Source organism: Hylobates moloch, unplaced genomic scaffold (genome assembly GCF_009828535.3).
Source record: "Hylobates moloch isolate HMO894 unplaced genomic scaffold, HMol_V3 SCAFFOLD_7, whole genome shotgun sequence".
Lineage (NCBI taxonomy): Eukaryota > Metazoa > Chordata > Mammalia > Primates > Hylobatidae > Hylobates > Hylobates moloch.
Window position 1 is genome coordinate 9,490,416 of NW_026652282.1, and position 71,865 is coordinate 9,562,280.

Below are 71,865 nucleotides of genomic sequence, written 5' to 3' on the forward strand. Positions count from 1 at the left end.
GTCTATCATCAGATGTCTAGAAACCCACTGGTTCCATAGGGACAGTTCGCCCTATCCAATAGAGAAGAGTGAGCAATTATCTTCTGCGTTTCAATATGAAAAATCAAACTTATAAACACAAAACAGAGTTTGGATCCTTGCCCACCACTTACTTGCTAGGTAACCTTGGATGCATTACTGTTCAGGAGCCTCAGTTGCCTTATCTGTACTAGTGGAACACAATCCGACAGGGTTATTGTGAGAATGAAAGGTGAATCTATGAGAAGGAGCTTGGCACACAGTAGGGACTCATGTTCTCTTCTTGGGATCCCATCAATTATTGATTAAACAAGCAACCTTTTTCTATCTTAAACTGATACAATCTATATTTATTTGTATTTCACACAATATGGATATTTATTAAATGTATCTTATTGGCTTCCTTTAAGGTATCTGGAATTGAGGGTCTAAATAGTAGAGAGAAGTGTGCTTGAACTTAAATTCCTGATGGTGGCTGGCGCAGTCCTCTTATCTATGACGGAGTGACCTTGAAGGAACGCCAAGGAAGTTAATCATTTACTAAGTGTGGCTTTTTCCCCAAAGACACTTGAGCTGAGGCTTTTTCAAGCCTGAATAAGGTCACATAATTCTTCTTTTAAAAGATCGAGAAAATTACGTCATGCTTTTGAGAATTGATATGTAGATAGTTGTTATGGTAATTTGGCATTCATGGAAAAGAACTTTTTTTGGTTAAAAATCTATGGTCATCAATCAGATTCTTATATATGATAAGCTGTCAGAAAGTACGTGCCAAACTCTTTCACCTCCTTTAGAGGTCCGTTTTCAAAGAAAAATATGTTTTCAAAAATTATTCATGTTCTCTTTTTTTTTTTTTTTTTTTTTGAGACGGAGTCTCACTCTGTCGCCCAGGCTGGAGTGCAGTGGCGTGATCTCGGCTCACTGCAAGCTCCACCTCCCGGGTTCACGCCATTCTTCTGCCTCAGCCTCTCAGAGTAGCTGGGACTACAGGCGCCCGCCACCACGCCCGGCTAATTTTTTTTTTGTATTTTTAGTAGAGACGGGGTTTCACCGTGGTCTCGATCTCCTGACCTCGTGATCCGCCCGCCTCGGCCTCCCAAAGTGCTGGGATTACAAGCGTGAGCCACCGCGCCCGGCCTCATTTTCTCTTTCAAAAAAAAAATAAATAAACACTAGCTTTTGAAATAAACAGTTTTTTAAAATAAACACTAAGAAAATATTGATTTCAGCATCTCTACTACTTTGGCTAAATTAATTAGGTAGAATCAGCAATTTGTATTTTTTTAGCTGACACCTCTGATCCCTGGGGAGCAAAAGATACTGAACGTGGGAGAATAAAGAGAAATAGTGTTACCATCACGGCCCTAAAGACCTGATGTTGGTGGGAACAGAAAATGGTGGTAAAGATCTAAGTCAAGAATAAGAAAACTAAGAACACATACATGCAAACGCTGTTCTCTGGTTTACTACCAGTTTCTCCAAGGAAAAGTGCCTCAGTATTCTCAGGGAAGAGAAGGAAAAGATTAAGATAATTCAGAATCCAGAGAACAAAAAAAAAACAATGGTAGAATTGCAAAAGTTAGCTCTGTGTGTGTGTGTGTGTGTGTGTGTGTGTGTGTGTGTGTGTACCTTATTATACAATGAACAGAAAGGCATGCTTTGTTAGAGTTATTCCTTATCACTCTAAAAAGTTTCTGAGGGTCACTGAATACTAATTCCTTTTCATATCTGGGTTACTTATGAGAGTGGCTTTGTCTGCACAACATAAAGTGGGTGTTTAGGAAGATGCCAGATATTAATGAACTCTTGGTTGCTGTCTGCATGGATCATGTCGATTGCAAATACAAGGAGAATCAGTTGGAGAATATTTCTAATTTTGAAGTTCTTGCTTGCATGCCTTCTTTATTTAAAAAAATTATGAGACTCTGCCAAGCAATATGCTAGATGAGGGACTGACAAACTACTTAAGGCCTACTGGCCAAATCCCAGCTGCTTTGTTTCTATACAGCTTTCAAGCTAATAATGGTTTTTACATTTTTTAATGGCTGGGGAAAAAACCAAAAGAATATTTCATGGCACATTAAGATTAAATGAAATTTAAATTTCATGTCTATAAACAAAGTTTTATTGGAACACACCACACCCAGTCATTTACTTGTGCTACCACTGAAGACTTGTGTAGTTGTAACAAAGACCCTATAGCTGACCCACAAAGCTGCATGTATTTGTTCTCTGGCTAGCCCTGTGCTAGACTCTGAGGATAAAGTGGTGTCCAGGACTGATCCGATCCCTGACCTAACGTTATTTATGTTCTAGTCACCAATGGCAAAGATATTCAACATGCAATTAAAGGCAGCAAATTGATCACTATAGATGAGGATAAATACTATGAGGGCAATCAACAGACAGAGGAATGAGATCAAGAAAACTGAGCTGGGGGTTGGGGGAGGACAGAGAATTGTTGTCTAGAGGGAGGTTAAAGAAGTGACCTTTATAAACTGAGACTAAAAGATTAAATGAACCGGCCGGGCGCAGTGGCTCACGCCTGTAATCCCAGCACTTTGGGAGGCAGAGGCGGGTGGATCACGAGGTCAGGAGATCGAAACCATCCTGGCTAACATGGTGAAACCCTGTCTCTACTAAAAAACACAAAAAATTAGCCGGGCGTGGTGGCGGGCGCCTGTAGTCCCAGCTACTCCGGAGGCTGAGGCAGGAGAATGGCGTGAACCCGGGAGGCAGAGCTTGAGCACTCACCTGGTTGACAGATGAACCCCTCAAAAAAAAAAAAAAAAAAATAAAGAACAACCTGTGATAGAGGACCTTTTGACTTTCTGAAAACAAGGTCATGTCAAATTCCATGGCCAGAAAGGTTCTGTGCATCTTAGAAAGGAGAGGAGAGAAGCTGAAGGTCAGTGGGGGAAGGTGATATGAACTTGTAGGGTTAAGCAGGGCCAGTTCCCGAGTATACGAGAAGCCACTGACAGGTTTTAAGGAGAAGAGTAATTCATTAGCTTTGAAAAAAAAAAAAAAAAAAATCAGACTGGGCGCCATGGCTCATCCTGTAACCAGACTTTGGAGGCTGAAAGGTGGATCACCTGAGGTCAGGATTTGGGTGAAACCCCGTCTCTACTAAAAATACAAAAATTAGCTGGGCATGGTGGCAGGCGCCTGTAATCCCAGCTACTTGGGAGGCTGAGGCAGGAGAATGGCTTAATTCCAGGAGGCAGAGGTTGCAGTGAGCCGAGATCGCACCACTGCACTCCAGCCTGGGTGACAGAGTGAGACTCCATCTCCAAGAAAATAAATAAATAAAATAAAATAATAAAAAATTTTAAAAATCATTCTGATTGTGGTGTAGAAAGGGATTGGAGGGAGGCAAAGATCTTAAGAGAGCCCTCCTTGGGGGTTCAAGGAAGCTGACGCAGTGGCTGCCTGGTGGCCATGGTGATGGAGAGAAGGGCAGATTTGGCAAACAGAATCAACAGTCTTGGGATGGAAGGGTGACGGGAAAGACAGAATCGAGGGTGATTCACACATTTTGCCTCTGATTAACTGGGTGGTTGGAGGTGCCACGTACTCAGGGAAGAGCAGGCTGGACCAAGAGCATGAAGACTTCCCATTGGAGAAGACCAGTGTTTTCTCTAAAGGTCCAAATAGTCAATATTTAGGCTTTGAAGGCCATGGAGTCTCTACCACAACCCGTCAAGTCTGTCCTAGTCGCACAAGAGCAGCCACAGATAATATGTAAATGAATGGATGTGTAAATATGTAAAGCTTGATTTACAAGAATGGGTTATAGACAGGATTTGGCCCGTGGACCACAACTTGCCAACCCCTGTTGTAGAGTTGTATGTTCAAGTTGGACCTCAAGTGTGAAGTCTGAGCTGAAGATACAAACATGAAATTCATCAAGATTAAGTCATGGGCCTGGATGACGTCAAGGAGAGTTTGTAGAAAGAATAAAAACAAGAAAGCCCAGGGTCATGCTTGGAGGCATCCCAACAATTCTTGGCGAGGTGGGATAATCCTTATCAATATTGTGTTACCGGGATTATTTAGAAGCAGAAAACATTACCATAAGGAAGGAGAAGGACTCTTTATACACTACGTTGATCTCTAATTGAAAGCCTTCTTCAGCTGCTCACACTTACATGGAAGAGTGAAGTGGGGAGCAGGAGAGAGTAGTGGTAAACAGCTGCTTGGCTCCACTATGTAGCGGTGTGACCTTATCTAACTTCTCTGTTTCTCAGTTTCTCCACCTGTGAAATGGGGATGAGAGTAATAAGACCGAACTCATAGGGTTGCTGCAAAGGCCTGCCATAGTAAGTACTATATACATGTACAATATTGTTATTTCTTCTCTTAATTGCTACCTTATTCCAGAAAGGATTTGAGACAACTCACTTTTATTGGCCCTTGCTTAATTTAGACACACTAAAGTTAAGCTCAGCCTAATTTCAATTACTTCATGTTATTTCTTTCATCAGAATATTATCCGCCTCCTCCCCCACAATGCAAATCCTTTACCCCCTTTAAGAATCTTCCATCTCCACTATTACAAAACTTCCTTCCTCTTCACCTGCATCCTGGTTGTGGATTCCTGTGCTCCTTATCTGGCCTTAACTCCTCCTCTGCTTGAATTATGTATGCGGTATCCAGCTATCTTAAGCTGACTGAGGGCACCAGATCTTTGATCTTATTTCCAGAAGTGACTGATACAACCTGCAGGAAAAGGACGTTCTCCTTGGCAGCATCAGATTACATGGAATTACCAAGAGAAATCAGTGTAATTCCATTTTCACCTTGCCTCCGAAGAAAGCTTTAATCACCAATTTTCACAGAAAGAAGCTAGTTTAATATTCACCTTCACTGAATTCAAGCGAGTTTTGTTTTTGTTCAGGTTTTCATTTTGTTGAGTATCAATATGGACTCACTGATTTTTACATATTTGGTACATTTCAGGCAACTAAAGTTGCATTAATTTTTGATGTTCACACTGTCCTACCTTTAATCAATAGTAACCACTTTTTAATTAATTAATTAATTTTGCTTTTGAGAGACGGGGGTCTCACTATGTTGTCCAGGCTGACCTCAAACTCCTGGGCTCAAATGATCCTCCTGTGTTAGCCTCCGAGTCCCCAGGTTTATAGATATGCTACGGCATCTGGCAATAGTAATCATTTTAAACTGGGACCTTTATCCTTCTGACGTATTCCCCATCATCTTTGCTATATCTGAGACAAGATGTTCTAGTTCACTTCGTCCGTTCCTGACCCAGACCTTGAATTGGTCAAATCGCAAGAATACTTGGTTCCTTTCCATGGAAAACAATATTCAAAAACCAAACTTCTGATTCTGGAAACTGGTAATGAAAGGGAAGAAAATTTAACTTTTCTCTTGCTTCTCTAGTACAAACCTTATTTTAGGGTAATCAAGTAGCCCAGAAGACGAAGGGAATTCTGGCTAATATTGTACACAGCAAAGATTAATAGAATTAGAAAGTTTGCATTTTGCAAGGCTAAAATGCAGGCTTATAAGGCTGTCAGCACCTTAAACCAGTGATCTATCTCAATATTGCATCAAGATAACCTGACATGTTAATATGTTAGATGTGATCATGGTCTTGGAATCATAAAGAAAAATGTCTTTCTCTCTCTTTTTAAGAGCTTTATTGAGATACAATTTATATACCATTACAATTCACCCACTTAAAGTGTAAAATTCAATGGCTTTTATTATGTTCACAGAGTTGTGCATTCATCATAACAATTTTAAAACATTTTTATTACCACCCCCAAAAAATCCCACACCCTTTTGCTTTTAGCCCTGCCATCCCTCCATCTTCCCATCTCCCTAACTAACCCTAGGCAACCCCTGATTTACTTTCTGTATATAGATTTTCCTATTCTGAACATTTAATGTAAATGGAATCATGCACTATATGGTCTTTTGTGTCTGTATTCTTCACTTAGCATGATGTTTTCAAAGTTTCTGTAGCACATATCAGAATTTCATTCTTTTTAAAAGCTAAATAATATTCCATTGTACAGGAGACCACATTTTGTTTATCCACTCATCAGTTGATGGACATCTGGGTTGATTTCATCTTTCGGCTATTGCAAATAGTGCTGCTGATAACATTCACGTAAACTATTCATTTGAATGCCTGTTTTCAACTCTCTTGACTATATACCTAAGAGTGGAATTCCCGGCTCACATGGTCACTCTGACCATTTGAGGAACTGCCAGACTTTTCCAAAGCAGCTGCACCATTTTGCATTCCCACCAACAGTGTCTGAGGATTCCAATTTCTCCACATTTTCACCAACATTTGTCATTTTTATCTGCCTTTTTTATTATAGCCAACATAGTGGATATGAAGTGGCATCTCCTCGTGGTTTTCACTGGCATTTCTCTGATGGCTAATTACAATGACTATCTTCTTTTTTCTTTTATTGGAGGCAGACTCTCGCTCTATCTTCCAGGCTGGAGTGCAGTGGCACGATCTTGGCTCACTGCCACCTCCGCCTCCCGGGTTCAAGCAATTCTCCTGCCTCAGCCTCTGAAGTAGCTGAGATTACAGATGCCTGCCACCACGCCCAGCTAATTTTTGTATTTTTAGTAGAGACGGGGTTTCTCCATGTTGGCCAGGCTTGTCTCAAACTCCTGACCTCCAGTGATCCACTTGCCTCGGCCTCCCAAAGTGTTGGCATTTACAGGCGTGAGCCACAGCGCCTGGATATCTTTTTTGGAGAAATGTCTACCAGATCTTTTGCCCACATATTTTTCATTTTTTAAGAGATTAAATTCTTTAGAGCAGTTTTAGGTTCACAGTAAATTAAGTGAAAAGTACAGAGAATTCCCATATACTCTCGGCCCCCACCCATGCACAGCCTCTCCTACTAACTAAAATCAATGTACGTACATTGACACGTCATTATCACCCAAAGTCCATAGTTTACATCAAGGTCCACTCTTGGTGTTTTACATTCTATGGGTTTTGACAGATATATAATGACATGTATCCACCATAGTAGTATCGTAGAGTAGTTTCACTGCCCTAAAAATTCTCTGTGCGCCACCAATTCATCCGTCCTTCCCCTCTTGCCTCTGACAACCACTGATCTTTTCACCATCTCTGCAGTTTTGCTTTTACCAGAATGTCATACAGGTGGAATACTGCAGTCTGTAGCCTTTTCAGATTGGTTTATTTCACTTAGTAATATGCATTTAGGTTTCCTCCATGTCTTTTTATGGCAAAATAGCTCATTTATTTATAGTGCTGAATAGCTTTCCATTGTCTGGATATATCACAGTTTATCCGTTCACCTACTGAAGGACATCTTGGTTGCTTTGAAGTTTTAACAATTATGAATAAAGCTGCTATAAACATTCATGTGCAGTCTCCTTTGCCCATTTTAAAATTCGGTTGTCTTTTTGAGTTGTGGTCATTTTTTACATATCCTAGATACAAGACCCTCATCAGATACATGATTTGCAAACATTTTCTCCCATTCTTTGGGTTGTCTTTCACTTTCTTTCTTTTTTTTTTTTTTTTTTGAGAAGGAGTCTCGCTCTGTCGCCCAGGCTGGAATGTAGTGGTGCAATCTCGGCTCATTGCAACCTCTGCCTCCTGGGTTCAAGCGATTCCCCTGCTTCAGCCACCTGAGTAGCTGGGATTACAGGTGCGTGCTACCAAGCCTGGCTGATTTCTTCTGTATTTTCAGTAGAGACGGGGTTTCACCATGTTGGTCAGACTGGTCTCGAACTCCTGATCTTGTGATCCGCCCACCTCAGCCTCCCAAAGTGCTGGGATTGCAGGCATGAACCGCCATGCCCGGCCTTCTTTCACTTTCTTGATGGTATCCTTTGAAGCGTAAGTTTTTCATTTTGATGTCCAGTTTATATATTTTTGTTGGTGGCGCTTGTGCTTTTGATGTCATATTAAAGAAATATTTGCCTAATCCAAAGTCATGAAAATTTATACCTATGTTTTCTTTTAAGAATTCCATAGTTTTAGGCTGGGTGCAGTGGCTCACACCTATAATCCCAGCACTTTGGGAGGCCAAGGAGGGTGGATTGCTTGAGCATAGGAGTTCGAGACCAGCCTGGGCAACATTTTTGTATTTTTTGTAAAGATGCCGTCTCTACGAAAAATACAAAAATTAGCTTGGTATGGTGGCGTGTACCTGTAGTCCGAGCTACTCGGGAGGCTGAGGCAGGAGGATCACTTGAGCCCAGGAGGTCGAGACTGCAGTGAGCCATGATTGCACCACTGCACTCCAGCCTGGGCAAGAGAGTGAGACTCTGCAAAAAAAAAAAAAAAAAGAAAAGGAAAGAAAAGAAAAGAAAAAAAAAAGAAAAGAAAAGAAAAAGAGTTTTATAGTTTTAGTTCTTGCATTTAGGTCTTTGATCAATTTTAAATTAATGTTTGCATACGGTGTGATGTCTATCTTTTTACAGATATATGCAGGCTAAATAATGTAGAGGTGAATATATAACATCTGTGATTTACTTTAAAATACTTTAGATAAAAATAGATAAAGCAAACATGGGAAAATTTTGACAGCTACAAAATCTAGGTGGTGGGTATATCGTTGTTCACTCTATTTTCATCTCGGTTTTTGGATTTTTCTTTAAATAACACAAGTAAAAGGTAAAGTTTTAGAAATAAAAATCAGAAAAATTACTTGATTATGAGTGAAAATGTTATTAATAGAGAATTAAAGTTGAATCTATTTTTTTTTTTTTTTTTTTTTTTTTTTTTGAGACGGAGTCTCGCTCTGTCACCCAGGCTGGAGTACAGTGGCGCAATCTCGGCTCACTGCAAGCTCCGCCTCCCGGGTTCACGCCATTCTCCTGCCTCAGCCTCTCCGAGTAGCTGGGACTACAGGCGCCTGCCAACACGCCCGGCTAATTTTTTTTTGTATTTTTAGTAGAGACGGGGTTTCACTGTGGTCTCGATCTCCTGACCTCGTGATCCGCCCGCCTCGGCCTCCCAAAGTGCTGGGATTACAAGCGTGAGCCACCGCGCCCGGCCGAATCTATTTTAACTTATTTTTAAAGTACATTGTTTATAAATGTTAGCATTTCATAATAAGTTATAAGTTATTTGCCACACCCCTAATAAAAACATACAAGAAAAAGGTTATGTCAGAGTGTCTTGGCATTGCTCTTAGGAACTAGTGTTCTGGAACTTCTTGTTCTAATACAGCAAGTATCAGCCACATGTGGCTGATGAGCACTTCAGATAAGGCAAGTCCAAATTAAGATGTGCTGTAAGTGTAAAATCTATATTGGATTTTGAAGACTTGACACAAAAAAATGCAAAATAGCTCATTAATATGTTTTATGTTGATTACATGTTGGAATGATAATATTTTGGATATTGGATTAAAGTGTATTATTAAAATTACCTTCACTTGTTTTTTATATTCTTTTAAAATACAGCTACTAAAGTGTAAATTACATATGTGGCTTGCATTATATTTCTTTCTAAAAAGTTTAAAATTTTTTCATAGAAACATATAGGAAACAATCATTACATTTCTTTTGGACAGTACCATTCTAGAGAGAAAAGGACTGGGCTAGAAGATCCACATTCTAATTCCTTTGCTGCTTTCAACTAGCCATGTGACTTTGGGCCATTTCCTCCGTTTCTCAGCCCTAAAATAGTCCGGGATAAATTCACTCAGCAAATACTTAGACTTCTTAATATATACAAAGAACTTGGCTAGATGATGTGGGAAATAGAAGATGCGAAACTGTTCATAAATTCAAATCATTGTTTTACCATTAATCTCTATCCATGAGTCAATGAAGATAGAAATCAACAATAGAAAATATCTCATCATTTTTATTTTTTCCACTAACATTTTATCTTAAGATAATGTATATTCTATAAACGGTTTGAGATCCGGATCACATATGCACAGAGTATATGTTCTTTTTCTCTTCTAAGTCTTGGGTCTTTGAACAAGTGTTCCATTTTTCCAGAGGCTCCCCAACTTCAAATGTTGTTCAAGAAGTTTACTGTGGTAGACAGTTGGTGGACAGTACTCATGCCCTTCTGTTGTCCCATATCATGTTGATGGCTGGTCTTGGCCATGTAACTTGCTTTGGTCAATGAGACATTAGCAAGCAAGTTAAAAGCAGAGGCTTGATAAGCACTTGCTCGTTGAGACTTATCTTCTTGGAACACTCCTTGGAACCTTGCAGCCATGCCATAAGGAAGCCCAAACAACCATGAGGAAAAGCCCACATGGAGGAGAGAAGGGCCAGGGGTTCATTCAGACTAGTGATTCTCAACCTGTGGTGATTTTGCTCCTTGTAGGACATTTGACAATGTCTGGGGACACTTTTGGTTGTCACAGTGGTGGATAGGTGCTACTGGCATCTAGTGGGTAGAGGCGAGGGAGGCTGCTAAACATCCTGCAATGCACGGGACAATCCCACAACAAAGAATTACCCAGCCTAAATATCAGCTGTGCTGAGGTTCAGAAACCTGTTCTAGACCAATGTTTCCCACAACCTGGCTCCTATGGATCAAGGATAAAGGCACTTGGGAGAGAAAGTGTTCACACTTAAATAAAATTATCTATAGCTGCTCATTTACAAGTGATAGCTTTCTGAACAGTCTGTGACTCACGATGATTTTTCAATGATTCCCATTAGTATTCTCATCAACCCCAATGGCACATTTCACCTTGTTTACATTCAGCATTTAAGCAGAGTAACTCATCAAACTATTGAACCAACAATCATTGTATTAGTTGCCCCAACTGAGATATTGTTTCTCCTTGGTGCTACCAAGGCCATGGTTTGTCACAATTCAATCCGAGCTTCCAAATCTGCAGCCATTTACCCACCCAAAGACCAGGGGCTTTAACTTTTACTGTTTTATAGTCCATCAGCTTTGGTTCTGTGTTACCAAAGAACCACAGCCCCATCATGCTAAGAGGATGCCACTTTCCCTTTGAGAAGAGCATCTATATATTTAGAAGAATCCATTATTAGTCAATTTTATCTATGAGAGAAATATTAAGAATATAAAAATTATAGTAATTTGCTGATAGTAAATTTTATTAGAAGAGTGTAAATATAACTACATTAGCAGACTCACTCAATAAAAATTTTAAACATAGTGGGTCAAGTATAAATCTCATTGCTATGGTCATTAACTGTGAAATACATAGATAATAAACCATTGCAGATAGAGGTTTTTGTTTGTTTTCTCATATAATAGGGCACATATGCATCTCTAGGCGGAATGAAAAAGGGCCAGAAATGTTGCTAAAATTGTCAGTTTGAATAACTTTTTGATAGGCTGGCAGATACAAAAGTTTACAAGAAACACTCGATGTGCAAAGTAATCTCCTTGCAAAGTACAAGGACCCAGATGAAAAATCCCAACGATACGAATCATCCCGGTAATCTCCCAAATCCCATTATGAAGTCTGATTAGAGTAGGCTACAACCCAATTGCAAGTGGGCTTTGCTGTTGATGGAGAGCCAATTCTTGGCAAACATTAGTAAAACCAAGCCATTTATCTACCCGGTTGAATCAGACGTTGTTGAGGAGTGTGAAACTGTGACCAGCATCACCAACCAGCCCTCTATAGACAGGGACTGCTTTTCTTTCTCCTACACTTGGTTTGTGCCCTGAAGTTGGCTCTGGTACTGCATTGGCATCTTGAGAAAACCTTTTAGCTGGTTTCTAGCAGGAAAGAGGGGAAGGAGGCCCTGACCCCAGGGATGTGGAGGGACTGAGCTGGACTGTCTAGGGAGATCTGTGTTCCTGGGATCAGGCCCTTCAGCATCCAACAGGCGGAATGTTGTGAAGTGCCCCAAGGACCATCACTCTACCGAAAAATGGTGAAGCTGGGGGACTTGGTTTGATCCAGTGAGCCACCAAGAGCAATACTTCCCCTCAGCCTGTGATGAGGACTCACATAGTGGCTGGATTTTTTAAGGACACATGGTGCGGGGGCAACTCTGTAGTTCAGGGGTCATCAAGTTTGAACTATGAAGGACCACATGGCCAATATTTACATTTTGCAGACCAAGCAACAAAAGGGAAGATATTACGTAGGAACTTACATAACAAGAGAGAAAAAATTGTCACAATGTTTTTATTGATATAATCCAAAATACAGTAATATTTGAGTACAATTATTTGCAACCCACATCTATTAATGAGAGAAAAGGAATTCTTTGGCGGGGGGGATATTTCTCTTAATTGGAGTTCAAAGGCGGTGTCTGCCATCATGACATAAAGTGCAAATGTTCATGTATGAAAACCATGCTTAGCTCTCTGGTACAAACACAGGGAGCTTTCGCGATCTGGCCCATAGGCTGTAGTTTGCAGACCCTTGCTATAGTTGAACACCAGTCGCCCACACTGGGTTTGCGGCGTTCCGGGGTGGGAAGTCGCTCCGGGCTGCGAAGCGCCTCGAGGGATCCCCCCGGCCCGAACTCTCCCTCTGTGCCCAGCTAACCGCCGTTCATTGGCTCTCCCCGCGAGGCAGGTCTGGAAGATCAAGAATGAAGCTCAGAGCTCTCTCGCGGAGCAAGGACACCTTCGGGCTTCAGGACCACCCAGGGCGTCCAAAACTGCTGCCAGGGCTGTGCCTCCGCCCCCCGGCACTTTCCAGCTCCCCCTCCACGCCCGCTCTTCCTCCCTCTCGGCCCCCTCCAGCTCCTCCTCCGGCTCCTCCCCCTCCGCTCCTCCCCTTCCCTACATCTAGCCGCCGCGCTTTCCCGCTCCCGCAGCAGCAGCCTCCCGCGTCGCTGTCGCTGTTGCCTCCGCCACCTCCTCCGCCGCCGCGCGCCCCTCGGAGTTCCGCGCCCCACCATGCCCAACATCGTGCTGTTCAGCGGCAGCTCGCATCAGGACCTGTCCCAGCGCGTGGCCGACCGCCTGGGCCTGGAGCTGGGCAAGGTGGTCACGAAGAAGTTCAGCAACCAGGAGACCAGGTGGGGGCCGCGCCGGCGGCCGGGCTAGGGAGAGCGCTGGGCACGCGGCTGCGAGGCCGGGTTGGGGGCCGGCGCCTGCCCGGGCCACCTCCGCGGCCGCCGCGCTCCCCCTTCCGGGGCGGGACGGTGGCAACGCGGCCTCCGCGCCCCCGCGCCCGCGCCTGCGAAGAAACCGAGGCGGGGCGCCGCGCGTCCCGGTGCGCGCTTCGGCTGTGCCCCCGGCGGCAGGGCCTCCGGTCCTGGGACCGCGGCGACCCGGCGGTCCTGAGCCGCTCCCGGCCTCCCGGCGGTGCCGCCCGGCCTGGCGTCCCCAGCCCGGAAGGGAGACGTCTGGGCGGTCACAGACCGTCGGGGAGAGAGTGGGCGCAGCGGGCGGGAACCGCATCGGGTCAGCGCGCGGTGGAGAGACGTCCTGGGTTGGCTGGTCCCAGTTTCCGCGTCCCTATAAAGCTGAACCTCAGACCAGTGCGTGCGACTAAAGGTTTCCCCCCGTCCCCAACTCTGGTTGCACACCGGGTTTACCTGGGGACGGTCCGAACGCTGCTTCCCCCGACCTGCCCCCAAGGGTTTGATCCGGCGGGCGGAGGATCAGCGATTTTACAAGCTTCCCAGTTGACTCTCCTGAGCAGCCAGGGCGCAGACCACTGCGTTATCCAGAGGGTGCAGTTGTGCCAAGGTTTGAAAGACTGTGAGAACCCCAGGACGCACGTGCTGGGCTCCCCTCTGCTCCCACTACTCTTGCTGCTTTAAAGATGATGGCCTTTCAGCTTCCCTCTTGTTCTAGGACTCTGCTGTGTCCAGCAACAACGCCGTGATTCGACTGTAACTTCCACCCATTTCTCAAGTGCAGGAGAGCCTCTGCCTGTGAGTCAGGTGGTGGCCATCCTCGGAAGCTGACCTGGGGGGCTCCTTTGTCTATCTGCCTGAGTCCACACAGCTCCTTGACTCATTTCAAATTGGTCTCATTTTTTGCCCCTTCTTCCTCCAATGTCTAGTACCGTTAACTGTCCACGGTTACTGATAATTTTTGTATCTTTGGCAAAGATTCAATTTAACCAACATTTTCTAGAAATGGTGTTGGAACAGTTGGACACCCATATGCCAAAAAATATGAACTTCCATCCATACTTTTCACCATTTGTAAAAATTAACTTTGAAGTGGATCATAGACCTAATTGTAAAATCTAGAACTATAAAATTTCTAGCAGAAACTCTTGACGACTTGGGGTTAGGCAAAAATTTCTTAATGAGGAGTTATGTTAATACTGATGGGGAAGATGCTATTTTTTGGCAAGTCAGCTTTTTAGGATATGTGAATCTTATGTGACTTCTTCCAGGTGGCAAATTCCGGTTATGGCTCCGATGATAATATAAGTGAAGAAACATTGTGAATGAGTGGCAGGTGGACTTTGGCTAAAGAATTCCACTCTGCAGTGTTTAATGCAGAAGTCTGGGAGGATGGTCCAGGGCTCTGGAGAAGGATAGAGCTAGGTTTGAGTGTTGCAGTATTTTGCCAGTCTTGTTCAAGTTTCAGTTGCTGTAAGAACACGAGAAGAAGAATAGTTTTTGTTCAGAAGGTGTCGTCATATAAGTAAAGGAGAAATTTCTTGATGAAGTAAATTTTGAAAGCAAATATGTTGCCCTTCCATGTACTCAGTGCAGCATGATCTTTTGCTAAGGAGCATGGTTAATCTAGATCAGTTCACTGCTAAGTCAGTGTTGAGTTTCTCCTAAAAATACCACGTGTGCCGTTGGGCAAAACTCACTCAGACATTGAAGTATGATTGTTTATACATTTGGTTCAAATATAAAGCAGACTCACTTTTATTTCGTTTTTGGAATTTTATAACCATCACTTGATAATTAGAAATCGTGGGACCTCAAAAACCACTCAGCATGAAGTTTGGGAGTTGCCTATATAGCTACATTTTATGTTTTTAATGTATAGAATATAAAAGGTTCACTGCCTGACTTTTCTCTTTTCCATGAACTGTACAAGTACAGAGCTTAATTTTTATAAATAGCCCTCTCTGGACCAGTTACTATGCTAGGAATCCAGCTTTTAATTGTGTGATTGTAGAGAGGAGAAACTGAAGGGCAAAACGAAGACAAAATTGATTCAGTTCATGTAAGGGCCCCTTCTTGAATCTGTCACTGAACTAGGATCAGAAATCTGGTTTGCTGTCTCCTGGCCATCAATCCTCCCATTTTGCATTTTTTATACGCTGCTTAACTGAACATAGAGCCTTCCGATTTTACCTTCTTATCCCTAAATCATTTCAGATATGCAGGGAGAGGTCCGCTCCAGCTTCACTATAGACCATGGAAATTCCATGATGACATCTTAGGACAGCAGGTGTCTAGACGTCTCTGTTGTAACATTTTACTCTGGTCAGTTAACCTGCTGGCAGAATCTTTAGCTATACTGTGAGACAAGGTTATGCAAAGTTATACAAGGTTATCAGTTACCATATAATAAATAAAGAGCTTAATGGCTTAAAACAGTAATTGTTGATTTGGCTTACAAATCTGCAATTTGGGAAGGGCTCAGTGAAGAAAGCTTGTTTTTGTCGCATATGGTCACAGCTGAGGTGGCTAACTGGGGCTGGAGGGTTCTTGAAGATGGCTCACATGACTGAAATTGTTACTAGCTTTTGCCTGGGAGCTTGGTTGGGAACCTCAGCTCCTCTTCTTGTAGGCCTCTCCATGGGGCTGCTTGAGCTTCCTTAAAGCATGGAAGCTGGGTTCTAAGAGCACACGTTCCAAAAGACAGGACACTGAAGCCACCAGTCCATTAAGGACTGGGCTTGCAAGTTGGTGTATCATAATTTCTGTCATATGCTGTTGGGCAAGTACAGAGCCCTCTCAGATTCAAGGGCAGGAGACTAGACCCTGCTCCTTGATGGGAAATGTGTTAAGAGTCCGTGGCTATCTTTTGGTTACCATGCCCGTTTATTGTTGAGTCAGTGATGCTCTTCAGCCTTTTTATTTGGGGGTCAATAAAGATCCTCTGGCAGAACAGCAAATGGATGCTGCCTTCTAGCCACAATTTTCTAAAGACCTAGAATAAAGGTAGTCATGAACATCTTTTTGAGTAGAAGCAGGACTAGCTTTAGGGGAAAAGTTGCCATGGTGATGATATTCTCTGTCCTCCCCTGGACTGCTAGTCATATGAGAACTGAGGTTCCTGAGGAAAAACAGGCCAAAGAATCTAATCTTGTGGGATAAACGTCATAAGACCAGGAGTTGGCAAAGTTTTTCTGTAAAGGGCCAAATCGTAAATATTTTAGGCAGTGCTAGCACGTGTAGTCTCTGTTGCTGCTGTATCTTACAGTTCTGTTACAGTCATGTCTGTCACAGGTTAGCAGGGCTGCATTCTCTTCAGGCTCTAGGGGAGAATCTGTTCCCGTGCCTTTTCCGGTTTCCAGAGGCAGCCCACATTCCTTCACTATTGGCCTCTTCCACCTTCAACGTCAACAACAAAATGTTGCTCTGACCCTGCTTCTGCTGTCTTCTTCTTGCATTTTTAAGGGCCCGGTGATTACAATTGGCCAATTTAAATAATCCAGGATAATTTCCCCATGTTAAGGTCAGCTGATGAGCAACCTGAATGTCATCTGCAAATTTACTTCCCCTTTGCCATATAAACTCACATATTCAAAGGATTAGGATGTAGACATCTTTAGGGGGCCATTTTTCTGCCTACCACGCCATTCTTAACTCACAGGCCATAGAAAAACAGCCTGTGTGCTGTGTTTTGTTGACGTCTCAGCTGTATAATACTGTACTTGATTTCTGCTGTAGTTCATTTTGTGCTGCTATAACAGAATACCGGAGACTGGCTAATCTATAAACAACAGAAATTTATTTCTCACAGGTCTGGAGGCTGGGAAGTCCAATATTGAGGGGCTGGCATCTGGCAAGGGCTTTCTTGCTGCATCATCCCATGGCAGAAGGGTGGAAGGGCAAGAGAGCATATTTGAGAGAGAGCAATAGAGGGCCAGATTTGCTAATATAATAAACCCATTCTCAAGATAATGAGCACACTCTAGCAATGACGTTAATCCATTTGTGAGGACAGAGCCCTTATGACCTAATCACCTCTTAAAGGTCTCACCTGTCAATACTCCTATACTGGGGATTGAGCTTTCAACACATGAACTTTAGGGAACACATTTAAACCATAGCAATTTCCAAATTAAGTTTATCTCATAGTTGATGTAATGTTCACAAAGCAGTTAGATTTAGCTCCTTAGATCTTGAAATAGGAGGGAGCACATAGAACTCTTTCTATCTCCCTCATCCTGTGAGGTTGGCAGAAGGCGTGCAAGAAGATGTGTGAATGTTATCAAAACTAATTTTCACAACATGTCAACTTGAAAAACTTTATTTTTATTTTCCTTTTCTTTAAAATTTTTTTTAGAGACGGGGTCTTGCTATGTTGCCCAGGCTGGACTAGAACTCCTGGGCTCAAACAATCCCCTTGCCTCAGTCTCCCAAGTAGCTGGGACTATGGGCATGAGCCACCATGCCCAGCCTGTTTTTAAATTTTCATTAGGTATAATTGACTCTTTTTTTTTTTTTTTAGACAGAGTTTCGCTTTTGTTGCCCAGGCTGGTGTGCAATGGTGCAATCCCAGCTCACTGCAACCTCCACCTCCCGGGTTCAAGTGATTCTCCTGCCTCAGCCTCCCGAGTAGCTGGGATCACAGGCATGCACCCCCACACCTGGCTACTTTTGTATTTTTTAGTAGAGATGGGGTTTCTCCATGTTAGGCTGGTGTAGAACTCCAGACCTCAGGTGATCCGCCTACCTTGGCCTCTCAAAGTGCTGGGATTACAGGCGTGAGCCACCGCACCCGGCCTTAATTGGCTCTTTTAAGAAAACAATTTTATTGAGTATCTGATAGCAGGAGAAGGGAGAAGGATAATTATTCATGTTCCTTATTTGTAATTTTAAAATATTTCATTTTGGGATGAATAAATTTACAGACAATTCTGCTATAATGTGACATATGTATTCCTAAAAATTACCACGCTATGCAAAATCAGGCAATCCAAAACCACAGGGCTTATGAGAAAAATGGGGTTAGGGACATAACATTCAAAAACTTCCTCAGTGACCCATTAAAAAATCATAGGAATGTTATATAGATTGAGTATCCCTTATCAGAAATGCCCGGAACAATAAGTATTTCAGATTTTTTTTTTGTTTTGGAATATTTCTATTGTACTTACTGGTTGGACATTCCAAATCTCCAAAAATTCAAAATACAAAATGCTCCAATGACCATTTCCTTTGAGCATGATGTTGACACTCACAAAGTTTCGGATTTCAGAATTTCAGATTAGGGATCCTATCAAAATGGTAAAACACTGACATGTATTACATGCTCAAAAAATATTGGCTGGGTGCAATGGCTCACGTCTGTAATCCCAGCACTTTGGGAGGCTGAGGTGGGCGGATCACTTGAAGTCAGGAGTTCAAAACCAGCCTGGCCAACATGGCAAAATCTCCCTCCACTAAAAATATAACAAATTAGCCAGGTGTGGTGGTGCATGCCTGTAATCCCAGCTACTCGGGAGGCTGAGGCAGGAGAATCACTTGAACCCGGGTGGCAGAGGTCGGAGTGAGCTGAGATGTCACCACTGCCCTCCAGCCTGGGCAACAGAGTGAGACTCCGTCTTTAAAAAAAAAAAATTACATAAATATTACGACAGAGATGGAACTTTCCATTGAAAAATGCCTGAGGTTTAGGTTTCTCTGAAATGACGTGAAAAGTTGTGACACCAAATGTGAATGAGTGTGGCTCGTTGTCCTCGAGGTGTGTACATGTGTATGTTTGTGTATTTGTAAGTGGCTCCATTCAGCTGGGTGCACTGCAGTTTTCTGCAGTCTCAGGATAAGAGGTTGTGCATAAGAAAACACGAAATTCATGCTATGCTCAAATTGTTCCAAATAATATCAATCATTGGAACAAATTTGCCTTTTCAAAACATAGCAGAGCTGACCATCTTCTTGGTTTGGACACAGAGCTCTGTGAAGGACCTGCCTGAGCACACAGCCCTATTTTCTGTTTCTTCCCACCAAAGGAATATGCCAGGGATGAGCTGCCTCTCCCTCTCATGTTGGACATCCAGAATTCTGTACCTGGAAATACAGAAACTTCCAGACCTGCAATTTTCAAAAACTTAGCTGCTATTTACTCTTTCTCCAGAAGCTACACGAGGATGCCAACCAGCAAAACAAGGAAGTATACCAAGAAAGAGGATACAGAAAATGGCAAATGGAGTGCAGGAGAGGGGGCAGGGAATCCCCGGATGGCAGCTGTGCACAGGCAGAGAGATAACCCAGGCCTGCCACCCCTGGGAGGGATGCCTGCAAGACGATGAAATGCAGATGGGACATGAGGCCTCTGACCTTGGGAGATTTTGATTGTTAGTGAAGGCTTTAGGGTGGAATCTGGATTCAGGATTCAGAAAACTTAGCAGATAAAAGGGTAAGAGAATGACCTCCAGGGAAAATAAAAAGAAAAGATGTGCATGAAAAGAAAATACAAGCATTCATGTAAGTTTATTGCATGGCAGAGCTCTGAGCAGCATTTGCGTAGTTAAAAACGTACAGTCAATCTTTAATGTGAATATTGATCTATATTGGGACGATGGCGAGATGGGAAGTTTGCATTGCAAGTGATGGAACTGAATGGAAATAGAGTTCAGTCCTCATCTTCCATAGTGAGGAGTCAATACACTTTGCCTAAAATGAAAAATCAAGACACAGCAATACACACATATTAGCTAGACTTGAAGGAAAGTATCTAAAAACCCTATCAAGAGTTGAAATTGGTGGCCTCTGGGTACTTTCTCTGTTATACGTCTTACAGAGTGGTTTGAATTTTTTAAGCAATATGACTGTATAACTTTAATAAAAAACTAAAACTAAATACAGTATTTTGCAGAAAAGAGTTACCATAGCAGGCCTGAGACTTAGGCCTCTTTGCAAGGTTGGCCCTTGGCTGGCCTCTGGGAGCTTAGATTTTGCAAGGGTACCCACCGTTTCCCAGTAAGAATGGCTCACTGCATAAACTCTTTAAACAATTGATAAACAATGTGGTTCATGCTGAATGCCTGTGAGTCTGACATTTTGGTATGTGCTAGGCAGAGGGTGCTTATATGACCACCCAAAATACAAACCCTGAGACCTGAGTCTCTAAGCAGCTTCCCTGGTAGAGAGCCCTTCACACATGTTGTCACAGCTCACTACTGGGGCATTAAGCTCTACCTCTGACTCCCCTCAGGGAGGAGTCTTAGAAGCTCGCATCCTGTTTCCCCCAACTTCACCCCATGTACCTTTTCCCTTTGCTGAGTTTGCTCTGTGTCCTTTCCCTGCAATAAATCACAGCCATGAGTGCAACTATTAGGCTGAGTCCTATGAGTCATCCTGGTGATCATCAAACCTGGGGGTGGTCTCAGGGACGCCCAAGATGCAAATATGCTTCAATATTAACTGACGGCAGTTTCCTTTTCCTAGCGTGGAGATTGGTGAAAGTGTGAGAGGGGAAGATGTCTACATCATCCAGAGCGGCTGCGGGGAAATTAACGACAACCTGATGGAGCTCCTCATCATGATCAATGCCTGCAAGATTGCGTCATCATCCAGGGTGACTGCCGTGATCCCGTGTTTCCCATACGCCCGACAAGATAAAAAGGACAAGGTAGGAGAGGTGTGTCCTGCCCTAGAAACCTGCTCTGGGCCACTGTCAATGTTCTTTTTCCTCATTTATCCCCTTGATTAGAATTATCTGGAAAATGTTGGCTTTTTCCTTTGATGATCAAGTAAATCTGCTTTCTTATTTTGTTTGTTGAAGATTTGGCTTTGAACCTACACTGACGTTAATATTCAAAGAAACAGGTAATGCATATTTTTGCAGGTGTTAAAATACCATTATTGTCCTTGTTATAATGAAACTGTATGTCTTTGTGGTGGTGGATAGAACTAAATACACACACACACACACATGCACAAGAGTACAAGTCAAACTGGAGCACATCTGAATCAGATCACTGGATTGTATCAATTTCAGGGTCCTGGCCGTGATACTGTGTTATAGTTTTACAAGACCTTACCACAGGGAACTAGGTAAAAGGTTCACAGGGTCTCTGCGTTGTTTCATACAACTGCATGTCAATCTACAATTCCCCCGAAATAAAAAGTTTAATTAAAAAAAACCCCATGATCTCTTTTTAACCTTTTAAAAAGAACAGAAATAGTATCATTGAATTATGTTTTTCACAACATTAGCATCAGAGGAGGCTCTGTGAGTCTTTAGAAAAAAGTTGAAGAAAATGTGATTGGTCTTTGCCTTTGAGAGCAACAGAGAAATCGGAGATTGAGAAGGACTTTGAAGGAGATTGTATTAGTTTTCTAAGCTGTCATAAGAAATTACATAAACCGCGTGGCTTAAAAGAGCAGAAATTTTTCCCTCACAGTTTCGGAGGCCCAGAAGTGTGAAATCAAGGAATGGGCAGGGGCACGCTCCCTCTGAAGGCTGTAAGGGAGGATGCTTCCTCGCTTCTTCTAACTTCTGGTGTCTCCTTGCATGTGGTCCCTGCCTCTCTTCACCTGGCCTCTTCCCTGTGTCTCTTCTCTGTTTCTTATAAGGACACTGTCATTGGATTTCAGGCCTAACCTAATCCAGAATGAACTCAACTTAATCTTTACCTTGGTTATATTTGCAAAGACGCTATTTCCAAAATGAGGTTACATGCTGAAGTTGTGGGTGGACGTGAGTTTTGGGGGGATATTGTTTGACCTACTACAGTGGTCAACTCCCAGCTGTTGTGTGTTCCGTATCTTATGGATAGATAGATGTTCAGCCAGGTTCAGCGAGAATCCTGCCAGTTTTCAAGACACACTGCTGTTCTGTGATTTGGTAACTCAGTGCAAGAAAGGTTTTCCCCAATATGCTGCTTTTTATCTCCATAATTCATTTCTGAAACTACAGATTTCTGAAGCAGCACACAAGATCCCCTCATATTTGAAAAAACTCCTTTATAAATTTGAATTCATATACCAAAGTCCCCCTGAATTTTAATCCCAGCCTCCTCAAGACATGGTTTCCATTCCCTGTCTTGAAGATGGCCAGTCACTTAATTTCTCACCTAAAATCTAATTAGAAGGGTCCACATACTTTATCTGTAAATGGCTATATGGTCTATGTTGCAACTATTCAACTCTGGTTGTACTTCAAAAAGAGCAATAGACAATATGTAAATGAATGGGTATGGCTGTGTTCCAATAAAACTTTATTTATGGGCACTGAAATGTGAATTTCATATTATTTTCACATGCCTTGAAACATTATTTTGAATTTTTCAACCATTTAAACATGTGAAAGCCATTATTAGCTCACAAGCAGTACCAAAACAAGTGGCTGGTGGCTGGTGGCTAGCTGGATGTAGCCTATAGGCCACAGTTTGCCAACCCCTGTATTAGACCATTGATAGATCGTGTGTGTGTGTGTGTGTGTGTGTGTGTATAATCTAAACTTGACCTTGGGCAGCCAAAACCTTAGGTCACATACACTGCTGTGAAGCTGTATCCTCCCACTAGCTATTTATATAGCTCCTTTTATTTTAAACTTGATTCTAGAGTTTTATGTGTATTTTTAGCTGTTAAATTTCAATTTTCTAATTTTGTCCCATTGGTATAATCTGTTGTCTTAACTATTCTTCCCATCTGTGTGTTTCCACAGGATTGTTTAGCATGTTTCTCCTTGTCATATCATATCCATGTCATAGAAGAGCTAATTTTCTGCCATTATTTCTTCCTTCCTTGTGGTTTAGTAAATTCTCACATTGTAGCTGGTTTTTTGTTGTTTGTTTGTTTTTGAGACGGAGTCTCACTCTGTCACCCAGGCTGAAGTGCAGTGGCACGATCTCAGCTCACTACAACCTCCGCCTCCCAGGCTCAAGCAATCCTCCTACCTCAGCCTCCCGAGTAGCTGGGACTACAGGTGTGCACCACCACGCCTAGCTAATTTTTGGTAGAGACGGGGTTTCACCATGCTGGCCAGGCTGGTCTCAAACTCCTGACCTCAAGTGATCTGCCCGCCTGGGCCTTCCAAAGTGCTGGGATTACAGGCATGAGCTACCGCACCCGGCCTGTAGCTGTATTTTTAATCAAGCTCTTTCACTCACAATATATTTTATATTTTGTATTTGGCCCTAAGATATTGAATATATTGTAACTTCTTTAGAAAATTACTCCTTTTATCATTACACATGCCCTCTTCCAATATTTAACGTGATTTGTAACCCCATTTTGTTCTTTAAGTGATAAAATGTTGAAATCTCTACATTTTTGTTAGCACATATCTGATTTGCGGTGACCTCTTTTTACAAAGTTGTATTTTCAAAATGTTTTCTTATTTGAGTTGGAGAAACTAGCACTGTTTATTGCCAATCCTTCTATTGTGGGAGTTGTGATGGAGTCCAGCCTCCACCCCCTAGTTGCCAGTAGTGCTCCCAGCCACCACTAAAAAGAGCCCTATGGATTTCTAGAACTCCAGTGGCTATAACTGTTGTTTTTTGTTTTGTTTTGTTTGAGACGGAATTTCGCTCTTGTTGCCCAAGCTGGAGTGCAGTGGTGCCGTCTCGGCTCACTGCAACCTCTGCCTCCCAGGTTTAAGGATTCTCCTGCCTCAGCCTCTCAAGTAGCTGGGAAGCATGCGCCATGACGCCTGGCTAATTTTTTGTATTTTTAGTAGAGACAGGGTTTCACCGTGTGGGCCAGGCTGGTCTCGAACTCCTGGCCTCAAGTGATCTGCCCGCCTCAGCCTCCCAAAGTGCTGGGATTACAGGCATGAGCCATCGCGCCCAGCCGGGCTTTAACTGTTTTGTGGAACTGTGGTGTCTAACTAGCTAGTAGCAGCTTTCCTGATGTTAGACAGTTAGATGCGTTTTCCATTTTGGCCCATTGTGAAAACATATTTCTTTTCTTTCTTCTACCCTTTCTTTTTTTTTTTTTTTTTTTGAGACGGAGTCTTGCTCTGTCCCCCAGGCTAGAGTGCAGTGGCGCGATCTCGGCTCACTGCAAGCTCCGCCTCCCAGGTTCACGCCATTCTCCTGCCTCAGCCTCCCGAGTAGCTGGGACTACAGGCGCCCGCCAACACGCCCGGCTAATTTTTTTGTATTTTTTAATAGAGACGGGGTTTCACCGTGTTAGCCAGGATGGTGTCTCGATCTCCTGACCTCGTGATCCGCCCGCCTCGACCTCCCAAAGTGCTGGGATTACAGGCTTGAGCCACCGCGCCCGGCCCTTTCTTTAATCACTTTGCTGTAAGTGTGTTTCTTGGTAATAACATTGTAGCTGCTTTTAATTTTTTATCCCAATCAGACAATTCCATGACTTTCTGAGCTTAACTGCTGATAGAAGAGAGGTCTTTCATCATCAACCACACAGAGGCAGGGCGGTTGGTAACATTTGAGAGACAGTGTGTGTAGTGGCTTAGGAAGTCATGTGGTTTCTCGTTAGAGAACACAGCTAGGAAAGAAGGAATCACAGTGGGGTGTATTAGTTTCCTAGCACTGTTATAACAAATTACCACAAACTGGGTGACTTAAAACAACAGAAATATGTTCTCTTAAGTGCTAGAGGCCAGAAGCCCAACATCAAGGTGTTGGCAGAGGAATATTCCTTTTGGAGCCTCCAGGGGAGGTTCCTCCTTCCTTGCCTCTGCTAGCTCCTGGTGACTGCCAGCCTTGAGGCCACATCACTCTAATCTCTGCTGGAATCTTCGCATGGCCTCCTCTTTTGTCTCCATCAGATCTCTCGCTCACTCTCTCATTTTCGATTTTCTTTTTAGAGAAAGGGTCTCACTTCGTCACCCAGGCTGAAGTGCAGTGGCACAGTCTTAGCCCACTGCAGCCTCAAACTTCTGGGCTCAAGTGATCCTCCCACCTCAGCCTCCCAAGTAGCTGAGACTACAGGTGCACACCACCACGCCTGGCTAATATTTTTTGCTTTTTGTAGAGGCAGTGTCTCACTACGTTGCCCAGGCTGGTCTCGAATTCCTGGGCTGAAGAGATCCTCCTGCCTTGGCCTTCCAAAGTGTTAGGATTAAAAGCATGACCACCACACCTGGCATCTCTCTTTAAAGGATACATGAGGTAGCATCTAGTGCTCACCTGAATAATCCAGGATAATCTCCCCATCTCAGGATCCTCAATGTCATCACATCTGCAAAAACCTTCTTTCCAAATAAGGTAACATTTACAGGTTCCAGGGATTGGGCTCTGATATTTTTGGGGCCACCATTCAGCTCACTTCAGGAGGCCTTAAAGGAAGTCACTGATGTGTTAAGAGATGAATATTTTAAGGACACTTTGAGCTTTGAGATAGTACATATCATTTATCATCTAGGCCAGGATGCTTTCAAGATTGAGAGGGAACTCTATGGATAACTGTGTTGGGAAACAGGTGTCTGCCTAGACTGTCCTGGGCAAGTGACATAGGGCCACCCTCTCTATAGCCTCTGGAGGTGGCCAAGACACATAAGCTGTTCTGACGCCATTATTTCTGATGTGTCTGTGTAGTCAGTGTGACTCATTATAGTGAGGAGACAATTTTGTTCTTTCCTCAAACTTCTGAAAGGGGAATTCTTAATTCTTATCTAGTATTTGAGGTGTGCCTTTGCTTTATTTTTTTGAGATGGAGTCTCGCTCTGTCACCCAGGCTGGAGTACAGTGGCACAATCTCAGCTCATTGCAACCTCTACCTCCGGGGTTCAAGCAATTCTCCTGCCTCAGCCTCCCAAGTAGCTAGGATTATAGGTGTGCGCCACCACACCTGGCTAATTTTAGTATTTTTAGTAGAGACGGGGTTTCGCTATGTTGGCCAGGCTGGTCTCGAACTCCTGACGTCACATGATCTGCTCACCTCGGCCTCCCAAAGTGCTGGGATTACAGGTGTGAACCACCGCGCCTGGCCCACCTTTGCATTTTTTAAATGGCTGATAATACTTTTCCTAACTATTCCTTCCTTACCTTGGATCACGTGGCTTGGCTTTGTACTGAGAAACTGTACTTTGGTGAGGGGAACAGGGATTTAGTAAGCACCTAAGAGAGATGGCCGGAGCCTGTCAGCATAATTCATCTCTTAGAATCTCTTAGACAAGTGCTACTGTTTACCATTACGGGTGAATGATGAGGAGACCAAGCATGAGTGGGGTGGGGGTGAGGGTTAGGGGCAATGCACTTCTACCTTTTTGCTTCATTTAGGAAGGTATAAAGCCATGTGGCGTTAGATTGTGATGAGAAGCTGTGACCTACACTTGATCTCTCATCCCAGAAAGAAAATTCTCCTGCACAGCCACAGGAGGAGCTCTGGGCAGCCCTCCGAGACTTTCTGTTGTGCTGTTTCCTTCCCTTAGGACTGTATTATCTATGACATCTAATGACAATGAAATTCTGTGTAATTGCTATTCTTGGAATTCCTTGCAAAGAAGCCCAGAAAAAAAAAATCTAGAAGCTTTTAACCAGATTCAAAGCTGGTTTTGTTTTTTTCTGTAAACCTTGCTGCTGCTTTTTAAGCAAGCCCTGCACATATGTAACATTTTATTTGGGGTTTTCTTTGTATGTACAAGACACCAGGGACAGATTCTGACGGTGAAGGAATGGTTTCATAAATTAGGACACATCCATACAATGTAATATTAGCATAGAAAAATGGTGATGATGTTAATATTAATTGTAAAAGACATGGTGCCAAGTGGTCTGAGCTCTGGCACTGAGAATCAAGTAGGCTCGGATTTCAATTCCAGCACCATTATTTACTCAGTTTGTCCTTTGTAAAAGTTACTTAAACTGTCTGTATCTTTAGTTTCCTTATCTGTAAATTAAGTACAACACTAGCTACTATTTATGAAGTACCTATCATATTATGATACATGAGTGGGCAAACTTTTTCTGAAAAGAGCTGGATGTCAAACATTTTGGGTTTTGTGGGCCATTAGGTATCTATTGCAGCAGCTCCACTCTGCCATTTTAGTGTGAAAGCAGCCATTAGTCAGTATGTACGTGAATGGGTGTGGCTGTCTTCCAATAAAACTTCATGTGCACTGAAATATGAACCTCATATAATCTTCAGATGTCACAAAATATTGTTCTTCTTTTGATTGTTTTTCAACCATTTAAAGACGTAAAAACCATTCTTAACTCACAGGTTATGCAAAAACAGGCCGTGGGCTAAGTTTGGCCCATGGATTCTAATTTAGTGGTCCATGCTGTAGAAGACACTCAATAACTGCTGGTTCCCTTCCCTGGTAAAAACAGTAGGTTGGGCCAGGCATGGTGGCTCACACATGTAATCCCAGCACTTTGGGAGGCCAAGGTGGGCGGATCACCTGAGGTCAGGAGTTTGAGAAGAGCCTGGCCAACATGGTGAAACCCCATCTCTAGTAAAAATACAAAAATTAGCCAGGCCTGGTGGCGTGTGCCTGTAATCCCAGCTACTCAGGAGGCTGGGGCAGGAGAATTGCTTGAACCCGGGAGGCAGAGGTTGTAGTGCAGTGAGCTGAGATCTCACCACTGCACTCCAGCCTGCGTGACAGAGCGAGACTCCGTCTCAAAAGGGAAAAAAAAAAAAAAAAAGTAGATTGTGGGCAAGATGGAATAATTACTTCTGAGGTGGGTAAAGGACTTGTAGTTTGGGGATTTCTTTTTTCTTTTTTCAAAATCATTTTCAAGATCACGTTCTGTTTTCAATAAGATTTTCTTTTTTTCCTTTTTTGTAACAGAGAAATTGAGAACAGTTTTTCCTGATGTGAATTTCTACAGTCTTGTAATTTTTTTTAAAGCCTGTCAATTTTACACTTTTCAAAAGGTGATATTTGATGCCTTGAATAACATCTGGAATAGCCTGGGACTCTGTCATGATTGGGCTGACTTGCAAAACATTTGACTTTCATGCATTTTTCACTAAGGGAGCTGAATGTTTTATTTTTGGCTACTGTACCTTGACTCTACCTTTGTTTCAATGCTGTACTTACTTTTCTTTGTATAGGCTAGCAAGTCAGTTAACTAGTAAATCATTTTTCCTGCAAGATTCAATTGGGTATGAGCCAAACTCTGAGACACAGAACAGAAACCAAACTTGTAAACAAGGTGTGAAGAAGAAAATCAGAAAGTGTGAATTAGAAATTACCCTGTGGTTTGGATCCTAAAAGTTAAGAAACACTGGATGCCACTGAGGAGAGGTGAGAAGGGAGGATTCTTTTTGCTGGCGTCTTAGTCTGTGCTACTTTAACAAAATACCACACACTGGATAATTTATAAAGAACAGAAATATTCTTTGGTGCTGGGCACGGTGGCTCACGCCTGTAATTCCAGCACTTTGGGAGGCCAAGGTGGGCGGATCACCTGAGGTCGGGAGTTCGAGACCAGTCTGACCAACATGGAGAAACCCCATCTCTACTAAAAATACAAAATTGGCCGGGTGTGGTGGCGCATGCCTGTAATCCCAGCCACTCGGGAGGTGGAGGTTGTGGTGAGCCGAGATCACACCATTGCACTCCAGCCAGGGCAACAAGAGCAAAACTCCATCTCAAAAAAAAAAAAGAAATATTCTTTGAACGTGTGTCCTGGGAAGGGGGGGAAGAAAGGACAAAAATGTATTTTCTCATAGTCCTGGAGACTGGAAGACCACGACCAAGCAGCAGCATTTGGTGTCTGGTACGGGCTGCGTCCTCCAGAGGGAAGAATGCTGTGTCCTTACATGCTAGAAGATGGAAGGGCAAGTTTGCAAAATGCTGCCTGAAGCCTCCTTTAGAAGGACCTTAATCCCGGTCTCAAGGGAGCAGCCCTCAGGGCCTAATCACCTTTTAAAGGCCCCACTTCTTAATCCTATCACATTGGCAACACCTCAATTTTGGAGGGGACCTTTCAACCCGTAGTAACTGATTCGACAATTGTAGGAAAAGCACAAAATTGATTAGTGTTGCAAATCAGGTTCCATTACAAAGCAGTTGTAGCAACTGATTTGCTCTTTTTATTATCCTGGAACCTTGTTACACTAAATAATTCTCACAATTAGTGAGGCTAATGAGTAAGCCTTGGACATTTAGTGTTAATAGAGATTCTGTTAGTAAATATTTATTAAAGAACTATTGAATGCAGAGTGTGGAGCTGTGTTCTGCGGATGATGTGAAAATCTCCAAAACCAGTTGTTTGCCCTTGAGGGATGTATTCTAACTGTGAACTATGACATTTCTACATATAATATCTCCGAACATCTATCTTTCAGCAGGTATCACAAGGCAGTCCCAAATGGTAGGGCCAAATGCTTACCAATTCTGTGCCCCCTTAGAAAGGAGAGATGATTCCTGGAGTTCTGCCTTAAAATTGGGAGATTTGAACCAGACTTGGAGGATCAGACACATTGGCTCGGCAGAGGCGGTGGAATAGGGACAAGGCAGGCATGTGGGTATAATGGCCAGGCTTCAAGTGTTTATTCTAGAGGAGGAAGAGCAGCCCCAAGGCTGACTTTAAGGAAGCTTCCTGAAGCAGAGGTGTGGGAAAGGAGCTATTCCTAGTAGGCTGCAGCCAGACTGGCCGGAGAACTTTGGAGAATAAAGCTGCGAAAATTCGATTTTATCCCAAAGGCAACATGGAATATAGTACAGGGGAGTTAAATGATGAAAACATGAGTTATGATCTATAATTAGTGGAGAAGATTGAAAAAATAAAAAAGCAAGAAAAATATATTTTCCTATAATCTCACATTCTAGAAACATCTGTTAACTTTTTAGAGTGTTTTCCTCTCATTCTTTTCTGTTTTGAACATACATGCATACCTTTTTTTTTTTTTTTTTTTTTTTGAGACGGAGTCTCGCTCTGTCGCCCAGGCTGGAGTGCAGTAGTGCCATCTCGGCTCACTGCAACCTCTGCCTCCCGGGTTCAAGCGATTCTCCTGCCTCAGCCTCCCGAGTAGCTGGGACTACAGGCATGCGTCACCACGCCTGGCTAATTTTTTGGGTTTTTAGTAGAGACGGGGTTTCACCGTGTTAGCCGGGATGGTCTGGATCTTCTGACCTCGTGATCCGCCCGCCTCGGCCTACCAAAGTGCTGGGATTACAGGCGTAAGCCACCGTGCCCCATATATACCTATTTTTAATGATAAAATACATATTTCTTTTTAAAAAGTGGTATATTAGGGAAAACACAAATAATCTGTTAACATTTTCGATGTAATTCCTTCCTGCATGTGTTTTTACATGAATATACTGTGTGTGTGTGTGTGTGTGTGTGTGTGTGTGTGTGTGTGTAACAAGGATCATTTGTTACTATTTTGAATGAAATCTTTTTTTAAGCTTTTATTTTCTTTTTTGTGGCTGATATATAGAAATACTGTTGTTTACAACAAAATGCTGAAATCCACCTGGGTCTAATCATGTGTCTATATAATTTCTTGGATTTCTTTGATGTGGGTAGTTGTATTGTCCATCATTTATGATGTGGAAACCAAAGCTATAGAGAAGTTAGGTAATTTTACAAAGAACATAATGTCAGTAAATGACACTAAGTATGAAATTAAACAGTAACTATTATCAATCCCCTTACAGTATTCATTCTTTGACCTTGCTTTTTTCCATTTGTAATAGTGTTAGCGTCCAACTGTCGGCTCATGTCCAAATGTCAGCTCATGAATTCCTCTTTAATAGCTGGACTTCTTTTAGCCTCTGGCTGTGTGAGGGTCTCTTGGCCTCAGTGATTTCACATGTGCCACTCTGTCCTTCTAGAACACTATTCTCCTCGCCTTTGCTAAACTTGCCTTAAAAGTGATTTCCTCAGAGGGACTGCTAATAATGATCTTGTTTAAACTTTATGTCCTTCCTACTACTATCATCTCTCTCTCTCTCCGTACCTTTTATTTCTACACACTTACCATGATTTCAGTTATACAAATTGTGACATTACATGTACATATGTTTAACTGCTTCTTTCATGTTTGTTCTCTATACCCAACGTCAAGCACTTAGTTTTGCAGTAGTATACGTAAATAGTAAATATTTGCTGAATAAGATGGAATGAATATATCTTTTGCTGTTACAACATGTATAATTTTCTTTTCGATGCTTCGTTGATTGCATCTATGATTTATCCTTCTCATGTACGTCCTAGTGGGAGGAATGTAACAGTATCCATCTTTTCCTGTTATAAAATTAACATTCTTACTTTTAGAGTCGTGCCCCAATTTCTGCAAAACTTGTGGCCAATATGCTGTCGGTGGCTGGGGCGGATCACATCATCACCATGGACCTGCATGCTTCTCAGATACAGGTATCCATGTTTTCCTTCTCAAATGGTTAAATCAAGTCTGTTAAATAATCTTAGAAGAGGTAACATTACTTGTGTTTGAGTTTATACATGGCTACTCTCTTGGATTTTTGTCTTTACTAAACTTGAAAATATAATTTGATATTAGTACTTCCAGTCTCTATCACCACCTTGCCCCACAGTCAATTTTGGAGGAGTGGGGATGGCTTTTTCGTAGTAAGCTCTGTATAGTTCCATCTCAGCTTATGGAAAATAATTAGAATGGCAGAGTCATAATGTATACTTTTTGACTTCTTCATAACTTATTTTCTTTGTCTCTAAAACAGGCCAAATTGTACTATGCCACTTTGTGTTATATAATGAACGTGAAGTATTTGATTTATAATAACTACTAAAGAGACAACAAACCCTTTCCCTCACCGTCCTGCATAGCCATTCTCTTCCTCAGAATATAGGCCATCATAAGACAATAGAATATGTCCCAAAAGACAGATTGGACTGAAATATGCCCCTATAACATATCTGTCTTTTGATTTAATTCTGTTTAAAATTAACAAAAGGGAGTCTGTTATAAAAGCTTCTTTTGAACAAAAAATGCAAATGTTATTTAATGAAAGCAATTATCATTTTAAAAAAAAAGAAAAAACAAAACAAAACAAAACCCTGCAACATGACACTCACTTCTCCCTTTAGGGATTCTTTGATATTCCTGTGGATAATTTGTATGCGGAGCCCGCAGTCCTGCAGTGGATTCGGGAAAACATTGCCGAGTGGAAGAACTGTATCATTGTTTCACCTGACGCAGGGGGAGCCAAAAGGTATCATGCAGGCTACACCTTGCAGGTTTCTCCATCTGCTGACTGGTTTTTCCTTTTCCGATGTATTAGATAAGGAAGCATGCTATAAATTACTTAAAGCTTTATTTTGCTAATGAGCAAGTAAGTAGAAAGACCCGCAGGCTTCACTTCCAGAGCAGAAACCCATCATCTTTGTTAATATTTCATCATTCAGGAAAGAAGAAAATACAAACAGAGACACACATACACAATAGGTATATATTGGTTTGTTTTCAGCAAAGGGTAGATGTGTTTGAGGTTTTTTTTAAGTTATTGTTTTCTGATTATAAAAGTAATGAGCCTAATTGGAAAATAAGTCTTTTAATTAACAGCACTTGGAAATGGTAGCCAAAACAGAACAAATTTTTTTAAAAGAAATCTCTGTACATAGAATACCAAGAAGGAAATATCTGAGACCAAGAAATAAAGCAGAGGCGGAAAGCCATGTCCAGGTGGCTTGGGGGATGGGCATCAGATCCAGGAAGAGCCTGGTGGCTTGGGTTTTAATACTCACATGGAAACCCCCATAAAGAAGGGAGCTAAAGCCAGGCACGGTGATGTATGCCTGTAATCCTAGCACCTTGGGAGGCCGAGGCGGGAGAATCACTTGAGCCCAGGCGCTCCAGGCTGCAGTGAGCTATGATCACACCACTGCACTCCAGCCTGGGTAACAGAGTGAGACCCTGACTCTAAAAAAAAAAAAAAAGAAGAAGAAGAGAAGAGAGCTGAAAGCCAGACTTCTAGCCAAAAGCCAGGGGGAAAGCCCATCTTTACCTCGGCCTTTGGATTAGAGGAGGAAATAGTCACCTATGAGAAGTCAAACCACGAGCCTGTGCCACATTCAGATGTGGAGTGGAATACACACGAAAATGTGCTCCAGGCTGCAGAGCCCCTGCAGAGGGAGAATTTCACAATCCTAGCTGCTCGGTGAGTGCTCCCTGCTCAACCTGACCCGGTGCCTCATCCAAAGTTAGAAAACCAAGAGAACACAGTCCACGCAGACCCAGCACGTGCAGACAACAGGGCAGCAGGCAGCCAATACTTGGGGATAAGATAACAATTACTGGACTATCAAATAAGTAAGTTTAAAAGGAAACCGAGGTGAAGGAGAGTTAACAACAACCTGGTAGTAACAGTACGGCAGTGATGACACACCCAGTGGTGTGAGAACGTGGTACTAAATAGCACATCTCAAGGGCTTGGCAGAGATACTCAAGGCGTTAACAAGCAATCAGGGTACAGGGTGTTCAGAATCAAGGATGAGCACAATAAGAGAATGCTGCAAGCTGAGGCTTGGTGACCCAGTGACCTTGTAGAGCTTTGCAGATGCTATCTGGGAAGAAAAAAGGCTGGGAAGGGAGTTTTATTGTGTAGGTAGAGACCTCCACAAGGGAGAAGTAGGAGAGACTTCTACCCCCCAGTCCAGTGAGGAAGCAAGGAAGTTCTAAATGTGCACAAATAGAGATGTGATGAGAGTGACAAGTGATCAGCCTTTGGAATGTCTGACATCAAAAGCCTGTCCCTCATTTGGCACCCTCATCTGCCTGCAGCCCAGCTGAGGACCTAGGATCAAACACAAAAGCTTAGAAGTAGCCCAGAAAGTTGTCTTAACACTCTTGCAGGGAAACACAGGCCCTGATTCTTAGAAGAGCCTTGTTGTTTCTGCTCAAAGCTGCCTTCCAACGGCTGCTTGGGTTCCCAGCACAGAAGAGAAGGAACGGACCCTGCAGCTGGAGATCGGCCTCTGCCAGCAGCAGGAAGTGGCTGTGGCCAGGGAGGAGACACAAATATATAAAAGACGGGCGCAGAAAGTTAACTTGCAAAGACCCTAGATGGGCAGTCGTGGGGTGGAGAGCAGTGCTGTGTCACATAGCCTATTACTGTACGGTGTGTAATGTTCACAAAAATGCCCTTGGCCAAGAATCAAGGTTGAATTACGTTGAGAGTCCTCTGCAATAGATTGTGAGCAACATTTTGGAGTCATATCTACTAGAAATGCTTGCAGTTGACTTGGAAACTTCTGCAAGTCACATGGAATCTGCATTCAAATGAGGCAAATGCAGTGGCCCAATGGAGGGTCAGAGGCAAAGAATCCAGCCAAAGGGGTACAGGAGCAAGCTTTAGATGTAACTGGGTTATAATAACAGCTTTGTTACAGTGTAATTCAAATACGTACAATTGGCCGGGTGCAGTGACTCACACCTGTAACCCCAGCACTTTGGGAGGCCAAGGCAGGTGGATCACTTGAGGTCAGGAGTTCGAGACCAGCCTGGCCAACAGGGTGAAACCCCGTCTCTGCTGAAAATACAAAAATTAGCTGGGCTTGGTGGTGCACGCCTGTAATTCCAGCTATTCAGGAGGCTGAGGCAGGAGAATCACTTGAACCTGGGAGGTGGAGGTTGCAGTGAGCTGAGATCACACCACTGCACTCCAGCATGGGTGACAGGGCGAGAGTCCATCTCAAAAAAGAAAAAGAAAAAACGAAAAACTCCAAATACGTACAATTTACCCATTTAAAGTGTACAATTCAGCAGTGTTTTGCATATTCAGAGATTTGTGCAACCATCACTATCTAATTCCAGAGCATTTTTATCACCCCAAAAAGAAACCCTGTACCCATTAGCAGTCACTCCCCGTTTACTTCCCCCCCCACCTTATCCCTGGCAGCCAGGAATCTACTTTCTATCTTTATGGGGTTATCTTTTGGAGACTTTGTATATCAATTGGTAGTATAGAACGTGGCCTTCGTGTCTGGCAGATACCTTTGTAAACCAGAAAATGTTATTTTGGCAGCTACTCAGCCCAAAGAATAGTAGATTCCACAAATTTGTATGACCATCTTTCTTTCCTCCCCCAACCCTGTTTTTATATACATAGTCTAAGAATATCATACATGCTCTTAGCAGAAATTCAGACAGTACAAAAGTGTCCCGTCCCCGTTCTTTAAATGCCACTGTTATTTCCAGTGTCAGAATTGTGTTATTTAAACGTATATCTGCCTATTTATTTCATGCAAATGGCAATGTGATGTACACAGTTCTTCATTGTGCTTTTCTGAAAAACTCACTTGCTGTATCTTAACAATGATTCCATAGCTGTGTTGTGCAGCTGTGCAATATTCCCTTGTGTGCATGTACCACAGCTCCTATGACCAGTCAGGCCCCCTCTTACCCATTTGTAGGTGCCGTTGTTTGCACTCTTAAATGCAGTTCTGAAGCAATATCGTTGCTTTGACATTTTGTACACCTGTGCTAGTAGGAAACATTCCTAGAAGTGGAATTGCCGAGTCAAAAGGCATGAGCCATTTTAGGTTTGATGGGCAGTGCCAAAATATGGTCTTTTCCAAAAAATATACCAGTTGACATTCTATCGGGTATGGATGCTAGTGACTTTCTACACAGCCTTGCTCACACAGTGGGTTATCAGGCAGTTTACTTCCAGATCAGGTAGGTGATCTATGGCATCCTCTTCCTGTGAGCTCAGGTTGCTGTGGGTGAGGGTAGTGCCCTTACCAGGGTATGCTGATTTGCCCTGAGAGGGGTCTCTATTCAGATCTTTTGCCTATTGTTCTCTTGGCTGGGACCTTTCTTGTGGATTGTCTACAGTTTTGCATGGACAAGAGATCACAGCTGTTTCTCATGTGTGTTGCAAATATTTCTCCAAGTTTTTTCATTTCTTCTCCTTTTTTGTATTTTTATTCTCTGCAGGACTTTAAAAACCTTCTTACGTAGTCATGTTTATTTTTTCTTCACATTATGGCTTCTGAGTTTATGTAGGAGTCATCCTTCTCTTAAAATTAGTCTTCTCCCATGATTTTGTATATTTTTTTCTTTTTTAATGTCCCGTTTACTTCCATCTGAAATTTATTTTGGAATAAAGAATGAAATAAGAATCCAGCCCCCACCCCCACCCCGACTCTACTGTCTAGTTTTTCCAAAACTATTTATTAAATAATCCACCTCTATTGATTTGAAATGGCATCTTTCATCATATACAGAGTTCCGCATTTCAAACAGATAGCTATTTGCCAACTCCTACTTTTTAAAAAAAATGCAGAATAAAGTAAACAGAGTAAATGGCTGGGGTTGAGATGCTGTTTTGTTTTGTTCAGACCTCCTTTCAAGCAGTCTGCACTCAACCACCCCTGCTCCCTCTGCCAGGAAAATCAAGCTTTTTAGGGAAGTACATTTCAGAATTTTTGTCACCTCCTTTCTGTTTTCCAAGTGTTTCTGCTACACATCATTGTCATCCTCATATTCTAGCCCCCAACTGACAGTCTCCTCAGAACAGCCTTGCAGGTAATACATGACATATGCAGTTGACATTATCTGTGACTTCTTTGCTTGATGCAAAAGGTCATAGTTAGCAAAATAAAATACTGTAAATTTCTGTCTGACCAATTGGAGCTTGTTGCTTTAGAAAAAGCTTTGAAGCTTGACTCGTTCCAGGTAAAACTGAATGTTGCCACAGGAGGTCACTCTTGGGTAGGCTTTGTAGCTTGGTTGGGTTGACCACGGAAAAAAAATTAAACCCAAGAAACCTACCTACCACTGCTGAGACGGCAAGTGTCAACCTAAAAGTGGTATGGGAAGAGGGTAAAACTAGGTAACTCAGGTTTAACTTTTTTTTCTGATTATATAATCTTTGGAGAAGCTCTATAGGAAATTTGGAAAGTGGAAAGAAGAAAATCTTAACTACTTTATATCTCGACCAGTGATACCACTATGAATAATTTGGTGTACTATGTATCTGTCTCTCCTGGGGGAGCCGATATGGCACATGCACCCACAGAGAAAAGATTGTAAATACGTGCCCAGAAGAAATCCAAAACTGTATGTATATAATTTTCGTTCTGCCTTTTTCTGCCTAAGATTTCAGTGTGGTACATTGTGTCAACGTCATTTGGTAGGAGTAGGTATTAGGTCTCCATGATATACAAGGAAAAGAAGAGTTACCTATAGCTTTTTCAGGAAATCCTAGTGTTCTAACAACCCAGGAAGCTGTTTGCAGGAGTATTTTATCTTCTTCTTCTGACATTACCATTGGATACCTTTAAGTGGCTAGGGCTCCCCGCTCAAGTGAGATGTCTGTGTCCCCCACTGCCAAGAATCACAGAGCTCGCCTTCTTTCCCAGTCCGACTTCCATGCCTACCATGCTGTCTGCTTGTGAGCAGGCTCGTGAGAACAGGCGCCACCCGGCAGAGAGATGAAAACAGGTTCTGCTTCAACTTCTCCGGTATAGAACTTCCACCACAAAGGGCAGTGCTTCCCAGTGCTGGGCTGTGGACTGCTATCCTGTCATGCCCAAATCTGCCTAGTCTTTACCAAATAAGCAGACGGTAATGTATGTGGACATGTTGTGCAAGGTGTTCATGTGTCTTGGGAAAACCTGTCTCATGTTCCCAGAAAGTAGCTTTCCTTACCTGGAGTTCAAGTGGCTTTTATGACATTGGCACGTAGATAGTAGAACTGTACGTGTTTTGTTTGTTTGTTTTTTGAGACAGAGTCTTGCTCAGTCGCCCAGGCTGGAGTGCAATGGCGCAATCTTGGCTCACTGCAACCTCCACCTCCCGGGATCAAGCAATTCTCCTGCCTCAGCCTCCCGAGTAGCTGGGGTTACAGGTACCCACCATCATGCCCGGCTACTTTTTGTATTTTTGTAGAGATGGAGTTTCACCATGTTGGCCAGGCTCATCTTGAACTCCTAACCTCGGGTGATCCACCCACCTCAGCCTCCCAAAGTGCTGGGATTACAGCTGTGAGCCACCGTGCCTGGCTGAACTGTATGTGTTTTAAGGTGATTATGGAGCAAGATTTTTGTTGGCCTTTAATTTTTTTTATTAAATCTTTAAGTAAGGAAACTGTTGACAGCTAGACAAGTTTACAAAGGGTATCTGCTAGGGCTACTGTGGTTTTGGTTGCATCCTGAAGAATGAGTGTTTTAAAGGTAGGATGAGTGTTCTAAGGGTAGGATGAGTGTTCTAAGGGTAGGATGAGTATTTTAAGGGTAGGATGAGTATTTTAAGGGTAGGATGAGTATTTTAAGGGTAGGATGAGTGTTTTAAGGGTAGGATGAGTGTTTTAAGGGTAGGATGAGTGTTTTAAGGGTAGGAGAAGCATGGACCTCAACATAGTAATGATTCCCTTTGCTTCAAGGACGTTGATGTCTTATTCTGTTATCTCACAGTCTCTGTGTTTAACTGGAAAGTTTGGTCCCTCTTCTTTTATGAAAATTGACATATTTGGATTTATGACCACCGCCTTACTATGTGTTTTTTTTTTTGTTTTTGAGACAGAGTCTTGCTCTGTCACCCAGGCTGGAGTGTAGTGGCGCGATCACAGCTCACTGCAGCCCCCGATCTCCCAGGCTCAAGTAATCCTGCCACCTTAGCCTCCCAAGTAGCTGGAACTAAAGGCGCATGCCACCATGCCTGGCTAATTTTTGTATTTTTTGTAGAGACGGGGTTTTACTATGTTGCCCAGGCTGGTCTCCAACTCCTGGGCTCAAGCGATCTGCTTGCCTCGGCCTCCCAAAGTGCTGGGAGTATAGGTGTGAGCCACCATGCTTAGCTACTGTATGCTTTAGTTTTTCCTTCTCCACAAAGTAGACATTATTATTATTTTGGTTTTGTACAATCAACATTTGTTTAGATTTGTCCACATATTGATCAATATCTTTGCTTCCCTTTCTCTGTCCCTGCCCCCCACCACATCTCGATGTATCTGTGGTGATTTTCCTTTTGCTTAAGTTGCATTCTTTAAGTGGTTATATGTTAGAAATAAATTCTCAGGTTGTATAGTTTGGCTGAAACTATCTTTATTTTGCTCTCCTTCTGGAAAGGCAGTTTTGCTGAGTACAGAGTCCTAGCCTGATAGTTATTTTCTCATATCACATTGAAGATATGACTCCATAACTTCTGGCTTCCACTGGGGAAGTTGAGGACTTGGCCATCCTTACTAGGTGACTCGTCTTTATTCTTTGTCTCTTTTAAGCTTTCTTGGTCTTCTGTAGTTTTAAGATTGTTTGGGAATTCATTTGTTGGGTTTATTGGATCCGAGGATCCTCAGATCCAATAAACCCAACAAATCATCAGGGAACAGTTATCAGAAGACATCATTGGTCCTGTGTTTCCTACAGAAATAAAAAACGATAAATATTGCACTGAATGTTTGTGGTTTGGAGTCCCTGAATAATAAAGAAGGAACATATTTGCAAAAAGTTGCACAGGGTTTTTTTATGCAGAATTTTGTCAGAAGACAATGGTGCTGCATGTTTTTCTTTGAGTGCAAATGGACATTGCTAAGATTTTTTTAAGATGGCATGTGCTTTGAAAAGAGGATATTACATTTTTAAGAGTTTAAAAATCTTACGAGTGAGAAATATTAAAAAATCTTATTTTCACCTCTTTACAAGAAATAAAAGATGTTTCTCATAAAAAAAAAAAAGGAAATATTAGCCGAATAGGTTATACAGAGTTACCATATGACCCAGCAATTCCACTCTGAGGTATATTCCCCAAAGACTTGAAGACAGGGACTCAAATAGATACTTATACACCAGTATTCATAGCGGCAGTATTCAGTATAGCCAAAAGATGGAACCAACCTGAGTGGCCATGAACAGATGAATGGATGAACGCAATGCGCTGTTCCATTCCACCCAATGGAATGTTATTCAGGCTTAAAGAGAGATGAAGTAATGATCTATGCAGCAGTGTGGATGAACTATGAACAGTTTATGCTAATTGAAAGAGGCCAGACACAAAAGTGCATGTATTTTATGATTCCATTTATACAAAAAGTTCAGAATAGGTAAATCCATAGAGACAGAAAATAGATTCATGCTTGGCAGGGCCTGGGGGGAGGGGGGAATAGGGAGTGCCTGCTTAAGGGGTGTAGGGTTTCCTTTTGATATCATGAAATGTTCTGGAACTAGATAGAGATAATAGTTGTGCAATATTGTGAATGTACTTGGTGCCATTGAATTAATACACTTTAAAATGGTTCCAAGGATAAATTCTGTGTTATGTACATTTTACCACAATTGAAAAGAAATACTGGCTGGGCACAGTGGCTCATGCCTGTAATCCCAGCACTTTGGGAAGCTGAGGCGGGCGGATCACCTGAGGTCAGGAGTTCGAGACCAGCCTGGCCAACATGGAGAAACCCTGTCTCTACTAAAAATACAAAATTAGCCGGACGTGGTGGTGCCTGCCTGTCATCCCAGCTACTCAGGAGGCCGAGGCAAGAGAACTGCTTGAACCCAGGAGGCAGAGGTTGCAGTGAGCCGAGATTGTGCCATTGCACTCCAGCCTGGTCAACAAGAGTGAAACTCCGTCTCAAAAAAGAAAAAAGAAAAGAAACACTGGTTGTGTTGTGAAAATCCTCAGAAATAGGGAGGGGAGCCTGGAGCACCTAACTGCCCTTCCCACTGCCCTCTCAGCCCCAGAGAGTGCCCCCTCTGTCCTTCATCAGAGCACGCGAGGAACCCCATTCCTGGTCGTCATCTGAGGATGACACAGTGAGTAGGACTAGGACTTTAAAACTAGTGTGTGGAGGTTATATCCTCCATGTACTGCATCTTAAGTTGGCCTATGTGTGTATTGGTCCCCAAAGTATTTTTTCAGCTAAGTTGCATAATGACTGTTATTTTAAAAACTGGAATAGGAAAATCTTAATGTTACTTTATGCCTGTGGCATTGTCTTGAAATAAGTTTCACCATTTAAATCCACTCTTCACAGGAAAATCTGAAATGCCTCAGGCTCACCAGCAAGCGAGGCCTGCCCACTTTCTCTTCCTGTTGGCAGCTCAGCTCCTCCTGAGCCAGTGATTTTTTTCTTAAAGAGATGGGGTCTTGCTATGTTGTCCAGGCTGGATTCGAACTCAGGCTCAAGCCATCCTTCTACCTGAGACTCCTGAGTAGCTGGCCGTACAGGCACGATGCCATGCCTGGCACCACTGATGTCTGAGCATTTGCCTTAGATGAGCAGAGGAGCTGGGCTCACAGTTTAGAGTCTCCTTAGACCTTGAATGCAATGAAGCCCATCCTGACTAGCCTACATATTAGATGGCTGTATTAACCAGGACTTTTGTCCCCACTGTCTGTGCCACAAACTGGGCAAATAGTAGTTCCTAAATAACTTGCTTTAAGTTGTACCTGTCATGGTTTTAAAATGCTACCCACAAATGCTAACAAATTGAATATCAAATTCTTATCCAGTAGTTTTATCCAGTGGCCGGGGTGCCCTGACAGTCATTCCTAGCCGCCCCAGTTGCAAGGTCTGCCATTAGCACATTTCTCCCTGTGGACTGCTAAGTGCCTGCCCCAGATCATGCCTGGGCTGATGAAGAGAGACTTGATTCTTACATCATCTCGAGTGTGGTTGCCTGCTACATTCCTAAAATACAGCTTTAAAGAAGAGATCTCTAGTTGACTGTATGAACATGTTCATTTGTGCCTTTGCCAGGGTCACATCGATTGCAGACAGGTTGAATGTGGAATTTGCTTTGATCCACAAAGAGAGGAAGAAGGCGAATGAAGTGGACCGGATGGTCCTGGTGGGCGACGTGAAGGACCGCGTGGCCATCCTCGTGGATGACATGGCTGACACATGCGGCACCATCTGCCATGCTGCGGACAAGTACGCAGGGCGGTGGGGAAAGCGTTAGGACTTCTCACTAGGAAAGGGAAGCACATCAGCTTTTAGAAATTGGGCTCCTTTTTCCTGATTATTGCTGGTCTTGGCAGTGGAGTTTTAGACCAAAGGAGATTCTAGGCTCTTTTATCTTTATACGTCTTTCTCTGGTAGAAAAGAAAGCATGGGCCTTTTCATTTTCCAGGGTGAACTTGTAGTGTACTTGAAAAAGGGTCAGAGAAGGTGCTTCCCTTTGCACTGAGCACGAAAGGAAAGACGGTTTTTCGGGCTTCTTCAGGCCCTAGCTTCCTTCCATTTGGCTTTCGTGCCAGCCTTCTCGGCCACATGGGTGTCTGGAGGATTTGTAGAGCTGCTGTCCAGTATGGAAGCCCCCACCCAGCCACACATGGCCGGGGAGCTCTTGGAATATGGCCAGTCTGACTTAAGATGTGCTGAGAGTGTAAAAAGGCCACTAGGTTTGGAGACTTAATATGAAACAATGAATATATATCTTATTTGCATATATGTTTTTATGTTGATTACACATCAAAACAATGATGTTTGGCTATATCGGTTTAAACTGGTGGTTCTCAACCAGGAGTGATTTTGCTCCCTGGGAGACATGTGGCAATGTTTAGAGACTTTTTTTGTTGTCACGGCTGAGGGGTGGGTTGTTGTTAGTGGGTAGAGGCCAGGGATGCTGTTGAATTTTCCCATAATGCATAGGACAGCCCCCATGACAAAGAATTATCCTGGCTCAAGTGCCAAGGTTGATAGTCCCCGATTTAATGGAATACAAAGTGTTTTGCTCATGCTTGAGTGATCCTATCTTAGGTTAATAAATGTGAGTGAAATTTGTTGCGTTTTTCTTTTATGGAGCACACTTTTTGCTTTTACCATTCATACTGGGGGAGAGTATTCCAAGAATATTTGCATACCCTGAATTTTTATCTTCTGCTGTTCTACAGGCTGCTGTCAGCTGGAGCCACCAAAGTGTATGCTATCCTTACCCATGGGATCTTCTCTGGACCAGCTATTTCCAGAATAAATAATGCCGCCTTTGAGGCTGTTGTCGTCACAAACACAATTCCGCAAGAGGACAAAATGAAACACTGCACCAAGATTCAGGTACTGTCTACACCACAGGCAGCCAAGCAGCCAGGCACCTACTTTAGATCCTTAAAAATAGCATCATGTCGGCCGGGCGCGGTGGCTCACGCTTGTAATCCCAGCACTTTGGGAGGCCGAGGCGGGCGGATCACGAGGTCAGGAGATCGAGACCGCGGTGAAACCCTGTCTCTACTAAAAATACAAAAAATTAGCCGGGCGTGGTGGCGGGCGCCTGTAGTCCCAGCTACTCGGAGAGGCTGAGGCAGGAGAATGGCGTGAACCCGGGAGGCGGAGCTTGCAGTGAGCCGAGATTGCCCCACTGCACTCCAGCCTGGGCGACAGTTAATTTAAAACAACAAACGCCCCTGGAAAAGGATGTCTCTGGTTAACAGTATCCCTGAAAAGCCTTCTGTCTCTACATTGAAAATCTCCCTTCCAGGATCCCATATGGGTCTGGTTCAAGGGGTTGTAATTTGAAGACATACCCCAAAGCTGTCTGTCTGTCTTCTCAAAAGTGTGGGAGGTTTTGATAGCAACACATCATGTATGCTGCAGAAATTGTTTCTCAGCTTTCCAGCTTTTCAATTTTTAAAGAACTCTAACTAAGATGTCCTGCTTCCCTTCTCCCTTTGTTTTTCTCATTGGCATTTAGGTCATTGACATTTCCATGATCTTGGCCGAAGCAATCCGAAGGACACACAATGGGGAATCCGTGTCCTACCTGTTCAGCCATGTCCCGCTATAAATCCAGAATGGGAAGTGTCCAGCAAGCCTACTCTGACTTCTGACCTGTTTTTGTTTTCTGGATTTTTAGCTGTAGGTACTCAGCAATGATAGGTTAATCACTGGCAAAAGCATCAGATCTTTGTATATGCTAAGATTTATTGTTTCCCCTTCTAAAGCTCAAGATCATTTCTTTCCAGTTTTTGGGGAAATGGTGGTGGTTATTTGGTCTTTAAGTGAACTGTCTTAAATGAGAAACGTTTTTGTCATTTTGACTTTTAACAGGTACAGGTGATCTCTTTGTTCTTTCAGTACTTTGAGGCGACAACTTTCAAGTATATAATTTCATTGTGGAAGTCATAGTTTATATATTTCGAGGTTGCCAAAGGTGACTTCAGATTAAAGCCTTCTGTGTAAATATATACTGATGATAATGCCTATGGACATTTGGGTAAAACCCTGTATAGAATTAATTATCCTTTTACTTTGGAGTGAACCTTGGAAAATTTATAATTATAATACCATGGATTTTGAATTTTTCTTTTTTTTTTTTGATAACTCAGTTTCAGATAAACCATCTTGGTTATTGTGCTTAATTTGGACCAAATTTTATTTAGCTTAATATGGACACTGACACATTTTGGGGGGTATACATTAGACATATCAGAGCAGTGTAGTTCTGGATCATTTTTTAAATTACCTCTTCTAAAACATAACTGTCACTTACCTGAAATGCTGCATCCTAAAATTCCAAAATTACATTGAGCAATCACCAAGGCCTAAAGCCAACTGACTTAAAGGTAATCATTTCAGCTAAGATTAAATTTAAAGTCTAAGACTATATAGAGCTAGTTTTAAAATAATGATCTGCGATTTTTAAAAAGGATATAGGAACCTGCATTGTCATTCTCTGAATTAAGAACTGATGGTTTCTATCATTATTTAGCCCCGCCTTTGTATTTTAAAATCCTTCAGAATACATTTATGAACCAACGCGACTGGACTTAGCCACACACAGTGGAAATTCAGACCTTAACTATTTGGTGTTTCCAGTTCACAAAGGTGATGAAGACTGTCTTGGGAGCAGCTTAATCCCAGAATTTGTACATTTCTTGCTGCTCCTGACGTGGAAACTTAAGTGAGACCACCAAATACATTGGTCCTGTCCAATTCTACTGAATGGGAGTGGACTTGGCATTTATCTGGCCAGAAACAGGAGCCAGAGAAATATGAATATACCAAAGTTGTTTAGCCTCCAACTTAAATTACATTAGTCAACTTATAGATATTCATATGATCACTTCTCTTTTTAGATACTACATCAACTAGATTCAGGAGTATATCATTTGCAGTGCTTGTATTGGTTTAAAATATAAGATTTTAAGATCCTCTAACATTGTACTAAAACATTTCAATAAAATCATTCTGACTGCTTTCATAGTTTGTATAATCATTGTGGAGTAATATGTTTTGACGGAGTGATGTGTTGCAGTACCTGAAAATGTTTGCTACTTTACGATTATAGGCCAGCATACAAAATTACAGAAAAGCCAGAAGTTAATTGATGTCAGCTGTTTTCCATTTTGAAGGTGTTTCTTCCTGAAGAACTTACCAGCAATCTCCTTTCCTCAGAGCATAACAGCTGTGCCGCATAAGGTGTCCAAGTTGTTAATTCCACGTTTCCTATAAAATTAAAGACGGTACAGTGTGTTCACGCATCAGAGTAGTGATGTTCAATATCCATCTAGTGGAGCAAACCAAACTTAAATGTAGGCTGCATAAAACTTGTTCATATTCATTGATTTCAGAAGCACCGAGAAGGATTCCTGTCCCCACAGAACAGCCTGTTCAGTGATACTTCAAACTACTCTCGTGAGCGCAAAGTCAAGTCATAATTACGTTCCCCTGGTGAAGCTCAGCTGTAAAGTATGTGTAACACTAAGAATGGCAACGTGTTGTCTTGAAGTCACAGTGAAATATGAAGAATTACAGCCAGGTCCATCTGAGAAAAAAGGTGATCACAGTGTGAGAGAACATGATAGAATGTACTAGAAAGGAGGGAAGTGAAGGAGAAGTGAAAGCCAAAGACACTTCATCAGCTTTACAATTGCACTTAATAATGCTGCCACACCTCTTCAGAGACGTTTCATTTCCTGTGGCAAGTCCTATCTATCTAATCCCCTGGCTGAACTACAGGGGACAGGGAAGTGGGGAAGGGAAAGATGGAGTACTAAGGCGTGCAGAGGTTGGAATCACGCTGGGGAGACCAGGAAGGGCTGGGTGATCACCATTAGATGGTTCATGTCAGAATTTTCCAGAACCCTATGGTTGTACCAGTGTGGACTGACACAGGACAGCAGAGGGTGTTCGGTACATGATGTGTTTGAGCAAGGATGTCCCAGGGAAGATGGGAGTTAGGGGCTGAAACATACTCAGCTATCCTGTATCTAAATTGCGTGAAATCAACAGGGCTCCTCTTTCTCATTACCAATATTTATCTTCCTGATTTATCTCCCTGTGCCCCAGGAACACATCCTTCCACCTTTTTTCTGCCCCCGCTTTCCAAGATCACATCCTGGGTGGTTTCCTTTATTGCAGTCTTTGAGCTCTGTTTCCTATTCTGAAAGCAGAATGCCCAGGAACACAGACTTCACCACTTACCGGAGTTTAAAAACCAACAGCAACAACGACCTTGGGCTGGTTGCTTAACCACTATGCCTCAGTTTCCTTACATGTGAGATGGGGATAGTAACTGAGACGTTATCTGTAAAGTGTTTAGAATTGCTCGGTTTGTACATTAACTTCAGTTTTTAGAGTGAGTCTCCTGAAACTCCCCTAGAAAGAATGTAAGGTATGAAGAGGCAAGATTTTCATGCATTTTCTAGGTGTTAATTGTAGAGGGGAACACACTGCCCTCCTGCCATTTTAGCAGGGCTACATTGTCTTGGCATGTGACTGCCTCAGTGAAGGGTAGCATTTAGGTGACAAATAGTTGCATGTTAAAAAAAAAAAAAAAAAAAACTTGATTATGCTTAAAGTAGTGGTTCTACCAGCATGTCCCGTGGTTCCAGCGCTGGTTTTGCCCACCACATTAACATTTTTTTTGCCCGAGGGCCAGCACTACCAAATAGAATATGCATATGCTTTTAAGGCTATTAACCTGGGTGGCCTTACATCAGTATTTGTCAGAGGAAAAGACTGCTGTAATTATCATACAGAAGAAATGCCTGACAAATTATCGGATTCCAGCACAGTGACTCACTTACTCAAAATAACTGAAAACAGTGGCTGTCAAAATAACTGAAAACAGTGGCTGTCACTGTGATGACCGGAATGAGAGCTAACAGCAGATCCCAGGTACAGAGGGCACGCTAGGGGGCAGCTAACTGGAAATACAAGTACGGCTATGAGATTCCTGTGGACATTCTGTGTAGAAGAATTGCTGATACTACTCAGAATGCTACAATGAGGTCTATTGGTTGTTGTATGATTTTCATTGGTATAATGAAGAACAAGGCCCTCAGGTGTGAAAGTGTGATCCTGCAGGTTACTGCTGTGATTTAAAGCCACTGCAGCAGGAGTTAAACAAACTGAGTTATTAACCAGCTTCCTTGAAAAAAAAAGTGGGCCGGGCACGGTGGCTCACGCCTGTAATCCCAGCACTTTGGGAGGCCGAGGCGGGTGGATCACGAGGTCAGGAGATCGAGACCATCCTGGCTAACATGGTGAAACCCAGTCTCTACTAAAAGTACAAAAAATTAGCTGGACGAGGTGGCGGGCGCCTGTAGTCCCAGCTACTCTGGAGGCTGAGGCAGGAGAATGGCGTGAACCCGGGGGGCAGAGCCTGCAGTGAGCCGAGATCGCGCCACTGCACTCCAGCCTGGGCGACAGAGCGAGACTCCGTCTCAAAAAAAAAAAAAAAGCGAAAAAGAAATTTGATTGGACATTTAAACAGACAGTGGAAACTGCAATTACATGCCTGTCTACTGTTCTATCAATTGATTTCAAACCTTCAGAAATAGAAGTTGGAATAGTGACAGTTGAAAATCCTAAAGTCGGGATTCTTACAGAAGCAGGGATTGATGCACTCACATTGTTGTTAGTTTATCAAATCCATGATGCCACTTACCTGTGTGTTTGGTAACAAAAAACCAACATTATGGAGGTCCCTGGATTGCAAAAGGAGCCTCTCCCACTCCTCCTACTACTGAAGTGGTTAGGACTCTATAAATAAAAACAATGCTTTTGGCATCTCAGCATTTTAGGAGGCCAAGGCAGGTGCATCACCTGAGATCAGGAGTTCGAGACCAGCCTGGCCAACATAGTGAAACCCCATCTCTACTAAAAAATACAAAAATTAGCCAGGCATGGTGGCGCATGCCTGTAATCCCGGCCACTTGGAGGCTGAGGCACGAGAATCACTTGAACCCGGGAGACGGAGGTTGCAGTGAGCCATGATCACGCCACTGCACTCCAGCCTGGGCAACAGCAAGACTGTCTCAAACAACAACAACAACAACAACTTTCAGCTGAGTGCCGTGGTGCATTCTTGTAATCCCAGCTACACAGAAGGCTGAGGCAGTAGGATTGCTTGAGCCCAGGAATTTGAGACTGGCCTGGGCAACACAGAGAAACCCCGTCTCTTAAAAACAACAATACTTCCAGTGGGCTGTAGAAACAACAGGTAGGAATGAATGTCATGTGATTATAGAGATGGTAATCAATTGAGGTCATTTACAACAACCTGATTTCATTGTAGCCCTCATTCACCATCCATCCCATCATAAATACAACCAAACTGGTGCCCAATATAAATGGGAAGAACAGTCTTCACTATCCTAACAGCTGAGTTCTGTGGCCAAAAGAAAACTCGGCTGAATGAATTTTACATTTTAAGAGAGTGATAAAAAAAGAGAATAGGAAAGTGAAAACATAATGCAGTGGAAAATGCCCTGAATTGGGAGTGTGGCAATCTAGAATCTGGTTCCTGATATGCTGCTAGCAAGCTGGGTGACCTTGGGAAAAATGTGTACACCACTCTGAGTATGAGCATCTTTCTGCAAAAATTAAAGGAAGATGATTGCAGAAGTCCCCAGCAGTTTTAATAGGCAATGTCATTTATTCTAGATGTAGTTGGAATAGTTCTAACTGAAGGCACAGATGGTTGCTCTCGATAGGGTGACCAACTTGTTTTGGTTTGCCTGGGACTTTTCTCGATTTAGCCCTGAAAGATGTATATCTTAGGAAACGCCTCGGTCTTCCCGAAGTCCTTGATGGAGGCATTTCAGAATGGGGGCAGGGGAGGGGGAAGGTGAGACAGATGTGAAGAACTGGAGGAGGGTCTTGGGGGTGGAGAAACGGGAGGGAGGTTGGACAAACTAGCTCAAGCACCAGCCTTTCCTGGGGCCAGACACTCCCCAGGGACAGATTCCCTGCTTTCACCTCCCAGCATGTTTCAAGGTTGTTCAGCCTTAGCACTCTTGCCATTTGGGGCTGGCTCATTCTGTCCTGGGGGAGCTGTCCTGTGCATTGTGAGATGGTGAGCAGCATCCCTAGCCTCCACCCACTAAATGCCGATAGCGACCCCCATCCCACATTTGTGACAACCGAAAGATGTCTCCAGACCTTGCCAATGTTCCTTGGGGGCAAAATCACCCCTGCTTGACAACCTGATTTATTTTAACCAAGACTTTCTTCCTCAATCTTCTTTCCTGAAGACTCAGGTCAGAGTTACAGAGGAGATTCATCCTGGCCCCTGGCCCAATCACAACTGAAAAAGCATTTTAGCACAAAGTAGATAAGACAATGGCAATCATACCTCACTTTAAAAAATTCAATGCTAGCATTTTGGTACAAAATGAGGTTTACACCAAAATAATCACATTATCCTTGTTTTTTGTTGTTTTTTGTTTTTTTTTTGTTGTTGTTGTTGCTGTTTTTTCAGAGACAAATGTCTTGCTCTGTTGCCCAGGCTTGGGTGCAATGGTGTGTGCAGCACCATGCTTGGCTAATTTCTAAACATTTTTGTAGAGACAGAGTCTCGCTATGTTGCGTAGGTTAGTCTTAAACTCCTGGCCTCAAGTATTTCTCCTGCCTTAGTCTCCCAAAGCACTTGGGATGACAGGCATGAGGCATGGCACCCAGCCACATTATCCTTTTGATGCAGGGCTACAAGCACTGATTCCAACATCTGCCATGACCTGGGCACAAAATTTTGAATCCTTCACTAAATTATTCCCTCAATTTTCTCTAAGAACAATTCAGCCTTAGAATAAGTCACAAGGATTTTGGTTTTTTTAAATCAAGAAATTAATATACTAGGCCTGGTGTGATGGCTCATACCTGTAATCCCAGCACTTTGGGAGGCTGAAGCAGGAGGATTGCTTGAGCTCAGGAGTTTGAGACCAGCCTGGCTAACATGGCGAAACCCTGTCTCTACAAAAAATACAAAAATTAGCAAGGAGGCCGGGTGCGGTGGCTGATGCCTGTAATCCCAGCACTTTGGGAGGCCGAAGCAGGCAGATCACAAGGTCAGGAGATCGAGACCATCCTGGCTAACACAGTGAAACCCCATCTCTACTAAAAATACAAAAAATAAGCCGAGTGCAGTGGCGGTCGCCTGTAGTCCCAGCCACTAGGGAGGCTGAGGCAGGAGAATGGCATGAACCAGGGAGGCGGAGCTTGCAGTGAGCCAAGATTGCGCCACCGCACTCCAGCCTGGGTGACAGAGTGAGACTCCGTCTCAAAAAAAAAAAAAAAAAAAAAGAAGAAAAGGAAGAAATTAATATACTAACAGCAACCTTGAAAGAGATGATTGAAGTTTAGTCTGATTTTAACAGCGACCTCAAGAGAGCACTTTTTTTTTTTTTTTTTAGGTGGTCTCGCTCTTGTCACCCAGGCTGGAGTGCAGTGGCACAATCTGGCTCACTGCAACCTCTGCTTCCCGGGTTCAAGTGATTCTCCTGTCTTAGCCTCCAGAGTAGCTGGGATTACAGGTGTCCACCACCACACCCAGCTAATTTTTTCTGTATTTTTGTAGAGATGGGGTTTCACCATATTGGCCAGGTCAGTGTCAAACTCCTGACCACAGATGATCTGCTGTCTGGGCCTCCCAAAGTGCTGGGATTACGGATGTGAGCCACCTCTCCCAGCCAAGAGAGCAGATCTTTTGATGAGCCATGCAGGTCTTGGGTTACCTGGCCCTTCAGTTATTTTTCATCCCGCTGTGAGAAGCCAGAATGAAGAGGAATCAATATATCCAAGGTAATTTAACTCATATATACATACATATGTGTGTGTATATACTTTAAGTTCTGGGACACATGTGCAGAACGTGCAGGTTTGTTACATAGGTATACACCTGCCATGATGGTTTGCTGCACCCATCAACCTGTCATCTACATTAGGTATTTCTCCTAATGCTATCCCTCCCCTAGCCCCTCGCACCCCGACAGGCCCTGGTGTGTGATGCTCCCCTCCCTGTGTCCATGTGTTCTCATTGTTCAGGTCCCACTTATGAGTGAGAACATGCGGTGTTTGGTTTTCTGTTCCTGTGTTAGTTCGCTGTGAATGCGTCTGGCCCTGTGCTTTTTTAGGTTGGTGGGCTATTAATTACTGCCTCAATTTCAGAACTTGTTATTGATCTATTCAAGGATTTGGCTTTTTCCTGATTTAGTCTTGGGAGGGTGTATGTGTCCAGGAATTTATCCATTTCTTGTAGATTTTCTAGTTTATTCGCGTAGAGGTGTTTTTAGTATTCTCTGATGGTAGTTTGTATTTCTGTGGGATCAGTGGTAATATCCCCTTTATCATTTTGTATTGTGTCTATTTGATTCTTCTCTCTTTTTCTGCTTTATTAGTCTGGCTAGTGGTCTATCTATTTTGTTAATGTTTTCAAAAAATCAGCTCCTGGATTCACTGATTTTTTGAAGGGTTTTTTGTACCTCTATCTTCTTTAGTTCTGCTCTGATTTTAGTTATTTCTTGCCTTCTGCTAGCTTTTGAATTTGTTTGCTCTTGCTTCTCTAGTTCTTTTAATTGTGATGTTACGGTGTCGATTTTAGATCTTTCCCCGCTTTCTTTTGTGGGCATTTAGTGCTATAGCTTTCCCTCTAAACACTGCTTTAGCTGTGTCCCAGAGATTCTGGTATGTTGTGTCTTTGTTCTCACTGGTTTCAAAGAACTTATTAATTTCTGCCTTAATTTCGTTATTCATCCAGTAGTCATTCAGGAGCAGGTTGTTCAGTTTCCATGTAGTCATGCAGTTTTGAGTGAGTTTTTTAATCCTGAGTTTTACTTTGATGGCACTGTGGTCTGATAGACTGTTTGTTATGGTTTCCATTGTTTTGCATTTGTTGAGGAGTGTTTTACTTCCAATTATGTGGTCGATTTTAGAATAACTGTGATGTGGTGCTGAGAAGAATGTATATTCTGTTATTTGAGGTGGAGAGTTCTGTAGATGTCTATTAGGTCAGCTTGGTCCAGAGCTGAGTTCAAGTCCTGAATATCCTTGTTAATTTTCTGTCTCATTGATCTGTCTAATATTGACAGTGGGGTGTTAAAATCTCCCACTATTATTGTGTGGGAGTCTAAGTCTCTTTGTAGGTCTCTAAGAACTTGCTTTATGAATCTGGGTGCTTCTGTATTGGGAGCACATATATTTAGGATAATTAGCTCTTCTTGTTACATTGATCCCTTTACCATTATATTGTGCCTTTCTTTGTCTTTTTTTAATCTTTGCTGGTTTAAAATCCGTTTTATCACAGACTAGGATTGCAACCCCTGCTGGGTTTTTTTTTTGTTTTTTCGTTTTGTTTTGTTTTGTTTAGATGGCATTTTGCTCTTGGTGCCCAGGCTAGAGTGCAGCGGCATGATCTTGGCTCACCACAACCCACACCTCCCAGGTGCAAGTGGTTCTCCTGCCTCAGCCTCCCGAGTAGCTGGGATTACAGGCATGTGCCACCATGCCTTGCTAATTTTGTACTTTTAGTAGAGATGTGGTTTCTCCATATTGGTCAGGCTGGTCTTGAACTCCCGGCCTTAGGTGATCCCGCTGCCTCCGCCTCCCAAAGTGCTGGGATTACAGGTGTGAGCCACCTCACCCGACCAACACCTGTTTGTTTTTTTTTTGCTTTCCATTTGCTTGGTAAATATTCTTCCATCCCTTCATTTTGAGCCTATGTGTGTCTTTGTATGTGAGATGCATCTCCTGAATACAGCACATTGATGGGTCTTGACTCTTTATGCAATTTGCCACTCTGTGTCTTTTAATTGGGGCATTTAGCCCATTTACATTTAAGTTTAACATTGTTATGTGTGAATTTGATCCTGTCATTATGATGCTTGCTGGTTATTTTGCCCATTAGTTGACACAGTTTCTTCATCGTGTCGATGGTCTTTACAATTTGGTATGTTTTTGCAGTGGCTGGTACCAGTTTTCCTTTTGATATTTAGTTCTTCCTTTAGGAGCTCTTGTAAGGCAGGCCTGGTGGTGACAAAATGTCTCTCAGCATTTGCTTTTCTGTAAAGGATTTTATTTCTCCTTCGCTTATGAAGCTTAGTTTGGCTGGATATGAAATTCTGGGTTGAAAAATCTTTTTTTAAGAATGTTGAATATTGGCCCCCACTCTCTTCTGGCTTGTAGGGTTTCTGCGGAGAGATCTGTTGTTAGTCTGATGAGCTTCCCTTTGTGGGTAACCCGACTTTTTCTTTTGCTGCCCTTAACATTTTTTCCTTCATTTCAACCTTGGTGAATCTGATGATTATGTGTCTTGGGGTTGCTCTCCTCGAGAAGTATCTTTGTGGTGTTCTCTGTATTTCCTGAATTTGAACGTTGGCCTATCTTGCTAGGTTGGGGAAGTTCTCCTGGATAATATCCTGCAGAGTGTTTTCCACCTTGGTTCCATTCTCCCCATCACTTTCAGATACACCAGCGAAACATAGGTTTGGTCTTTTCACGTAGTCCCATATTTCTTGGAGGCTTTGTTTGTTCCTTTCATTCTTTTTTCTCTAATCTTGTCTTCATGTTTTATTTCATTAAGTTGATCTTCAATCTCTGATATCCTTTCTTCCACTTGATCAATTTGGCTATTAATATTTGTGTATGCTTCACAAAGTTCTTGTGCTGTGTTTCTCAGCTCCATCAGATCATTTATGTTCTTCTCTAAACTGGTTATTCTAGTTAGCAATTCCTCTAACCTTTTTTCAAGGTTCTTAGCTTCCTTGCATTGAGTTAGAACATGCTCCTTTAGCTCTGAGGAGTTTATTACCCACTTTTTGAAGCCTGCTTCTGTCAATTGGTCAAACTCATTCTCCATTCAGTTTTGTTCCCTTGCTGGCGAGAAGTTGTGAGCCTTTGGAGGAGAAGAGGCATTCTGGTTTTTGGAATTTTCAGCCTTTTTGTGCTGGTTTTTCCTCATCTTTGTGGATTTATCTACCTTTGGTCTTTGATGTTGGTGACCTTCAGATGGGGTTTTTGTGTGGGCATCCTTTTTGTTGATGTTGACGTTATTGCTTTCTGTTTCTTAATTTTTCTTCTAACAGTCAGGCCCCTCTGCTTCAGGTCTGCTGGAGTTTGCTGAAGGTCCACTCCAGACCCTGTTTGCCTGGGTATCCCCAGCGAAGGCTACAGAATAGCAAAGATTACTGCCTGTTCCTGCCTCTGGAAGCTTCATGCCAGAGGGGCACCCACTGGATGCCAGCTGGAGCTCTCCTGTATGAGGTGTCTGTCAACCCCTGCTGGGAGGTGTCTCCTAGTCAGGAGGCACGAGGGTCAGGGACCCACTTGAGTTGGCAGTCTGTCCCTTAGCAGAGCTCGAGCACTGTGCTGGGAGATCCACTGCTCTCTTCAGAATTGGCAGGCAGGAACATTAAAATCTGCTGAAGCTGTGCCCACAGCCGCCCCTTCCCCCAGGTGCTCTGTCCCAGGGAGATAGGAGTTTTATCTGTAAGTCCCTGACTGGGGCTGCTGCCTTTCTTTCAGATGTGCCCTGCCCAGAGAGAAGGAATCTAGAGAGGCATTCTGGCTACAGTGGCTTTGCCAAGCTGCAGTGGGCTCTGCCCAGTTCAAACCTCCTGGCAGCTTTGTTTACAGTGCAATGGGAAAACCACCTACTCAAGCCTCAGTAATGGCAGACACCTCTCCCCCCACCAAGCTTGAGCATCCCAGGTCGACTTCAGACTGCTGTGCTGGCAGCAAGAATTTCAAGCCAGTGGATCTTAGCTTGCTGGGCTCTGTGGTGGGGGGGGATCCGCTGAGCTAGACCACTTGGCTCCCTGGCTTCAGCCCCCTTTTCAGGGGAGTGAACGGTTCTGTCTTGCTGGTGTTCCAGGTGCCACTGGGGTATGAAAAAAAAAAAACAAAACTCCTGCAGTTAGCTTGGTGTCTGCCCAAATGGCTGACCAGTTTTGTGCTTGAAATCCAGGGCCCTGGTCATGTAGGCACCCAAGGGAATCTCCTGGTCTGTGGGTTGCAAAGACTGTGGGAAAAGTGTAGTATCTGGGCTGGAATGCACTGTTCCTCATGGCACAGTCCCTCGTGGCTTCCCTTGGCTAGGGGAGGGAGTTCCCCAACCCCTGGCACTTCCCAGGTGAGATGACACCCCACCCTGCTTCTGCTCACCCTCCGTGGGCTGCACCTACTATCTAACCAGTCCCATTGAGATGAGCCGGGTACCTCTGTTGGAAATGCAGAAATCCCCTACCTTCTGCATTGATCTTGCTGGGAGCTGCTGACCAGAGCTGTTCGTATTTGGCCATCTTCCCAGCCACCTGGTAATTTAACTCTTATGGGCCAAAACGGCAAAAGTCATCTGTGGTCAAATCACAGAGCCCATTACATCTGTCAAAGGTCATGGAATTCATAAGATTTTGGAGTTAGATGGAACATTCATGACTGAATGATTCCCATCTTATTTTACAGATGAGGAAACTAAGGCTCAAAGAGACTAACTGGCTTAGTAAGGTTACACAGTTCCCTAGAGGAAAAGCTGGGGGTAGAAAATGGGGCTTTTCGGCCAGGTGCGGTGGCTCCTGGACTGTAATCCCAGCACTTTGGGAGGTTGAGGTGGGTGGATCACTTGAGGTCAGGAGTTCGAGACCAGCCCGGCCAACATGGTAAAACCCCGTCTCTACTAAAAATACAAAAATTAGCCGGGCATGGTGGCACACACCTGTAATTCCAGCTACTCCAGAGGCTAAGGCAGGAGAATCACTTGAACCGGGGAGGCAGAGATTGCAGTGTGCTGAGATCGAGCCACTGCACTCTAGCCTGGGTGACGGAGAGAGACTCTGTCTCAAAACAAACAAACAAATGAACAACAACAACAAAAAGAAAATGGGGGCTTTTCTGTTCTTTAAGCAGAGATGTTTGCATTAACCCAGGCAATTTCAATGATTCTAACCACTAGCACATAACAGTGAAGGAGCTCATCATTAAACCTCAGGGTAGTGAGGAAAAGCAAAAATTACGGTATGGTAACTTCCATCAGAACCTGGAATACTTGCATCCACTGATTTGGTTGCCCTTTGCCTTCCTCCAAAAACAAGGTCTTCATTTCACTCACTGTGTTTGCCTCGTCCTTTTTCAGGTCGTTATGCTAACATGAGAACCAAAATAACAACACTGGGTAATGGAGATTTTTTAAATAATGGTGATCTGTAAGGCAGTGGTTCTCAAAGTGAGGCCCTGGACTAGCAGTATCTGCATCACCAAAAACCTTAGGAGAAAGTTGAAAACCACCCTGATAGTTAAGTCCATGCTAGTTGCTGATGTAATGGTCCCTGTCTGTTGCGTAAGGAAAGATCACTTCCTTCTCTGATGAAAATGGCTCTGGCTCTGGTAAGTTATATTCGAATTTAATTATATTTCATGGTAAATCTTGTCAGCTGAAAAGTTATGCCAACTTGGTGGATATTGGCAGAGAATACAAGCTTCTGACTTACCTCAAGGTTTGAATGTACCTAGAGCAAAAGTTTCTCATATTTGTACTCACTTAACCAACAACTATAATTGCCAGGCACTGTTGTGGTTGCTTGGGGTATTTCAGTTGTTACTAATGCTTTGGTTTTACGGAAAGACAAAGACAATGCTGGTCTTCTAGCAGCACAAAGTATAAGGTAATGTTCCTATATTATTCATATTCCATTGGCAAAAATGCAGTTATTATCAAAAAACATTGAAATTGAAAGTATTTAAGTCATTTGTAATAAGGGATTCAACAAACACTCAATATCTAAGTAATTTCCAATGATTTCAGTAATATGAGTATTGCCTTTAAAAAGTAATGTTTTAGGGCCAGGTGCAGTGACTCACGCCTGTAATTCCAGCACTTTGGGAGTCAGAGGCAGGAGGATCGTTTGAGTCTAAGAGTTCAAGACGTGCCTAGGCAACATGGCGAGACCCTGTCTCTACAAAAAACTTAAAAATTAGCTGGGCATGGTGGTGCATGCCTGTGGTCCCAGCTACTCAGGAGGCTGAGATGAGAGGATTGCTTGAGCCTGGAAGATCAAGGCTGCAGTGAGCCATGATCACGCCACTGCACTCCAGCCTGGGTGACAGAGTGAGACCTTGTCTCAAAAAAACAAAACAAAACAAAACAAAAAACAAATAGAGAACAAAAGGTTTAGAAACATACAACTGGCTCTAGGAAAACAACTCAACTGTTGAGAGCAATAAGACATATGTACTGGCAACCTATCAACTTGAGATGTTAATAAGAAATCGGCCAACTTTTTTTTTTTTTTTTAACAGAAGGTAAGGAGAATGCAGGTTAACCAGTGGAATTTCAGGTCAGTTCAGTCAAGAGAGTTTTGACTATGCCTGTTGGTCTCAAAGTTGGTTATCAATTGGAATCACATGAGCAGCCTTGAAAATTCCAAATACCCAGGCAACACCCAAGAGTAGTTAAATCAGAACCTTTGGTGTCAACATAGTAATCAGGAACTTTGTAATGATCCCATTCCCATGTGCAGCCGAAATTGAGAAGCTCCAGTTTAAGGTCATGGACCATGAAGCTTTCAAGTTCTGCCGCCTCCTCTCAACATTAGTGTGTATCAGCTTTGGGAAACTACATGTAGAAGGTATGAAGAATGGCAGAAAGTATATAAAGGAACAAAGCACCACCATTAATTCCACAAATCAGTACAGGTCAGTAGCTACAGTTTGGAGAATTTAAAACATTTTCCTCTTTAGTAAGAATTCCTACAAAGCAATGCCCATTTAAAATCCTGATCTATTTCAATTGCTTGCCAGAAAGGTTGTACCAATTTGCACTCTCACCCAAAGTCCCTAAATCCTGACAAACACTGTGAATTGATCATCTTTTTCCTTTTTTCCAATCTGATAATTTAACAGTACTGGGGTATTGTTTTATTCGCATTTCTGTAAGAACTTTATTTTATTGACTACAAATATTTTACTTTCCAGGATCTATAAAGCAATATAGCAATATAAATAATATTATATAAACATACTCAAACCTTGTTAACCTATCACCTATTATTGCAATACTATTTTTAGATTTTTTCTTCAATTGCAAAAATACTTCATTACTGATTAAAAATAGTATATATGCACTGATAAAATTTTGATAAATGCAAAGACGAGTAATGAAAATAATCAGCAATAACAATGGCTAAAAGTGGAGTATACATACAAATACTTGTTTTAAAACTTTTTTTGGTTTACTCTTAGCATAGTATATTTTTCCATGTCATGTAATATTCTAATGTGTGACTTTTGGAGGCTGCATAGTATTCTAAAGTAATATGTTTTGAATCCAATAGTCTTCAAAAAAATCTGGAACAACAGATCTTGGCTTAAATATGAATTTTTTTACATTTCTGTTGTATATACTACAAGTGGTGGATTGTTACTTTGGTGGTTCCCGATGAACCATAACTCCCGGTATTCACACTTCTGTGGCGTATCCTTCCATATTAACTTCGGGCTCGGCCAATAAATAGGACATTAGCAAGAATGATGTAAGCAAACGTTTGATAAGTGCTGGCACATTGGAGCTTATCTCTCTTGAAATGCTTACTCTCAGGATCAAACCACCATGAAAAGAAACCCAAGCTAGCCACATGGGAAGAAAAGAGGAAAAGATCACGCCCTCTCAACCTTCCCCACTGGGGAACTAGACATGTGAACAAAGCCATCTGATTACAACCTCACAGGAGACCCCAACTGAAACCAACCAAAGAACAGCCCAGCAGAGACCCAGCCAACCAAAGAATCATGAACAAATAAAATGGTTACTGTTTTAAGCAGATACGTTTTGGGATGGTTTGTTACACAGCAAGAGATAAGCAAAATGTGACAGCATCTAATATGAATACCTGCTTTAGATATGAAAAAGAAACCCTCAGATATGAAAAAGAAACCCTTAGGATCATAAACTCAAGAAGAATTTTTTGTTTTTACCTAGTCAGATTGCTGAGGTCCTGGCTGTTTAGATGACTTACAGAAAGAACTTGGGCAGTAGAGTCAAGATATGAATAGTAACCCAGTTTTATTACTAGAGATTTGACTTCGTTGAGCATCAGCTTTCTTGTGCGTGAGTTAGGTTTTAACAATAGCTGCCTTGCAGGTGTTTTATTTTTAAGCATTATGAATGATAGTGCCTCGAGTTCCATAACGAGATGAAGGCATATGCAGATGTGAGTTAACATTTTCATTGGCTGGCCATGTATGTTGAATCCCAAACAAGTGGTCTTCACTATACCTCACCACTCACGAATCTACTTATGAGTCTCAGATGGTAAGCTAGATGGTCAGTAATACCCACCTCAGGAAAACTGCTTCTGAGTTTACAAGACAGCAGGCAGAACCACTCAAAGACCAATGCATGCATAAATAGTCTTTCCTTTTTTTCACCAGGTCGACTACACGATTATTTGCATTGGGGGCCTTTTTTCAAGGCGTCTGACCTTTTGGACTCATCTGGTGAAATCTAGTATGTACTTAGGACCAGCCTTCAACACAAAGGAAGGTTTTTGTTACATTCGTTTGCATATCCTGTCAAGGATATCTTCAGAACACTTTCATTTCACAGTAAAGTGAAACTTACAGAAGAACTAAGCAGTGAAGTGCTTCATACTTTCATTTAAAAGGGCAATGAGAAATAAAAGACAAGGTTAATTATGACACCGGGGCTTTACAATGCTAAAAATATCCTATATACAAAGGGATATGTAAGCTGTGTTCTTTTTCCATTGTCATTACAAAGAACAGGCTCAAGGTATCTGCAAATTTCTAATAAAAATATTATTACTTGAAAAATGTCCATGGTTGTATCTAACTGAAGGGATTAAAACTTTTAGACTTGTTATACAAATACCATGACACTTGTCATCAAACTCCTCCCTCCTTTTCATCAAGCAGACCCTGACTTACAGCATCTGAGAGTGGAAAAAACTAGCATGAACTGTAAGGCAGTGGGATTCATACCTACCTCTCACTCACACGCTCATCCAAACCAAGCAACTTGCGTAAAGCAACCTGAGAGTTAATATTATGTTTAAGGGTTATTAATTCCTATCGTAAGAGGTTTTTCCAGTTGGAGAATATAATCAATTTGTTTTAATTTAAACTTTTATAGAATTTAATGTTCATTGGATGTATATATGAATTTTATAGTTTATATTTTTTATTTAAATGTCATACCAAAATATTCAGAAACAAGTAAATTATCATATTAGCTATTTCTGATAAGGATCATCAGCATACCAGTTTCACCTCTTCCAGAAGGACATTGTCATTTTATCTAAGAGTTCACTCTGGGTTTTATTGCAGAACACAAATTCCCTCAATCGCTTTTTTCTTGCAGGTGTCTTTTTCCAGAATTTTTTCTTATGACCAGCCTTTTTCCTCACCCAAAGGCCGGAATGAAGTCGAAGAAACCTATAGATGACAGCTTTCACAGTCTCTCTCTTGCCTTTTTGTGTACTGATGTATATTACAGTTCTGACTGGCAGCTTCAGGACACTTGGAAGCAAGGGGGCCACTCTGTTGGGGATTACTGCAGTATGCCCACATGTCAGGTTTCTGACAGATGTGATAAGCCTGGGAGTGGAGGAAACGAATGGTGTCCGAATATGACCAAAACGTCCAGTAGACAATGCAGAAATACAAGAGGTATTCCTGGCACAGTTTCGGTGGGCTGGAGATGCAAAAATATTCAGGAGCCATAGATTCCTGAAGCCGCTCTCATCGCACCAGCAAAGGCAGAGGCAGCCATCTTGCCGGCCTGCTATGATGCCAAGTTTCTTTCTTTCTACCACTCTGTCCCCAGGTGTGGACACTTTGGTCACAACCCGCTTCCGGTTCTCCCCCTTCAGTAGAGACGGGATTTCACCATGTTGTACAGGCTGGTCTCGAACTCCTGACCTTAGGTGATCCGCCTGCCTTGGCCTCCCAAAGTGCTGGGATTACAGGCATGAGCCACTGCACCCAGCCAATGCCAAGTTTCTACTGAACCACTTTGATGTCTATGTCTGAGTCAAATAGCAGAGCTGGGACTCAAATCTAGGGCTTCTGTCCACGAACGTATCTTTGTTCGATCACCACTCTGGATGCCCATCAAGTCTGACCTTCCTTTTCATTTCAGAGCATTCACCCCAGGAGTCCTTCAATGTTTAAATCTCTAGATTAAAATATGGTACTGCTGGGCATGGTGGCTCACTCCTATAATCTAAAAAAATTGGGAGGCTGAGGTGGGAGGATTGCTTGAGACCAGGAGATCAAGGCCAGTGTGGAAAACAAAGTGAGACCCTGTTTCTAAAAATAAATAAATAAAATAGAATAAAATATGGCATTAAACTAGGGTGGCCAGATAAAATACAGGACACCCAATCAAATTTGAATTTCAGATAATAAATAATTTTTTAGTAGAAGCATGTCCCGATTTGCTAAATTTGGATTTGCAACCCTACACTAAACCTTACCCACCCGCCAAGGGCTGTTCCCAGTCCTCCTCATTTCCACCTAAAAAGAAAGAAGAAATACAATGAGACCTAGAAAACAAAGTCTGAGGTGCCCCAGCCAGTGAGAGGCCAGTTCTCACAAGATAAAAAGAAGAACTGTATCCTCTCCATCCAGTGATCTCTCTTGAGCTAACTTACAGATGGGGGACTAGACCAATAATGTAGGATCTTCTGCGCCATCACTCAGACTGGGGTAGTTCACTAGAGCCACAGCTAACTCTTCAGAAGATCTTTCGGAGGCCCAAGGCTATCTATTGCACTAGTGCTTGCAATACCAAAGATCAGAAACGACCCAAATGTCCGTTAGAGAAATGGTTAAGTAAATTGTGAAACATCCAGAAAAATGGGATGCTTTCCAGCTATGAGAAAAAAAAAAATGCAGATGCTCCTGAGATAAAGGTATAGAAGGAACTGCAAATGAAAAAAACAAGAGAGGAAGAGAGTATATACTAAAGAAGTATGACAAAGGCAGGGCCAGAAGAATATGTTTTTATTTGCTGGTATGCCTAAAGAAACTCTGGAAAGATAAGCAAGGAACTAATAAGAATGGTTTCTTGTGGGGATAGATGTGGGATTGGGTGGATGGTCTATAAGAAGAGCAGGAAAGTTTTTACTCTGTATCTACCTATGTTTTTATGTATGTATGTATATATGTATGTATATGCATGGATGTATGTATAGATACATTTATCTGTACAGAAAAGAGTTAACATGGTGGCCAGTTGCCATGGCTCAAGCCTGTAATCCCAGCACTTTGAGAGGCCAAGGCGGGTGTATCACCTTAGGTCAGGAGTTCGAGACCAGCCTGGACAACATGGTGAAACCCCGTCTCTACTAAAAATACAAAAAATTAACCAGGCATGGTGGTGGGCGCCTGTAATCCCAGCTACTCGGGAGGCTGAGGTAGGAGAATCGCTTGAACCCAGGAGGTGGAGGTTGCAATGAGCTGAGATTGTGCCATTGCACTCCAGCCTGGGCAACAAGAGCGAAACTCGATCTCAAAAACAAAAATCAACAAACATGGCAGGCCTGAGACTGCTCTCCTTAGAAAGGCCTGCTTGTAAGGTTGGCCCTTGGCTCATGTCTGGGAACTTGGATTTCAGGGTGGTTCCCACCATTCCCAGAACTGAGAATAGTGGCTCACTGCTCTTACACTGTTTGTACAAACAATATGTTTTTTGCTGCACATCTGCTTTCCTATTGGGAGGCTGGAATTTTGGTATGTGCTGGGCAGAGTGTGCCTACATGACCAGCCCCAGTAAACACCCTGGGCACTGAATCTCTCATGAGCCTCCCTGGTAGACAGCAGTTGGCATGTGTTTTCTCAATTTGTTGTGGAAGGAATCAAGTACATCTATGTGACTACAGTGGGAGGGGATGCTTGGAAGGTTGGGCCTGGTTTCTTCTGGGCATCACCTCATGCACCATTGCCCTTTGCTGCTTTTGGTTCATACCTTTTCACTGCAATAAATCATAGCTGTGACCACTTTATTAGAGTCCTGCGACTCCTAGTGGATCACCAAGCCTGGGGTGGGGGAGTCTTGGGGACCTCCAACACAGTACACAGTCTTTGTCTCTCTCTCTCTCTTTCCCACACACCCCATATCTTTCTATTCAGCTCTATATAAGAATTCTGTACCACACAAATATGTATTAAAATGAAATAAAAAATAAAAAAGGCCTTTGCTTTATATTTGCCTAACCAAAAGCTCCATTTAATCTGCTTTTCTTTCCTTCTTTCTTTCCTTCCTTCTTTTCTTCTTTCTTTTCTCCTGTCCTTCATTCTTTCCTCTCCTTCCTTCTTGCCTGCCTGCCTGCCTTGTCTCCCTCCCTCCCGCCGCCTCTTTCTTTCTTTCCTTCACTCTCTCCCTTTCTTCCTTTGTTTCCCGCTCTCTATTTTTCCATTTACTACATAGAAGTTCTTACCATATGACTATGTATTTTCCAGCAAAATTGAAGAAAAAGTTAAAAAGCTATTGCCCTATATTTGCCAACTAAAAGCCCCATTCAAAATGTCTCAAGGGGAGAGAGAGAAGAAAAGCAAAAGAAACAAAGAATACAACAAACTTCACTGCCTCACTCTCTATTAAGGAGACAGAAAATTCTCATAGCTTTTAAACAACAGTGTCAGGTTTGGTGTGTTTTTCTGTTGTTCAGCTTTAACACAGTAGTGTTTCAAAATCTTAAGGCTTTGTCCTAGAAGAAAATGTTCCTGTTTGAACATATAAAACAATCCAGCATATAACTAGAAATACAGGTCTGCCAATCATGGTAACACATTTGTGACAAAACTTAAAGTTATCTTTGGCGGTGATATACATTTTTAAGAAGTTATTACATATGCAAAGATTGTAGAGAAATTACAGAGACACAATCAAACTCACTATGTAAACACTGAGTAGTTCTTGAATCAGAAAGAAAATAAAGCTATAAAAGATATTTTGGGGACAAATTGAAAAAACGTGAATACAGAATCTATACGAGATATTACAAATTATTAGTTTTTAAATTTTACTTTACGTTCTGGGATACATGCGCAGAATGTGCAGGTTTGTTACATAGGTATACATGTGCCATGGTGGTTTTTTGCACCTATCAACCTGACATCTAGGTTTTAAGCCCCACATGCATTAGGTATTTCTCCTAATGTTCTCCCTCCCCTTGCCCCCCACCCCGATAGGCCCCAGTGTGTGATGTTCCCCTCCCTGTGTCCATGTGTTCTTATTGTTCAACTCCCACTTATGAGTGAGAACATGTGGTGTTTGGTTTTCTGTTCCTGTGTTAGTTTCCTGAGAATGATGGTTTCCAGTGTCATCCATGTCCCTGCAAAGGACATTATGGCTGCATAGTATTCCATGGTGTATATGTGTCACATTTTCTTTATCCACTCTATTATTGATGGGCATTTGGGTTGGTTCCAAGTCTTTGCTTTTGTGAAAAGTGCTGCAGTAAACATGTGTGTGCATGTGTCTTTATCATAGAATGATTTATAATCCTTTGGGTATATACCCAGTAATGGGATTGCTGGGTCAAATCGTATTTCTGGTTCTAGATCCTAGAGGAATTGCCACACTGTCTTCCTCAATGGTTGAACTAGTTTACACACCCACCAATAGTGTAAAAGCATTCCTATTTCTCTGCATCCTTTCCAGCATCTGTTGTTTCCTGACTTTTTAATGATTGCCATTCTAAATGGCGTGAGATGGTATCTCATTGTGGTTTTGATTTGCATTACTCTAATGACCAGTGATGATGGGCTTTTTTTTCATGTGTTTCTTCGTTGCATAAATGTCTTCTTTTGAGAAGTGTCTGTTCATATCCTTCACTCACTTTTTGATGGGGTTGTTTTTTTCTTGTAAATTTGTTTAAGTTTCTTGTAGATTCTGGATATTAGACCTTTGTCAGATGGGTAGATTGCAAAAATTTTCTCCCATTATGTAGGTTGCCTGTTCACTCTGATGATAGTTTCTTTTGTTGTGCAGAAGCTCTTTAGTTTAATTACATCCCATTTGTCAATTTTGGCTTTTGCTGCCATTGCTTTTGGTGTTTTAGTCATGAAGTCTTTGCCCATGCCTATGTCCTGAATGGTATTGCCTAGGTTTTCTTCTAGGGTTTTTATGGTTTTAGGTTTTATATTTAAGTCTTTAATCCACCTTTAGTTAATTTTTGTATAAGGTGTAAGGAAGGGATCCAGTTTCAGCTTTCTCCATATGGCTAGCCAGTTTTCTCAGCACCATTTATGAAATAGGGAATCTTTTCCCCATTGCTTGTTTTTGTCAGGTTTGTCAAAGATCAGATGGTTGTAGATATGTCATGTTATTTCTGAGGCCTCTGTTCTGTTCCATTGGTCTATATCTCTGTTTTGGTACCAGTATCATGCTGTTTTGTTACTGCAGCCTTGTAGTATTGTTTGAAGTCAAGTAGTGTGATGCCTCCAGCTTTGCTCTTTTGGCTTAGGATTGCCTTGGCTATACAGGCTCGTTTTTGGTTCCATATGAAATTTAAAGTAGTTTTTTCTAATTCTGAGAAGAAAGTCAGTGGTAGCTTGATGGGGATAGAATCTATAAATTACTTTTGGCAGTATGGCCATTTTCATGATATTGATTCTTCCTATCCATGAGCATGGAATGTTTTTCCATTTGTTTGTGTCCTCTCTCATTTCCTTTAGCAGTTGTTTGTAGTTCTCCTTGAAGAGGTCCTTCACATCCCTTGTAAGTTGGATTCCTAGGTATTTTGTTCTCTTTGAAGCAATTGTGAATGGGAGTTCACTCATGATTTGGCTCTCTGTTTGTCTGTGATTGGTGTACAAGAATGCTTGTGATTTTTGCACATTGATTTTGTATCCTGAGACTTTGCTGAAGTTGCTAATCAGCTTAAGGAGATTTTGGGCTGAGACAATGGGGTTTTCTAGATATACAATCATGTCATCTGCAAACAGGGACAATTTGACTTCCTCTTTTCCTAATTGAATACCCTTTATTTCTTTCTCCTGCCTGATTGCCCTGGCCAGAATTTCCAACACTATGTTGAATAGGAGTGGTGAGAAAGGGCATCCCTGTCTTGTGCCAGTTTTCAAAGGGAATGCTTCCAGTTTTTGCCCATTCAGTATGACATTGGCTGTGGGTTTGTCATAGATAGCTCTTATTATTTTTAGATACGTCCCATCAATACCTAATTTATTGAGAGTTTTTAGCATGAAACGTTGTTGAATTTTGTCAAAGGCCTTTTCTGCATCAATTGAGATAATCATGTGGTTTTTGTCTTTGGTTCTGTTTATATGCTGGATTATGTTTATTGATTTGCGCATGTTGAACCAGCCTTGCATCCCAGGGATGAAGCCCACTTGATCATGGTGGATAAGCTTTTTGATGTGCTGCTGGATTCGGTTTGCCAGTATTTTATTGAGGATTTTTGCATCAATGTTCATCATGGATATTGGTCTAAAATTCTCTTTTTTTGTTGTGTCTTTGCCCGGCTTTGGTATCAGGATGATGCTGGCCTCATAAAATGTGTTAGGGAGGATTCCCTCTTTTTCTATTGATTGGAATAGTTCCAGAAGGAATGGTACCAGCTCCTCCTTGTACCTCTGGTAGAATTCGGCTGTGAACCCAAAAAAAGTCCTGGACTTTTTTTGGTTGGTAAGCTATTAATTATTGCCTCAATTTCAGAGCCTGTTATTGGTCTATTCAGAGATTCAACTTCTTCCTGATTTAGTCTTGGGCGGGTGTATGTGTTGAGGAATTTATCCATTTCTACTAGATTTTCTAGTTTATGTGCATAGAGGTGTTTATAGTATTCTCTGATAGTAGTTTGTATTTCTGTGGGATTGGTGGTGATATTCCCTTTATCATTTTTTATTGCGTCTATTTGATTCTTCTCTCTTTTCTTCTTTATTAGTCTTGCTAGCAGTCTATCAATTTTGTTGATCTTTTCCAAAAATCAGCTCCTGGATTCATTGATTTTTTTGAAGGGATTTTTGTGTCTCTATCTCCTTCAGTTCTGCTCTGATCTTAGTTATTTCTTGCCTTCTGCTAGCTTTTGAATGTGTTTGCTCTTGCTTCTCTAGTTCTTTTCATTGTGATGTTAGGGTGTCAATTTTAGATCTTTCCTGCTTTCTCTTGTGGGCATTTAGTGCTATAAATTTCCCTCTACACACTGCTTTGAATGTGTCCCAGAGATTCTGGTATGTTGTGTCTTTGTTCTCGTTGGTTTCAAAGAACATCTTTATTTCTGCCTTCATTTTGTCATGTTCCCAGTAGTCATTCGGGAGCAGGTTGTTCAGTTTCCATGTAGTTGAGCGGTTTTGAGTGAGTTTCTTAATCCTGAGTTCTAGTTTGATTGCACTGTGGTCTGAGAGGCAGTTTGTTATAATTTCTGTTGTTTTACATTTGCTGAGGAGTGCTTTACTTCCAACTATGTGGTCAACTTTGGAATAGGTGTGGTGTGGTGCTGAGAAGAACGTATATTCTGTTGATTTGGGGTGGAGAGTTCTGTAGATGTCTATTAGGTCTGCTTGCTGCAGAGCTGAATTCAATTCCTGGATATCCTTGTTAACTTTCTGTCTCATTGATCTGTCTAATGTTGACAGTGGGGTGTTAAAGTCTCCCATTATTATTGTGTGGGATTCTAAGTCTCTTTGTAGGTCTCTAAGGACTTGCTTTATGAATCTGGGTGCTCCTGTATTGGGTGCATATATATTTAGGATAGTTAGCTCTTCTTGTTGAATTGATCCCTTTACCATTATGTAATGGCCTTCTTTGTCTCTTTTGATCTTTATTGGTTTAAAGTCTGTTTTATCAGAGACTAGGATTGCAACCCCTGCCTTTTTCTGTTTTCCATTTGCTTGGTAGATCTTCCTCCATCCCTTTATTTTGAGCCTATGTGTGTCTCTGCACATGAGATGGGTCTCCTGAATACAGCACACTGATGGGTCTTGACTCTTTATCCAATTTGCCAGTCTGTGTGTTTTAATTGGAGCATTTAGCCCATTTACATTTAAGGTTAATATTGTTATGTGTGAATTTGATCCTGTCATTATGATGTTAGCTGGTTATTTTACTCGTTAGTTGATGCAGTTTCTTCTTAGCATCAGTGGTCTTTACAATTTGGCATGTTTTTGCAGGGGCTGGTACCGGTTGTTCCTTTCCATGTTTAGTGCTTCCTTCAAGGAGCTCTTGTAGGGCAGGCCTGGTGGTGACAAAATCTCTCGGCATTTGCTTGTCTGTAAAGGATTTTATTTCTTCTTCACTTATGAAGCTTAGTTTGGCTGGATATGAAATTCTGGGTTGAAAATTATTTTCTTTAAGAATGCTGAGTATTGGCCCCCACTCTCTTCTGGCTTGTAGAGTTTCTGCCGAGAGATCTGCTATTAGTCTGATGGGCTTCCTTTTGTGGGTAACCTGACCTTTCTCTCTGGCTGCCCTTAACATTTTTTCCTTCATTTCAACTTTGGTGAATCTGACAATTATGTGTCTTGGAGTTGCTCTTCTCGAGGAGTATCTTTGTGGCGTTCTCTGTATTTCCTGAATTTGAATGTTGGCCTGCCTTGCTAGGTTGGGGAAGTTCTCCTGGATAATATCCTGCAGAGTGTTTTCCAACTTGGTTCCATTCTCCCCGTCACTTTCAGGTACACCAGTCAGATGCAGATTTGGTCTTTTCACGTAGTCCCATATTTCTTGGAGGCTTTGTTCTTTTTAATCTTTTTTTCTAAACTTCTCTTCTCGCTTCATTTGATTCATTTGATCTTCAGTCACTGATACCCTTTCTTCCAGTTGATCAAATCGGCTACTGAAGCTTGTGCATTCATCACGTAGTTCTCGTGCCATGGTTTTCAGCTCCATCAGGTCCTTTAAGGACTTCTCTGCATTGGTTATTCTAGTTAGCTATTTGTCTAATCTTTTCTCATGGTTTTTAACTTCTTTGCGATGGGTTCGAGCTTCCTCGTTTAGCTAGGAGAGGTTTGATCGTCTGAAGCCTTCTTCTCTCAACTCGTCAAAGTCATTCTCCATCCAGCTTTGTTCCGTTGCTGGTCAGGAGCTGCGTTCCTTTGGAGGAGGAGAGGCACTCTGATTTTTAGAATTTTCAGTTTTTCTGCTCCATTTTTTCGCCATCTTTGTGGTTTTATCTACCTTTGGTCTTTGATGATGGTGACATACAGATGGGGTTTTGGTTTGGATGTCCTTTCTGTTTGTTAGTTTTCCTTCTAACAGTCAGGACCCTCAGCTGCAGGTCTGTTGGAGTTTGCTGGAGGTCCACTCCAGACCCTGTTTGCCTGGGTATCAGCAGAGGAGGCTGCAGAGCAGCAAATATAGCTGAATAGCAAATGTTGCTGCCTGATCGTTCCTCTGGAAGTTTTGTCTCAGAGGGGTACCCGGCCATGTGAGGTGTCAGTCTGCCCCTACTGGGGGGTGCCTCCCAGATAGGCTACTCGGGGATCAGGGACCCACTTGAGGCAGTCTGTCTGTTCTCAGATCTCAAACTCCGTGCTGGGAGAACCACTACTCTCTTCAAAGCTGTCAGATAGGGACATTTAAGTCTGTAGGGGTTTCTGCTGCCTTTTGTTCGGCTATGCCCTGCCCCCAGAGGTGGAGTCTACAGAGGCAGGCAGGCCTCCTTGAGCCGCAGTGGGCTCCACCCAGTTCGAGCTTCCTGGCTGCTTTGTTTACCTACTCAAGCCTCAGCAATGGTGGGCGCCCTCCCCCAGCCTCACTGCTGCCTTGCAGTTCAATCTCAGACTGTTATGCTAGCAATGAGCGAGGCTCCGTGGGCATGGGACCCTCCGAGCCAGGCGTGGGATATAATCTCCTGGTGTGCCGTTTGCTAAGACCATTGGAAAAGCGCAGTATTAGGGTGGGAGTCACCCGATTTTTCAGGTGCCGTGTGTCACAGCTTTGCTTGGCTATGAAAGGGAATTCCCTGACCCCTTGCACTTCCCAGGTGAGGCGATGCCTCGCCCTGCTTCGGCTCATGCTTGGTGCGCTGCACCCACTGTCCTGCACCCACTGTCCAACAAGCCCCAGTGAGATGAGCCCAGTACCTCACTTGGAAATGCAGAAATCACCTGTCTTCTGTGTCACTCACGCTGGGAGCTGTAGACTGGAGCTGTTCCTATTCCGCCATCTTGGAACCACCCTATAGTTTCTTTTAATACTTTTAATGTTCAATGTCTTACATTTAAATTTTTGAACTACATGAAATTTATTTTGATGTAAGAAATGAGGTTGGGCCAGGTGCAGTGGCTCACGCCTGTTATCCCAAAACTTTGGGAGGCTGAGGTGGGTGAATCACGAGGTCAGGAGTTCAAAACCAGCCTGGCCAATATAGTGAAACCCCGTATCTACAGAAAATACAAAAAATTAGCTGAGCATGGTGGCAGGCGCCTGTAATCCCAGCTACTTGGGAGGCTGAGGCAGGAGAATTGCTTGAACCTGGCAGGCGGAGGTTGCAGTGAGCAGATATTGTGCCACTGCACTCCAGCCTGGGTGACAGAGTGAGACGGCATCTCAAAAAATAAACAAATAAATAAAAAGACAAATGAGGTTGGACAATAGCTTGATTTTTTAGAAACTCCAAGCCAGTTGCCCAATAATCCATTTTGCCATTGATGTGACTTTAAACTAAACACCCATATGTGCTTTTACTTAATTCTGCTCTCTTCTCTGTTTCATTGATGCACTGGTACTATGCCACTGGAGGTAATATAGCATTATAATGCATTTACAGATATGGAAGAGAAATCCTCCCCCTTTATTTTCATTCAGAAATTACCTGGCTATTCTCACATGTGGTCTTACCCCAGTCAGACCCAGCACCTCACTTTTATAACAAATATTTGGTAATGCACCCTTTGTTATATGAAAGGAGATGATATTTGTGGATAATGTAACCACAGTCTTTGTGATAAACAAAAAGGCCCAGCTGATTTCCAAAATGCACCCCAGTTTAGAATCAGTCTGGCAAGTATCACATGAAATCCTATTGGTATTTGATTGGGATCACACAGCATTTGCAAATCAATTTAAACAACATTTCTATTTTTACAATGTTGTGGCCTCTAGCCCCAATAACAATTATTTCTCTTCATTTATTTATATCTTTGTGTCTAGGCAGGGTCCTGCCAGGAAACAGACAGCATGTTAAAGTGAGAAACTGATGAGTTCAGCAAAGTGACTATTTATATATTTGGACAGGATTTAAGGAAGGAAGAGACGATGATGCAACACGTCAGAGGGGAGTCTTTCCGACCTCAGGCTGAAGAAGAAGGAACGATTACTGGAATTCAGGGAGGAGAGCATCACCGAACAAGAGCTTCATTAGAGGATTGCAGGCAACGCAGGGCCAGGCGGAGGGAGCCAGAGGGAGGCAGGCTCTGCTCTCCCTCTTCCTGCCTTTCAGTTTCCAACCACGGCCTCCCATTGGCCAAACCCAACCAGAAGCCAGCGAGCAAGGGGCTACTGATGAAGCACATATAGCTCAGCCTCCAGGGACACAGAACAGGATAAAAGGCTGAGACAGTGGGTCTGGTGGGGCAAAGAGAAAGCTTGCACCTGCCAGGTGAAGCATTATAGTCCCCATCCTCCCCCCACCACCTTAGTTCTTGTGCATTTCCCATCAGTTTTCTTCCAAAGCATTTCAGATCTCACTGATTTGAATGGGACCTCTTCTTCTATTACCAATTTGTATCAGTAATTATTTATGTATGAGAAAACTATTGATTTTTACATATCGTTTGCATAGCAGAATGGTTTA

At 42.5% G+C, this 71,865-nt stretch overlaps 1 protein-coding gene and 2 pseudogenes across 2 annotated transcripts; 2 read left to right on the forward strand and 1 right to left on the reverse strand.

Annotated features, from left to right (window-relative positions):
• Positions 1–12,761: 12,761 nt before the first annotated feature.
• On the forward strand, positions 12,762–45,071 carry PRPS2 (phosphoribosyl pyrophosphate synthetase 2). Of its 2 annotated transcripts, none has more exons than XM_032756576.2 (7): positions 12,762–12,993; positions 20,524–20,716; positions 31,233–31,331; positions 32,022–32,146; positions 41,633–41,806; positions 42,769–42,928; positions 43,563–45,071. In XM_032756576.2, the coding sequence occupies exons 1-7, from the start codon at positions 12,872–12,874 to the stop codon at positions 43,653–43,655; spliced, it is 966 nt and encodes a 321-aa protein (XP_032612467.1). In that variant the 5' UTR covers positions 12,762–12,871; the 3' UTR covers positions 43,656–45,071. The 2 variants fall into 2 exon arrangements, with proteins under 2 accessions (XP_032612467.1, XP_032612468.1); XM_032756577.2 differs by having other exon boundaries at positions 20,524–20,707.
• A 1,616-nt stretch (positions 45,072–46,687) lies between these two features.
• Positions 46,688–47,777, forward strand: LOC116812261 (proteasome subunit alpha type-6-like; annotated as a pseudogene).
• Positions 47,778–60,366: 12,589 nt separating this feature from the next.
• Positions 60,367–60,872, reverse strand: LOC116811519 (large ribosomal subunit protein bL35m-like; annotated as a pseudogene).
• Between the last annotated feature and the right edge of the window lie 10,993 nt (positions 60,873–71,865).

What these genes read in the sequence shown, in the direction of transcription:
- PRPS2 (XM_032756576.2), top strand. Translation starts at nt 12,872, where the DNA reads ATGCCCAACATCGTGCTGTTCAGCGGCAGCTCGCATCAGGACCTGTCC. An exon ending in TTCAGCAACCAGGAGACCAG is followed by an intron (nt 12,994 to 20,523) that starts GTGGGGGCCGCG and finishes TCCTTTTCCTAG; the next exon opens with CGTGGAGATTGGTGAAAGTG. An exon ending in ATCTGCCATGCTGCGGACAA is followed by an intron (nt 41,807 to 42,768) that starts GTACGCAGGGCG and finishes GCTGTTCTACAG; the next exon opens with GCTGCTGTCAGCTGGAGCCA.